Source organism: Saccostrea cucullata, unplaced genomic scaffold (assembly GCF_032062105.1).
Source record: "Saccostrea cucullata isolate Sc308-1 unplaced genomic scaffold, CSIRO_AGI_Scuc_v1 ctg6129, whole genome shotgun sequence".
Taxonomy (NCBI): Eukaryota; Metazoa; Mollusca; class Bivalvia; order Ostreida; family Ostreidae; genus Saccostrea; species Saccostrea cuccullata.
The window spans coordinates 966-69572 of NW_026935922.1; the positions used below are offsets into that span (position 1 = coordinate 966).

Genomic DNA, 68607 nt, shown 5'->3' on the forward strand with positions numbered 1-68607 from the left:
GCAACACGTCTTTTTTTTTTAATTCTGAACCTTTTTTTATTACGTATCAAAAAGATTCAAATTTCGTCTTACCATCCGCAATATTTCTTTGATGTAGAAACTTGAAAATAGTAGAGTAGAAAGTATGCATCGAATGTAAACTTCGAACAGAAATTAAGATCCATTTCATAACATTAACCATTTATAATGATTTTCTTTGTCTGCATATCAGCTCCTGAGCTGTCAAGAAGTCGTTGAATTGTTACCATGGTATCAGTTTTAGTTAGCTTTAATTTTGACACGGAAGAAATAAATCTTGTTCAGTTATAGATAAAGAGAACTAATAATTTCCTAATGGTATCATGGTATGCAAGATAAATGTTGGTTGAATTAGAAAAGTGTTTCCTAGAGGGCTATATTGTGTAATTTTTCAGATGTAAACACCACGCACAAGTCAAAGCTATCTGCACATTTATTATAGAAAGATCCACATTTCTTTTTATGAGGTTTATTTCATAATACATTACGTTTTATTTTTATGGATGAAAGAATTAAATGGAACTTCAATAGGGTTAGCAATCAAGTACAGAATTGCTAATCATTTCACCTCAAGACGTTTCTACCGATTAACCGGTTAAGCTGATCAAAATACACATTCACTTGCCATGTGAAATCTGACTTGTTAACTCTTATGCGTCTTTTTCTTCAGTGCACTGGCTAACATTTAACTTGAACAGATCGAGACCACTACCTTATATGGAAGACAATTTTCAACACGTGACGATGTCTTCGTTACACCTGTTCTCCAATCAAGTGAATGAGTCCCAAAGCATGTCAGTCTACTTTGTGTTTAGGATTCAATGACGACACGTGATTTTCGTCGGTTTACAGCACAATGTTTAACTCGTCCCCGGAAAAATTGTAGAGCTTCTTTATCACTTTATAAGACCGAAATTATTATTATTATTATTATTATTATTATATATATATATATATATATATATATATATATATATATATATATATATATATATATATATAAAGATTATATTCTAAAGACATTGTTCCATGCTCATATTTAATATTGGAGTTGTTTTAGATGATTAATAGTTGCTTCAAATACATGTACCGTAAAACACTGATACGTTTGCATGTACATAAAACACTTTCTGATAATATTGAGGGCGGGTTGAATAATAATTGCACACTTTTTCCTGCTGTCTAAAACCAAGGACCTATATACTACCTGCTAGAACGATGTACACATATATCACGTGAAAAAAACTCATGTTTTATCGACACGATACCACAGGTCTACGTCTCTTTGAACAATGGTTTAGGCCGATGTATTTTAAGCTGATATAAGGCTTCATAAAGCAAATTTTGTAAATGTGAGCATAAAAATTAAAGATTGTACATCATTTTAAATATTTCTTTTACAAATCTCAAAATTGAATTGAAAATAAGTTTCTTAGGGACAATTCAAGTTGCCCTTTATTTTCAACACAGCTGGGTACTTGTAGTAGCCCACAATGCATTGCGGCTCATTCAGCAGTAGGTAAAGTAAACAGATAACTAATTTGGATGCAAATTTATGCTGACGTCAGAAAATCTAGTGGTCTCGACCTGTTGAAGTGTGGAATCTCTTGGCATGGAGTTAGATAATGATATAACATTGTGTACACGAAAGTACATTTGGTTTTACGTTTTATGTATAAGTGTGTCATTGGCGTCTTTGTACCTATTATATTTATCTTTAAATTTTACGTTATGCTACTTAAATTGGCATGCATGTTTAGACGTGTGTAAATCTCAAAAGCTTTAAGACTGTATACTTTGTAAACCATGGTAACCTTTACTCAGAATGAGTTTTTGTTGTTAAATATTGACGTGTATTTTCTTAACAAAGGAAAACATAAGGAAGATTTGACGTAACAATGCTATTTTGAACTAAGGAAAACATGTCAAAGGCTTGACATAGTTATCCACATGCAAAGTCAAATTCTAGGGTTATTTTAGTTAATTAAGGGAAAAGACGTAGATTAATATTTGATAGTCAGATTTACCACGATGGGTTACATATTTGTTGCTTCTTTTTTCAAACTTTCAATGTTTTCTTTTTTAAAAATTAAATGCTTCTTTAATATGTTGTAGCACAGTTCTTCCAAAATTTCCCAATAACATCAGTTAAATTCGTTTGAGAAGAATTGATGAATACATGTAGGTGATAATAAATATTTACTGGTTCTCTAATGTGTCTCTGGTTATTATCTTTTAAAGTTAGGAACAAAATGATATATAACTAGTAGAGGAATTGTTCACTGAACAATTAAAGGCCTTTCCACGATATACGATAGTTTTAATCTTTCTTTTTAAATTTAGTAAAATGTCATTACTTTCAAATGATTTTGTTCGCTTGTTAGTTTTTTATGCCAGAAAAATGAAAATATTTGAGTGCAAAAAAGTAAAATAATTGAACATGCAGAGTAATATGAACATTTCAAATCTTAATGTGTCTATTTAAGATGAAATAAGACAGTGTTTGTCATCATAATTCTTCGAAACAAAAATATCGGATGGATAACCTCTAGAATTGATTTATGTGTAAGACGATTTTTACAGTGCAAAAAGGTCAAACTGAATGCTCTGTAGCGCAAAAAGAAGCGCATTAACCCCCATTTTTGTTATGATTTTTAATAAGGCTATTAGTATAAATTCAAGAAAATATACCTGATAAAAATTTTTCATTACTTTTGAAAGCAAAATCCGACCTCCTCTAAAATTTGAATTTTCAACACATTTTTCCCACAGTGCTATAGATTTATGACTAATAAAACGATATTCAAAATCGCTCAACCTATAGAAAAGCTAAACACCTCTTTTTAGTACGCTTGAATACTAAATGTAAGCCAATGCATCAAACAGACATTAAACATATTAAAACACATTTAAAAAAAACAAGACTAGTTTTATTAAATTACTAGTACGAAAGGCTAGCGAAAAATATATTTTTTTAACGATTGACCATATATCTCTACTTCACAAACACTAAGGAAATCAGTTTGCCCACCTTTTGATAAAATAGAAATGGTAACACCATTCCCCCTTTTTTTCCCTCTCACACAGAAACAGGATGCGGTCTCATTGTCGGCTGCCCGGGGTAGAAACCACACAAAACATTACGTCCATTGTCATTGACATCTACCCGTACATCATGTAGTCGTTCTCCTGCAAAAAAATATAATTTTGAGTAAACATAATCAGAATTATAGAACAGAAATCATAAAATTTTGCATTCTTTTAAAGAGCTTTTGGAAACAAATTTGAAAACTGTTCACTCGAAAAATTAAACTATAATTAAAAGATGAATCTTAAAAAAAAAGTTATAATTCATTTATTTCTTAAAATGAGTGCAATGGACATGAGCAACAAGGACATCTTCCGTGGTTAATTTTCTTTAAAATGGAAACCTACATCTCACTAAGACGTTATAATCATAAATATTTTAATTTGTACTTCAACATTAAAGTATTTCTTACCACAGCAGTCTTGTCGATTGTAAATCAAAACGCATTCCACGGTGCTTGTTTTCCTAGGACTGACTTTCAGCCATGGATTTGTCTGATTTTTGGTGCAAGATAAGTTAATCATAGTAGCATCACTTCGAAGTTTTAATCCAGACCACATTAACAGATAAACCCAAATGAGAGGATACTATTCCGAACTGATAATATTTTTAATCTTTGTTCTTTTTCTTCATATAATGCTTTGAATAAAAATTGCATTTTGTTAATGTATGAGCTAGTCAAACATTTACTACTTCTCTATTTTGTATAAAAACTATTATTTCAGATATTATATATAAAGTAGAACTTACAATTCTGTCAACTCATGTCATATCTTAGCAAAACATTAAGTTGCTATAGAACGTAAAAAATGGGTCAGAAAAATAACTAAAAAATTATAAATAATTTAGAGCAGGATCTTCATTGCATATTACCTAAAAATTATGTTGTCAACTGTTCAATACAAATACCAAACTTCAACTCGTTTGTATTTCAACTTTTCAACACATATCTGAATTTCAACTGTTCAATCAACATCCACATTATTCAACAACTAAGCAACCTTCATCAGCAAAACCCCAGGACTTGTAAATTCTTCGTGTTAAAATTAGTGATGGAACGATTGTCGCCGACAATCGATTGTCGGTCGTTAGAAGCTCTTCGATGCTACTAATCGATTATAAAATAAATGTCGCCGACATCGCTAACAAAAAATGAAATTGTCATACTTTAATTTTATTACCAAATCCAAGTGCAAAGAGCATAAAAGTAGTGATGAATGATGAAAACATGAAAGGATTCCGTGTCTTGTTGATACTTTTACCGCCATGATTAAATATGGGGTCAGACTAAAACCAGGAAACGGTGATATTGCAAGGTTTTACTATATACAAAGGAAAACATAATTAGTTTAGTCAATCTTTAAAAGTAATCATAATCAGAAATATAAGTCTTTATTCTGGATAACTACTTTTTTAAACTTGCAATTTTAACTAATTAAAACTGAATAAAAGAAATAGATCTATACATGTATTAAATGAAAGGTGGGACTAATATCAGTATTATGTATGTAAATGAATTCTTTGTAAAAGTCTGACAGAAATCTGAATTATTTTAAATTTTCTATATTAATTTCTTTATAGTTCAAAATTTCGATTATAATCGATTATTAATCGATTATGCCCAGCCGATTATTACCGATAATCGATTCTTATTTTTTTCCGATTCCCCATCACTAGTTAAAATTTCCACTATATCTAGAGGGATGGGTGTTAACAGAAGAAAGAAGCTTAGTCTGAGAACACGTTATATATGATGCTACTTTTCCCCGCCCACTAGAGACTCGATATACCTCTACTCTGCAGCTATGCAAGTTGTCGCCCTTCCCCCGTATAACAAATTACTACTGTCTTTCTTCAATAAACTCATCTATTTTTAGATTAATAGATGTTGTCAGTAATTTCTCCATGGTTCTCCTTTTCGGGAGTTTTTTCTATTTGTGTTAAATATAAATAGTAGCTTTGCATCTCTCTGTTTTTTACCATGTCTAGTAAACGGGGATGCTTATTATTTTTCAACAAATAAGAAAAAGAAAAAAAAATCTAATTTGATAGTTCTTATTTAAAAACCTTAATTTGTTGACTTTGTAGGTTCGTATCGTCTTCTTAGTCAATTGATTCTCGTACAACAAAAAATGAAAAATTTAAACGTCAAGGGATTTATACGCTTTTGACATAAGACATTGTGACGTAGGCATCCCAGGTTATACAATGTAGATTAATTTTTTATCCAATCAAATGACGAGTTACAACCGAAATTAAAATATTATTGTTTGACACGGAGTTGGGAACATTCCTGCTAGCAGACGAAACGTGCATTATGATTCCGCAAATTATGACCCATCAAATTTAACTTTAAAAGATATTGAAAAGGTACTAAAGGATGAACAGCGTGTATAATGTTAAGGCACTCTCAGGAATATTTTAAAGGATGTATTCGCTTTAACAAAAGAATTGACCTATAGGAGAGAACAATTTCCCGGTAAAAGTGACATTTAATAATCAATCTGTATTTGTTGTTTTCTACCGTATATATGTCTATTTCTTTAAATTTGTATTTTATACCTAAGATTTATTATTTACAACTTCACAATAAACCTCCAAAGTTGATCGAAACACCATTTTGTCCTCTAAAGCGTTGATTTTTGCATGAATTTTGGCCTTGAAGTCCATCAGGGCAGGCCTGCCCCTAAATAGAATTGTGCTATTTTGATAGGTTATGATATACGGAATAATTTAAGATAAGATTTTTTTAGGGGCACCCCTGCCCTGGGGTCGAAATTCCCAAAAAACCTACAAAAAATAAGGAAACCAGATTTTCATAATCTGCTTTAAATTTCTGCCATTCCTTCTTATAGTCAGACTAGCTCAAGTGATATAATCGCTGACTTTATATACCTAGGATACTCTCTTTTTAAAGTCGGGGTTTCGAATCCATCTGGTACAACACTTATAAAGTTTTAAATTTCGCCTTTTCAAAGACTATTCTAATTTTTTTTATAGACTTGTGTATTTTTCCTTCAATTTTCTATCCCTTATGCATGCCCACTCTTGATATAAGAAATACTAAAGAGATATCAAATCGTAATAATCCAATGTACAGTTGTCAGTCAGGTGGAACGAACCTCAGTATAGCACACTTTCTCCGAGGATAAGAATAACTCACTATGTGTTACTCAATACGGGTATTCTTGGCAGCATTGAGCTGCTATGAATTTCAATTGTATATATTCCTTAAAGAATTTAATCACATTGATTTTGGCTAAATATTTCAGTAAATGCACTCCCTTGGATTTCATTTAGGCCTTTATAATTTGCACATATGAATGAGAAGTTTTTATTATATCCACGGATAAATAGCCTAGAAATAAAGAATAGAATTTCAGAAACAGTAGACATTAACTTTATGTACAATGAGAAGTAAAGACAAATATCAATTATTACGTTTGGAGAAAACAAACTCAGAATTAAATCAATAAAAAGGGTTCCTTCTATCTCTACTCACTGAAATAAAGATTTAGGAAAAAGAAATTGTTATATGTATTCAGCCTAATGTCATTAATCAGAACGGAAATCAATAGCTTTTTGTAGAGAATAAAACCAAGCCCGGTCCTATAGGTCAGATCCCTATTTATAATGAAGTGATCCTTTATGCGATTCCGTGTATGCTCAACTTGTGTCTTTGTCTGTTTTCATACTTCTGGTAAAAAAGAAAATTGTTATGCATATATTTTACATGAAAAAAGAAAACCATTTTAATGTTTTGTTTTTTTGTTTGTTTATTTTTATTTCTTTTTTTCATAAAAATTTATGGATATTAAAGAAAGATAATGTAAAAATGAAATTTAATACTGCAATATTGTATAGCGATGTATTATCAAGTTCATTTTGGTTCTAGTATTATTTATGTTAAGGTTAAAAAAGATAAAGATATAACAGTTCAGTTTACGTGCAAGATATCCTGCAAAGATCATACAGGGTCAAACATAATTAAATTACACGTGAACATAAACACATGTCTACAAATTTGTCCTGCATGGGGGGGGGGGGGGGCAGGACTGAAATATGATATAATATTTGTACACCAGCGACGAATAATTGATTTTTGTTGCATGAATTTTTACTAAAAATGAGAATCTTAATTATATTCGTAACAAAAAATGTAACAAAAAAGTATATATAAGATATTCCAAAAAATCTTAAAATAAAAAAAAAATTGTGAAAAAATAAAACTGTGCTAAATTTTATTAACCATTTTAATCCAACATGTAAACATGTAAATTTATCCTGTACTTTATTATATGTAAGGTGTATATTACATGTAAGGTTCTACACGTATTGAACATTAAGCATTTTCTGTGAACTAGTAAAATCCACTGACGTATTAATTGATCATGTGCACAGAACTACCCGAAGTCAATTAATTATAAAAAGCTATCACATGGTAAAAACAAGTCATTCAAAATAAGTAGGTCATGTTTTCTTACAAGGTCATAATAAAGATCAAATCATTACAAAATTCTAATTTTTGACGAGGCAGTTAAAATTTCTGTAACATTAAATACATGTATCACTGAGTAGCCTGCCTCGACTTATAAATTGATCATACTACATATAAGAACAAGTTTTTGTGTAGCAAATAAGTTGGAAAACATAAGACCAGTAGGTGATAGAGGAGTATTACTACATGAAATATATGGTGAAAACTCAAGCTTAAAAGGCAATTAAACAAGTCAAATTTTGAAGCAGAGAAAACACGGAACATCAGCTGAGACTGGATCAAATACCATGAAGAAGTGATAATCCCATGCCGGCCGGTCACACCGTCGTGTTTGCTCCCGTCAAGATCGTGAAGTAACGGAAAATTAATGTAAATAATAATTAGTTAGTGGTCTAACAATAGGTATAAAAAATGTCAGTCAACATTTGACTTTTTGCAAGATTGTATTTGCTGACAAGGTCATTATAAATTACGAAAAAATGAATCAAACAGGACTGCTTATATTCTTGTTTTATCAAAGGGGGGCGATTGAGTAGGACGAATAATTATAGACATATAATATCAGCCCCCCTCTTTTCCCAGACATAACCTTATTTTAGAAAATGTAATGTTCATTGAAAGTACAGCCCCCACCCCCACTTATTGTTGAAGTATAGTCCACTAGGGGTAATGTAGTATAACTGAAAAAAATATATGACCAATCAAAGTCGGACCCCCCTCTCCGAAATAGGATTTTCGGGCTTGGACAAATTTTTTTGGCTTGTCAAGTTTTTTCGGGTAAATAATTTTTTTTTTCCTGGCTGACATCCTCTTTCAAATAAATGCTATGTCACGGAATTAGTTACTGTAATTTTTTCAACCATTCCAAGACCAGAATTCTGTTATAAAAATCTACCAGTCCCTCATCTAAATCAGTTGAATATGCCTTAATAAGCATGCATGGGCACATATTTGTGGCGCATATGGGTATCTTGAAAAAAGAAGGGGGACGGTATACAGTTGGTGACCAAAGGGGGAAAGCAAAAAAAACTCTCCGGCAGGCTTTATAGTTTAATAGAAAAAAAAATTCAATATAATTCAGCTAAACTTAATGTGAAAGTAATGCAATGTCCTACAATGTAAAACTAATACATTTATTAAATTTATATATATTTTGGTGACTAAATATGGTAGGGCGGGATTTCTGACCCCCCCCCCCTTCCCCAAGCCGCCAGTGCACGTGTGTTATTCGATCGATGTGTTTACACTTTAAAAAAAGAGAGTTAAAGACCGACTAAAAAAAAAACTTATGACAGTGTTCTGAGTAAGATCAGAAGTTTAAGATTTTTATTTAAAAAAAAAGCAATTCAAAAGAAAAAAAATGCTGCACGACTCATATTTGATTTATTTAATTATCAGATAAAAGTAAACGCCATTGAATTTCGACGCGTGACGTTAATTCACAGTCGCAGTGTTAAGGCTTTGCACATTTCAAGGTTGTAAATCATTTTTCGCTTAAAGTTTTTATATCATTTAATCGCTGAGAATTTATTTTATGACAGTTTTCTCTCCCGCCATTTTTAGTGCTTTCGGAATGCGGAAAATACGTTATGCTCATATAAAGGCCGAGGATACCCGTGTTCGCATAACGTAATAGTGAATCGACATAATGTAGAAGAGTGCGCACAGTATGATATGAGCTTTCCACATCTGATATGAGATGAATAGCCTAAGATACATGTATGCTGACAAGAGGCTTGGCATTTTTGACACACTGTAAAGACACAATGACATAATGTAATAACGATTTGTCAAAAAGTAAGGGCAAATTCACATCATGAAATTGATTCACGTCGTCATGTAGCATATTGAAAGCATAAAGTAGTAAAAGAATTGACCACATGTGACAATTTTTTCAGATCATGTAATAAATTCTGACATCGTATTATAGCGACTTCATATTGAGTTAAAAATAAATTCACATCATGTAATGAACTACTTAGACCAAATAGTAGAGAGTGCACATAATGTAATAATGAGTTGAAAATATATAAAAACATTTTTACACCACGTAAAATTGTTTTGACTTGATGTCATAAAGAGCTGATATAATGCAGTGGAAGATTGGCGCAATGTAATTAAAGTGCGAGTTAATGCCATAAAGACTAAACATAATGTAATTGAAAGTTGACATAACGCAATAGTTTTGTGTGTAATTGTCATAAAGATTTGACATAATGTAATGAAAGGTTGACACAATGCAATAGTAGTGTGGACTAATGTCATAAAGAGTTGACATAATATAATGGAAGGTTGACATAATGCAATAGCATTGTGGGTTAATGTCATAAAGAGTTGACATAATGTAATGGAAGGTTGACATAATGCAATAGCATTGTGGGTTAATGTCATAAAGAGTTGACATAATGTAATGGAAGGTTGACATAATGCAATAGCATTGTGGGTTAATGTCATAAAGAGTTGACATAATGTAATGAAAGGTTGACATAATGCAATAGCATTGTGCGTTAATGTCATAAAGAGTTGACATAATGTAATGTAAGGTTGACACAATGCAATAGTAGTGTGAGTAAATGTCATAAAGTGTTGACATAATGTAATGGAAGGTTGACGCAATGCAACTGTTGTATTCTGTTATAAGGCAGTGACGGCGTTCCATAACCATGGTTAGGAATAGTTAGCCAAAGCGATTCCATTTGCTACTTTAAAAGGTAAAATATTTCTGATGAGTATAATTTGGCATAAATTCTAGAAAGGAGTCAATCCATTTGAGACATGTTCAATTCTACAGACCAATGAAAGATTGTGTGATATTTAAGATAAAAATGTCATTGATTTATATTTATCAAATTTCATTTCTTGAGAATTTGACCTCAACATCATGATCATGGATACTTCTGAAAAATTAAAGAAGACAACACTTTAGTAGAATATACAGTTTAATAGTCCTATTTTACGTTATAGTGTATGTTACATAATATACATGTATCGACTTCCTATAAATCATTAGGAATTGGTCACTTCCTCCCAAATATAAAAATATCAGAGACTAAATTGACATATGATAACAGATAGATTAGTTAGTCGTTACATGTTGTATATTGTATTTATATCGCTGTCGATAATGATAACATTCGTAAATCGATAGAACACCAAACATGAATGATGGTATCAGATATGGATAAATATAAATAAGGTATCCTTTGTCTCACATCTGAGGTCCAAAACTGACATTATCCTACTTATAGGCGAGTCATTGAATATATGGTATTTTTTCTGGACGACGATTTAAAGATAGTTTTAAAAGATTACGCATTAAGTACAAGTCTACATGTCTTTTTATAGCTTTATTTTCATCCTCAGTATGCATTACTTATTTCTAATGATTTGGAAATAAACATCGACGTCACTTTTTAAAAATATTACTGTAAACGTACTATTTTCCACGGGGTCATAATTCCGCGGAATCTCGATTTCTGTTTAATTCGTGGGTAAAAAATTACGCAGATTTTCTAGATTGTCACTAAATGCCTTACATTTACAGTAAGTACGCTTGGAAAAATTTCCGCGGAAAAATTGTGACCGCCTACATAGCGTAAATTAATACCACGCGGAAAAAAAGTACTTCTACAGTATTTGAAACCCCCCTAAAACATCACAACATTGATTTAAAATCGTCAACCAATACTGACAAAAAGTTGTACCGACTTATAGGAGGGTCCATGGCAAATCCCTCTAAAATAACTGCAAAAATCACAACCGCATTATAAGCGGACCATCTTATTCTCAAGTATATACAGTAACTATGTAAACGTATGAAAAGTTTCAGATTTTGACACATATTCTTCTACATGCAGATCCGCTTATGAATGAGGTTAATTTTTCGTGCTAACGTCTCCTGTAACCTGGGTTTCTAAGGTCTCATCAGAAGGACCCGTGGCTTTCAGGATGTGTGCTTGCTAATTGTAAAGGGAACACTTCCTAGCTATGTATCTTTAATTCATTCATATAACGGAAAACGAGTATGAAAATGCGTTTTTTCATTCACCACCACCCCGAAGTAGTGTTATTTTCTCCAAGCTATAGTCTTATTTCTCAAAAAACGTCATCTCAAATTATCCCAGAGGTGGACAATAATACATGTATCAAAATGTGTATGCTTTGTTGTCGATAATCTATCGTAACCAATTTTCTTAACATTTTTTTAAATGTTCAACTGAGGAGAAGCAAATGCTTGAGATTACTTATAATTATTTACAGAGAAAAAACACAAACAATAATTAAAATTTGTTTTTTTTATGCATGATGATTGTACAAATGTCATATTGCTAGAAAGCATAATTGTCAATATCGGTTTATGACGAACACAACTGGTTTGTAGAAGAAAGACAAATAAAGATAACCCGAGAACTGAACAACTGCTATCACCCCAATGGTAATACTGCTGTAAAGTAGATATGTCCTACGCTTCCTCCTCTCTCGATGATCACATTCAGTTTTAGTTATATTTACTGCAAAAAGCAGAAAAAAATCTATTTACATATTAGATTGATTTTGACAAGAAAGCAAATAAATGTTTTTAATTATCAATATTTACATTATACTGAAAATTTAATCATTATCTTCTTTTATATACGATGCAAGTATAGCATATATAAAGATTCCAAAAGGGGATTCAAATTTTGAAAAAGATACAAATATTAAATATTCTGAGTTCCCTTTTCAGAAAATCTCTAAAATTTTAGCAAGGGATTTGCCTCAATTGTACTTACAGCCCTGTGTGAGAGAGAAACTGCAGAGTGTCTGCAGTTTATTCTTCGGGAAAATGTTTGCATTGTCAACTATAGATAGAATTAAAGCGATACGCGAGAAAGAAAATGTGTATGCGTGTAGCCTAAAATCAGAGGCCGGAACGGATATCATTAAGCTTTTTCTAAAGACTAAAACAAATATCGATTTATATAAAGGTCATATACTGTGGAATTATCATCGTTCGTTTGGGAACAATGTTCATGGATTCCGTGGGCCACCCTTACCAATCCTCACGAACGTTATTTCTTAAAACATTTTGATTCATTAAATCTATAGTTAGAACAAGAAACACACTAAATTACGTCCCCATGAATACGTACATGTCAAATTTGCTTTCCCTTGAACACTGACTCCACGAATTGAAATGATTCCACAGTATTGTTGGTTTTTTTTTTAAAAAAAGGCCTCACACTTTTTACCACTTTCGTCAAAGATATACTGTTATAAAGGCTTCAAGAGTAACTTTTATTAAGCATACTTTTATGAATATTTTAATAGATACCGTAACTGTAACAACCAGTGATGAAATTACAGTACTCTTCTTGACAGTCACATTCTTCTTGACAATTCACTCCGAAACTAGGATAACGACACTGAAGTTTACAGTCAGGTCCTGTGTAGCCATGAAGACAACCTAAAAAAAAATTCAGCAGTTACCAGTTAATCATTTTTTTAAATATAGTCTCATAAATGCAATGATGTGTTCAAACAAATTGAATAACGCGCGTTAGGGCTTTATGAAAATTATTTGCACACACCTTTGCAATTATGAGACTATATCTTTCAAAAAAAATTAATCATTGCTCATATTCACATTTTAAACTCATATTACCTTTTCCTGTAAATTTGCTTTTTATACAGGGAAATATGTTTTTTAACCTTTATTTTGGCGAACATTGGCCGTGGCATAATATTTTTGGGGATGCCAATTAAGTCATTAATCAGATTAGTGTGACGTCACAGTAAATTTTTCCCGGATAAATTAGGCCTCGCCTCCTTATTTCAGCCTTAACAATGCTGCATATATATTTTTGGGGTGAAACTTAATACAGTGTATCTTGTAACCGGTAAAGGAAAGTGGATAATTCTTTAAAAAAAAAATTCTCCTAAGAGCTAAAAAATGAAATTGACTTGGAAAATATTAGTAATGTATGAATAAAATACAAAATATGGAAAATTGGGTGAATACAAATTTCAAAATATGTTAGCTTTGTGCTTAAAGTGTGTAATACAAAATTTTGAAAAATATACTATCAACATATCATTATTATTCGAAATGCATTTAGTAGTAACCTAAAAGTTAAATCGTTTTGCATACTTTCATTTATGTTTCCCTCGCTCAGCAATCAAGGCTCTGTTAATTGTCATGTGTAAAGTGCTCACTTTTGCATCCTGATTCTCATAAGAGTATCGCTAACTTATGCTACACGCAAGGCTTTAGTTGGTCGATAGTGGCAGAGGCATTCCAATGTCTATTTAACCTATCGTCGAGTTAGTCTTCTAAATTGTCTATAAATTGGTGACAACTCTGCACTCTAGGGACAAAGTACTTGGTTAAACGTAAGAAAGTCGAGAGAAACCAGGAGTGCATTGGATTGGGTGTATTCAATATGAGAAATAAACCATATAGATATAAACATAGATCATGCGAGGTACGCTGGAAGAGCTTACAGTATAAATTATCTAACATTTTTTTCACAACCTTTCAGGTAAATGTTATAATAAGGAATATGTTTGTCGACCGTTGTAATAACAGATTGCAATAGTGGTAGAATAGTAATTACTCAGGCTGGCAAGATAAATAGTTACTTCTCCATGACAAGTTGTTTAGTAGGGACGTCTCCATCAAGGTTTTTCGGTAACCTTTATGTACCTCTGACAGACAACGGATGGTTGGTTGCCGAATAATGAAAACAATCGAAATAAACCCTTGACCTTACATTAAAATCCTATAGCCACATTAATTTGACCAGTTTAAGTTCCACAATGATTTTCAAATAAACTTTCGTTGATTGTAGATAGGAGAAAGGGATGTGTTAGATTGTTTGTCGTTTAACGTACCTTACACTTTTTTCTCGTATGTAGAATTCATCATTAGCCGGTGTATACCTGAAAATTTTGTCTTATACTCTGCACTCAGGACTATTAAGTAGTGAGGGACCTTCTTCTTCGCGACCACACATACTGCAACACGGGGCCTCAGTTTTTTGCGGTCAAATTCAAAGGATTAAAACCCCCAACATAATAATTTACTCCTCACTCTGCGACTCTAAAGCGTACGCCCTATAACCACTGCGATACACAGGCAACAATAAGGATATCTTACAAGTAACAATTGCTTTCCCAGGACATGCTATTTGGGATTTTTTAAAAATAATTTTTCCTTTTAATTGTGTTCCTCTTCACAGCAAATATTGTTTTCATATTGTTTGCAATGCATAATATTCTATTAGACAATATGTGAGTGTTTAATTAAAAAAACAGGTTTTTTAAAAAGCAAATATACATGTAATTAGAAAGCATCGAAAAAATTTTTACCATCTGTAAATGTTTTGCTTGGTAACAAATTGTGTTTCTTTGTTGTTTCAGGTGGCCAAAGTGTAGCAGATCCATCTTTAGAGAAAGATAAATAAGCACTGTGTGAATATTTAAACATTTTTTTTTAATTTTAAATATTGAGAAAACTGTTGTGAAAATGATCATATTGCTCTTATAATTCTACACTTTTGTCACATTTCTTCTTGAAAAAGAAAGGAAAACATCCAAATGATGCTATATATTAACCATTATTTTATAAATGAAATATTTTTAACCTTTACATCCCGTTATATGAATGCAATACTGCTGTTTACAATTACAAAATTTCTGACAATCTTTTCCGTAGCCCGGATATGGACACGGAATTTCACACTGAGAACCTGTATATCCATCCATACATTCACATTCTGAAAATTTCAAAATAGTAATTCATTACATTCGTGCTCGCCTCTTCAAATTATATGAGTATTTATGCCCTTCCATCTAAATACACATTTATACATGTATATCTTCAAAAGGCTCTAAGTATAAATTGTATATAATAGGAAACACGATAAACATATACATTACTAACCATTTGCAAATATAGCAAAGCTACCAAAAAAACTAAATCTGATCAATGGTTATTTGTTTTTATATAATACTTACATGTATAATACAAAGAAAAGAAAAAATTCTCCCATGCCTAAATTTACCTTCACATGTGTTGAATGTTTCATTCCACCTATTACAGGTTGTATAATTGCTGTTGGATAAAAACCGAAAAATCACATATCTACTTTTCAACACTCGGATGTTGCGTTTCCTCTTTGTAAATTTAAACAGAAAAATTGACAATTTTACATTCATTGATTGAAAATCTAGAACAATGTGTTAAAAAATTATAATTAAAAATGTTTTACCTCATACATTTTTTGGTTTCAGCCGTAAGAATTAGTCCTAGTGCAAAGGTTGATTTTAATAGAGTCAAGATTATTCTTTGCCTGATCATGGTTGATCTGTGGATTCTAGCTCTTTAAATCAAAAGCCAATCAATATAAGAGAAATATTGGTGATTGAAAAGTTCTCATCATGTTGAACAAAGAGCATTCTTTGTTTGATCACCGTTAACGTCTTTTCCTAGTAAAATATCTAACTTGAAAAGGATGTTTTGGTCCCTTTGTACTAAAGCTCATTGGCATATACATCAAAATATATTTCCTTTATTTATGTACATGTGTTGTGTTTTACTCAAATAAACAACATTTCCTTTCCGGGACACTTTACTTCATTGTAAATATTATTGAGTGTGTGAATTTTTTCACAAGCATTTTAATAAACGAATTCCTTTCCTATGTAAATTAAACTGACTGACACTGCAAAAGCTGTCGGAAGCAGTAAAGATTAAAATTGCAGAAACTATTCTCGAATGTCACAGGATCCCTGTTTTAAGCCTTGTTGTAGCAAAGCCTTTTGGTGCAAGTTTTTTTTTTATTCTATATGTTCTACTTGAAAAAAGAATTATATAAATAAATAAACCCCGCCATTTTCTAATTTTTTAAAGGATATAAGGACTATAGACTAGTTTACACATGCAAGTAATTTTCTCATAATTAAATTTACATGTATGCGAATATCTAGCATTAACTTAATTAATTTGAATTCGTGTAAAAACGAGGACGGAAATATCACCCCGAGTCTGAAAGAGGAAATTAAACAGACACTAGATACTGAACAATCTGGGGCTCGTTACATAAAGCTTGCTAAGTTTTTGACTTAAGTAGGGTCGTAAGTATGTTTTAGGTACGATCTTAGGACCTGTCTAAGTACTACTCAAGTATGTCTTAAACCGTAACATAAAGCAAACTAAGCTAGGTCTTAGCTAAGTCAAACTTATGTTAAAAATATTTCATATGAGTCAAATGGTTTTTGATTTTATATAATATATTACTAAAAGTGATTCAGTTAGGGTTTTAATTCATTACATATTGCATTCCTTACCTATTGGTTTAAGTTATGGATTAGATTTCGTATTAAAATTATAATTATGTTATAAATTAATCGGAATGTTTGAAACAAATACCGCACGGTCAGAAAGTGGCGATTTGTGGTTCATTGTAAATGTACAACAATTGTTTTATCACCTGAGATGTTTTTCCTTTTGTACATGTAACTCTTTTGTTTTGACAAATGTTCACTTACCCTGTTATTATCGCAGACAAGAAAAGACAATCGACCGTCTATCTACTCAAAATTGAAACTCTAAAGAGTTCAATACATGTTGAATCCCCGCTGTGTATCAGGCCATGCATGTCAGAAGCAAAAACTGAAGAAGTATTATGGATAATTGCAAAACAGACACTAAAAACTGATAACACTTATCAGCAATTCTCTCTCTCTCTCTCTCTCTCTCTCTCTCTCTCTCTCTCTCTCTCTCTCTCTCTCTCTCTCTCTCTCTCTCTATCTCTCTCGAACTGTAGTGAGGATCCGCACTTGTCGCGTTTTACAAATACTTTTTATAATATTATTGTTACTGTCATCATCCTCTTTCGTTTCTGTTTGTAACAAATCATTTCAACTCATTTTTTTTCAAAGTGAACATACAGATCTATGGTTTATTACTGCGTTTAATTTATTATAAAGTCCCACTAATTTGATTAAAATAAAATTTTGTATTTACAATGCTGTGTTGGGAGTATGTTTATGATCGAAAAAATAAAAAAATATAGAGATAATTATTTTCTTTAATGCATAATAAATGGAATATTTTAACATCGAAAGTCAACCTTAAAGAATTCTAAATATATGTACAAGAAAGTTAAGATATACTTAAGTCACCTCTACCTGCCGCCTAAGTTTTCTGTGATCGAGAGGTCTTAAGTTTTAGACTGTACTTAATAAGTCCTACTTAAGCATGGTCTTAGACTTAAGTAGCCTTTATGTTACGAGCCCCAGCTGGTCATTTTTTTTTTTACTTAAAGGACATTATATTTAAACAATAAAATGCTTTAAAAAGCAGCTGTTGCAGAAAAAATACATAACCCGCGTAAGCGGGTTGTGTAAATTTTTTCTGTAACAACAAACAAAAAAGATCATTCCAGTAACAACAAACAAAGAAAGACATTTTATTGTTTATATTTATATCTGTTTAAATTATCATTTTAAGTAGGATTAAAAATATTAATTATTGTGTTCCGAACGTCTTTGTACCTTTCATTGATGGAACGGCCACTGATCAAGAAATCTGTACAGGTGATATGCCTAATGTAGTTTATCTGAAGTGAAATGAACAAAATATTCCTGTGTCAGGTTTTTGAAAACCATTTAATTGTTGATATTATTCTAAAATCCGTTAAATGGAACTTGACATTCTTGACCGTGAGTTTGAATGTCGCTGAAAATGATTTAAGTCAATAAAAAAAAAATGGAAAAAGTGTCCTGTAACAATGTCCTTGAACTTGACATTTGACCTACTTTTTGAAAAAGTTAACAATGCCGATATAAGACGTTTTTATCACGTTTTAGAGGCAAGTCTGTGCTATTCAGAATGTAGGCTGTAATATTTTGAGAAATACCAGCATTATAGTTCATTTGACCCTTGATCTACTTTGCAAAATATACTAAAGAGGCTTAACTTTAATTTACGTCTTTTGAATAACAAGAGGCATTGATTTGATAATTAGCATTTGTACATATTTATAAGCTCTTGAAAATGTCTTTGACACTGTATGAAATACAGTAACCTCAAAAAATAAAATTTAAAAAGTACTATGAAAATACATTCGGATCGGTATTCCAAAATGACTGATTGCCCTAAAGACAAAACTTAATTTATTTTTCAAGAAGTATTGTTGAAATTACGTACAAATTAAATTAATTAATTAATAATTATTTATAAAAATATAAATTTCATTAGGCCATAATAAAAATATTCCTAGATTCTCATCCCCGCCCGCCCTGATTTCATATCCCCGCCTCGATTTTTTTTTATTTCTGTTTTTCTTCGTCTTAATTCTGATCGGGATCGGTATTCATCTACAATTTTACTTTCGTTCTAAATCCCGCGAAATTCGACATGATTTTGACAGCTGAAAAGATGGTAATTGCTGTAATACATGCGTATATATTTTAAACAAGGGTCATTGGTTGAAAAAGATTGGTGATGATGTGAAGTAAGAGATAATTGAACCTTTACTATGACTTTTATTCGGGTATTGTAGATAAAATTACCCCGATTGACCAGGTCAATGAAAAATCTACAAAATTGAAAAAATAAAAAATATAAAATAAAAGCAGCCGCCGCTTCGATTTTTAAAAAAAATCGGATGAGAATCTTGCAATTTATTTATAATGGCCTTAACATCTACTTTAATTTAGTTTTGAGGATTTGTTCTAGTATTTCTATCTTTTGTTTCGATTTTATCCCAGTGTTACTATCCTTGCGTGTGGATTTTTATTTTTGCATAAACTATATACTTGTAGCAGATAAAAACCTGACCATTCTCAGAGTTAGTACATCTTTAATGAAGCTATAAGCAGGCGACACATGCGTTCCTTGGCGCACTCTAGTTAATTAAAGAAAAGAATACTTTTCAATAAAATTTTAAGCGAAGCAGTTCCCTGTAGGTTTTTGGCATCAAAAGAACTTACTTCTCGGTTGACAACGACACGTACAATAGGACAAAATAGAAGAAATCATGTGACATCGCTCACCATATATCTGCAATCCTCGAGATTTCTAGATCCTCCTCGGAAAGTCTGACTTAATTTAATTGTAGACATAGGCTTTGAAATATCAAGCAAAATTTCTCGGTCTTGTCAAACGTAAAATTTATAAAAAAAAAAAAAAGAACCTTTTTTCTCCATGAAATGAGATATTAACAAAATTTAAAATTTACCAGCAATTAAAAGGAAAATAAAACTAAACACACTGGGTTGTTCACCTTTTAATAAGAAAATGAAATTAATAAAAAATGCATGTTTGTTTCCTATCAAAACAAACGAAACCTTGTTGTAACTGCAGTATATGTTCCTGTTTTGCACACATTTGATAATTGCCAGAAACAATACATTTATCTCCAGATTTTTACTACTATTTCTTACTGTGATATCCAAACGATTTTGTGATTTCTTAGCAGTCTCATGTTTAACTCACAAGGCGTCCCCTTATGAGTGAAAAATTCTCGAGAGGGACGTTAAACAATATAAAATCAATCAATAAATCAATTGAACTCACAACCATCTCCTTTTCTAAAGATATGAAAATTAATCCTTAGATTAAGAATCCCATTTGAGAATGGTGGGATTTTCAGTCCGACCAACTATCCATCATTCTCCCATTTGAGAAAAAAAAAATGTCAGATTGGATATTTTTCCCTTTGGACATTTTTCCCCCATGAATTTCATCAAATTGGATAAATCCTACGGATAATGACAATCAGACATTTTCTCCTATACGTCGTGAATCATGAATTATGTCCCATAAATTATGACAATGACAAATCACTCATCATCATCTATAGAGATATTTAATGTTTAACAATGTATTGGAGAAAAACGATTCATTGTCCATTTCCTGGGATTATTCTCATTTGAACAAATAATAAACAATAATAAGTGTTTTTTTTATAAAAAATTATAGTCTATATTCTATTTGGCATTTTACCAATTATTTATAGATACAACAAGGGAATACATATGTAAGTAAGAAAGAAAGATGGGGAAAAATGTTTTAATGAATAAATAATTGAAAATTAATGTTAAATAAATATAAAGAGTTTAAAACAAGAAAAGAACCAAATTGAATTGAAAAAAATGCTACTATCAAGTTGTGCCGAAACAAAATATGATATCTTGTATATTAAGGAAAATGCATTAACAAAAACAATTTTTGATAAGCAATTGCAACTAGTCCATTTAATTGCATTTGAAAGGTAAGGAAATCTAGTGATAGAGTCATAATCTCGATATCAAAAGCATAATGTATTACTTATGCTTCTTAATTTTAATTTCCAAATAAGATAATCTTTTTCCTCTTCTTCCAAACTGCCTATAACAATTTTGTAATTGTTAAACATGTACAAATTCCCCCAATGCACAGTCCTTTCATTCTTTACCTGAATTTCCAATTTATACGAATCGGTAACAAATTCGTCAAGATAAAATTGATAAGAAAATATGAAGCGGAAATTTTAATATCTTCAAAACCACAGTAATAAGAAAAATTGGGATATACTTCGTGTTTAACAAAATAGGTTCTGCTATATTTTAGAAAGTTGTCCTACGCTCAGATACCAATCATGTATTTTATATACCGGTAGCTTGTCATTTTAATATAGGAAAAAGAGCAAGTGATTTGTTTATCATATAAACATGAATACAATAAATCAGGCCCCGGAATCATGAAACAACTTAAGCTTAAGTAGAAATCTTTATGGTCAGCTGAAATGTTGTAAAATTCAAAATCAAAAATACTCATAAACGTTGCATCACTAATGTGCTGTGAATTGCCAATTTAGAGATGAAATTGCCAATACGTAATCTCTAAATTGACAATACGTAGTATCTCAAGTACCTTGCAGTTACCTAACTTGCTACCGCTCCTTTGCGGGGGGTTCAAGAAAGCTCAAAATTTTGCGAGATTACTGGGCACATGGCATTGTTTACAGTAGTGGCAATCGAATGATTTGAACAATTTTATGCCGAAAGTACAATGTATTGTCAAGAATTGAACTCCAAATAGTAGATTGTCAAATAAGGAAAATTTAGATTATTTTAATAGCTTGAAAATGTGACGATTTTCAATAAAAAAATTAATGAGATGAGCCTGCTCAGTTGAAATATCGTTAAAATGTAACATTTTAGGAGTAACTCCTCTCAAAAATTATTTAGGCTGGTTCAGTGATTGTTTAGCAAGGTATTCCACCAGGATTTTTTAATTATCTGTCCGTATAATTTCTACAATGATCGACCTTGCCTTGTATTCAATAAAACATTTGTCCCCATCCAACAGACGTTTCCTACCTCCATCGCGAAAGAGTTTTGCTTAGTTAAGTAATCGCGATATCAAGTTTTGATAAATATTTTTACTGTTGATTGATAATTTGACTTACGTCTAAGTTTGTGTCATACTCCCGGGGCCAGATACTCGCTCAAATTAACAAAATTCTTTTTTATATAATTGCCTTTAAAAAGCTTTACAGAAGAGATCCATCCATTTCATAACCTGCTTGTATTTGTTTCATTTTTTAAAACTTTTTCATCAATATATTATTGTTGAAAAAAAACCAAATATAATGTGTATATATATTTACATGTATCAACAAATTAGTATTTAACAGCTTCTTGATCCTTTAATATTTATAAAAAGGTATATAACCATCATCAAAACTGACATCGACATTAAAAATGCTATTCCAAAAATCAGTAAATTTCTTTTCTTTTGCATGATCCAATAATGAAAATAGGTGTTATTTTGGCACAAATGTTGAGTGTCTTCTAACACATCTAAAACGATATGAAAAACATATTTCCATTTCTAATTTTTCTCTGTGATAACTCTTTAAAAGTCAGCAAAGTTGATATCTTGATAATTCTACCGGAATGTGAATTAGGCAGGTCGAAAGGTCAGGAGCTAAGAAGGTCTAATATGCATAAAAATCTCGTGCGCATCTGTCTCTGTGTCTGACGCTAAGGAGGCCAAATACGCTTGTACATCTTGTGCAGCTGCCTTTTTGTTTGACGTCCGTGGGCGAGGACTATTGAAATTGGCATGGGAGTCCTCTGGTAATTTAAATCTATGTCTACATTTTTAAAGTCTAAATCTGCAATTTTATTCAATAAAATGGAAATATAAGGAATCACTGTCTAGTTAGTATTGTATGCCAGGAACATCAACAATAGTGGGAAACATGGGATAATTTATGCATTCGCCCGTTATGCATAAATTATCCCATGTTTCCCACTATCGTTGATGTCCTGGAATACTATACTAACTAGACAGTGATTCCTTAAATATCAAAACAGTTGCATCTTTTTTATTACTCTTATTGATATCTTATTGCCATATTAATGTGACATGTCTTATAGTTAATTTTTTTTTCAAATCAAAATACAAAAACTATTTATTTTACCCGATAAATGTCGTCAGAATAGAGTTTTCCCGCGTTTCGGAGAATAGCGGGAAAACGTTGTATGATAGCAACGTGTTTGAATAGCTATGCGTAGTATTACAAGGCGGGCCATAGGAAGGCCAGTATAAAGGGTCAGTGGCGTAAAGTTAAGGTCATTCTAAGCCAGTCTTTCTCAGTGCACGGAGCACTATTTTTCTCGGGCAGCATGGCGAACGACGAGCTACTACAACGAGTTTCGGAGATAATGGACTCCAAATTATCATCTTTCGAGCAGAAAATAACGAAACAGCAAAGACAACAGCATGAGCAACAGCTTTCTAAACTTCAAGCAGCAAACGACAAGGCTTTTGTCTTTAAACGAAAGGGAAACGAGGCTCAGTACAAATTTAACAACAGCATTAGAGACAAGCTGGTAGAGGCCAACACGGGTCTGAGCGAAGGGGAGCCAGAAGTAGCCTTTAATTGCATTTCCTCAGGTATAGAGCTTATTCATCAGCGACAAAAATTAATTAAACTAGGGCTAATTGTAACGGGGACCGTTACAGATGTTCCCCAAACGCTCCCCAACTCCCTTTTGGTGCCATATTCGCTGCAAGCGCTATTAAATAAGACACACTTTATGCAATAAATTTTAGCATTGCACGCGTGCTCATCTGAATGCATGTGCGTAATGACCATATCGTTTTGTCTACACTATTTATATATTTTAATATAATTAATATCAAATCAATTAATCCAGAAGTATTAAGAAATACACTCATTTAAGCGTATTTTTAATTTTATTCATTTCACGTGCACGCACATGCATGCACGTGCATGAGGACTATACATTCTTGTAGGAGTCTATTATGTCTGTCTAAGTTCTAAATCCCATCCTGTTTGGTTGAAAAACAAGGGAGTTATAGCCATTTACATTTTTAGCCAATAAGATTGCAGCGCACGTGCATGCGCATGTTTTCACGATAATTGTTATACATAATATTATAGTACATCCTAAAGTATATATATATATTAGATTTCATAGCATTTCGTCAAAAAACAGAAAAAATATTGAGATTTTTGTTTCAGCCAATCAGAACGAAGCGCACGTGCACGCACGTGCATGTATGTGCATGATGACCATACCTTCTTGTAGGAGTCCATTATATGTGTCTATGTTCTAAATCCCATCCTGTTTAGTTGAAAACCAAGGAAGTTATAGCCATTTAAAGTTTAAGCCAATCAGATTGCAGCGCACGTGCATGCGCGTGTTTTCAAGACAATTGTTATATATCACATTGTAGAACATCCTAAAGTATGCCTATATTTTAAATTTCATATCATTTCGTCAAAAAACAGAAAAGATATTGAGATTTTTGTTTCAGCCAATCAGAGCGAAGCTCACGTGCATGCGCGTGAGTTCGTGCTAATTTGACAGTGTCATATTATCTACACTATTAATATATCTTTATAGAATGAGTTTCAAATCATTTCATTAAAAAATGTAAAAGTTATAGCTATATTAAGTATATCGGTCATTTCACTCATATCACGCGCACGCACGTGCATGCGTATGCGCGCAAAATGACCTTCGTTCCGCACACCTACACTACACACCTATTAACCCTAAAAAGGTTTTAGCTTAGTTGGGTGAACAGTTTCAGAGAACACTCGCGGACAAAAAAGTACCGGAGAACAAAGAAGAAAAAAAAGAATAATAATAATAATAATAATAAGAAACCGAGTAAAAACAATATGTTCCCAAACTCCGTTTGGGGAACATAATTAGCAGACTCATCCAAGACGGGATGGCGCACCGTTCAAGAATACACGCAGCACGAATTAGCGTCTGACGAGGAGGATGAAAAACGAATTTTGAAGGCAGAAATAAGGGCCGAAAAGAAGTTAAAAGAGGAGCGGATCCAAAAGGCGAGAGCGGCCAGACGCATCAACCCATACCCGGAGAAGTCCAACAGCGCACAAAATCAGACCAAGTCATACGAGGGCAGCAAAAAGTCGGGGACATGCTTTAAATGCGGTTTCGCCGGTCATTGGGCAAAGGAATGCACCAGCAACAGCAAAGAGACAAGCTCTAAGTTAAGTAATTTAGATAGTATTGCTCAAAATATATGCAGTAATCAAGAAAGTGTATTATCTAAGATTAGTGTTTTAGATGGAAAAACGAATGTACGCCGTTTTGTGGCCACTGTAGATGAAAATGTCAGTCCAGTTGGACGTTTGAGAAGTCATTTGACAAAATGGGTAGAAATAAAGACCGATAAGTACATTTTAGATGTAATAGTAAACGGATACAAGATTCCATTTAAAACTATTCCAGAGAGTGTTTGTTTGGACAATAACAAATCTGCTAGGGATAATGTCAAAATTGTTTATTCCGAGATTCAAAAGCTCATTGACAAAGGTTGCGTAACACAGGTAAGGAATGTTCCTTTTGTTGTTAATCCTTTGACTCTTGCTTTCAACAAAGCAGGTAAACCTCGTTTAGTGTTAGACTGTAGGCATATCAATGCTTGTATTCACGATTTTTCGTTCAGAATGGAAGATGTTAAAGTTGCAAGAGAAATTTTTCAAAAAGGGGATTTTTTATTTAGCTTAGATTTAAAATCAGCGTATCATCACATTGAAATTTTTGAACAGCATACACAATATCTAGGTTTTCAATGGGAAATCAATGGTGCTATCAAATATTTTATTTTCAATGTATTACCATTTGGCATTTCTTCAGCAGCTCTTATTTTTACAAAACTTATGAGAAAAGTAGTTCAGTATTGGAGATCCCTGAGTTTTCAGGTTGTCATGTATTTGGACGATGGATTAGCTGGATGTAGTAATTTTGATGACGCATTTCTACTTAGCGATATTATCAAAAGAGACTTAACAGAGTTGGGATTTATTATTGCAGATTCAAAAAGTGTCTGGTACCCACAGCAAAATATAGTATGGTTACGTTTTAAATGGGATACGGTTAACGGTGTCTTAAAAGTAACCTCAGAGAGAATTAATAAGCTTCTCAAGTGTATCGAGGAAATTTTATTTAAGACTCAATCTGGGTACGTATGCTTTCTGGTGAAATCAATAGCTAGTATTGTGGGTCAGATCATATCTATGGAAGCCGCTATAGGACATGCGGTTCGTTTCAACACTAGATATTTATATCAAGACATATTGACAAGATACAGTTGGAATTCAAGTATTAAACTAAGTGATCAATCGTTAGGAGAAGTGACATTTTGGAGAGACAATGCAGTGTCAATTAATGGTAAGGAAATTAAGACTTGCAGTGAATCTTCAGATTTAAAGGTTTTTAGCGACGCTTCTGATTCAGGTTTTGGGGCTTATGTAGAAAATTCAGAGATTACAGAGGTACTAGGTCTCTGGACAGGAGAGGAATCCTTGAAAAGTTCTACGTGGAGAGAACTAGAAGCAATTAACAGGTGTTTGAATACTATAGGAGAAAGTATTCAGGGCAAAAACGTAGCATGGTATACTGACAGCAAAAGTGCTTGTAGAATTTTGGAAGTCGGTAGTAGAAAGTCTCATTTGCATGATATTGCTGTTAAAATAAATGAAAAAATTCTGAATTCACAAATAGTGTTTGATATAAATTGGGTGCCAAGAGGCAATAACATTCAAGCAGACTTGCTTAGTAGATGTTTTGATAGTGATGACTGGGGAATAAAAAATAGTGTTTTTCAAACTATTGACAGTTGTTGGGGCATACACTCATGCGATAGGTTTGCAACAGACTATAATACTAAATGCATTAAATTTAATTCAAGGTGGTGGTGCCCAGATACCAGTGGGATAGACGCTTTTAAGCATTTCTGGGGTAATGACAATAATTGGTTGGTTCCGCCTCCTAGGTTGGTTTGTAAGACAATAAACAAACTTAAACAAGACAAAGGAAAGGGTACTCTTATCATTCCTCAATGGAAATCTTCCCCATTTTGGCCTTTATTACGCAAAGGGGATGATTGGGATTATTTTATTAAGGGAGTGAAGAAGGTCAATTCTTTGATAACTGAAAGAGGTAGAGGGGCAAATGGTATATTTGGAGGTCACAAAGTATTTGACATGGTTGCATTACGAATCGAATTTTAGATACATGTTAATAATATACAATTTGTCATTTATTTATTTTTCAGAGCTAAATGTTCAAAAGAGTGTGCAGGACAGTTTGATTTCATCAGGTGTGGACCTTTCATCTCCAGATAATGCAGTGTTAGCAACAAAAATGTGTGAATATATCATGAAATCTAGAAGTGTGAACACCAGCAAGAAATATATTTCATCATTCAGCAGATGGTCAAAATTCATCGCAAACAAAGGAAAATCAGCTATACCGGCCAATCCATTTCACATTTCCCTGTATCTCACTCACTTACTGCACATCGGTTGTTCTTTCCACGTCATTTCCAGTGCTGTATATGCTATTAAGTGGGCCCATTCTATTTTAGGCCATAAGGATCCAACAGAACACTCCTTCATTAAAAATTTATTAGAGGCTTCCAAGCGTAATAACAAACCTAAAGTTATAAAAAAGGAAATCGTCACAGCCAGTGATTTAATTTTATTGTGTGATATTTATGTCGACAGCACAAATTTGTTAGAAGTGCGTGATCTGTGTATGATTCTTCTTTCTTTTGCTGGATTTTTACGTTTCGAGGAGCTTAGTTCTCTCCGTTGTTTAGATTTAACTTTCATGGACAGATATGTGAAAATTTCCATCAACAAAAGCAAAACCGATCAATATAGACAAGGAAACGAAATTTTAATATCTGCTGGTGTTACCTCGGCTTGTCCAGTTAAAATGTTAAATCGTTATATATCTTTAGGAAGTATAGACATTTCTTCTGGTCACTTTTTGTTCAAGTCCGTGTTTAAATGTAAAGACGGTTTAAAGTTAATATACAAAGACAAAAAACTTAGTTATACCAGGGCCAGGGAGTGCATTTTGTCAAAACTTAAATCCGTTATGGGAAACATCAATATTGGTCTTCATTCTCTGCGTTCAGGAGGTGCGACGGCTGCAGCAAATTCCAAAGTAAACGAGCGATGTTGGAAGAAACATGGTAGATGGGCATCAGATTCGTCCAAAGATGGATACGTGAAAGACAGCCTAGAAAGTAGACTTTCTGTTTCGAAAAATTTAGGATTATGACTTGAAATTTTTTCTTTGGTAAATGAAATATGCTTGTAAAAAAAAAAAAAAAGTTTTATATCATATATTTCATAATAACTTGCATTTTTGTTGAGTTTTTTCATAGCGTTTACAACTTTTGCTTACTTTTGAACATTTTATTCTAAGCTTGTCTGGCTCACACCTATGTTGTGTTGCGTTAATATATAGAAGGGGGGTGGATAGTATTCTTAAAGTGTATATTATACTAGAGTTTTCCCGCGTTTCGGAGAATAGCGGGAAAACGTTGTATGATAGCAACGTGTTTGAATAGCTATGCGTAGTAATACAAGGCGGGCCATAGGAAGGCCAGTATAAAGGGTCAGTGGCGTAAAGTTAAGGTCATTCTAAGCCAGTCTTTCTCAGTGCACGGAGCACTATTTTTTTTTTCTTATTTTGTTTTGACAAGATTGTTTAAATTCAAATATATATTTGTATTTTTCTTTTCGTTTTTTATATGAATAAGTCCGATATTCACCCCTAGACATTACTTAACACTTGCGTTCGGACACAGGTTTCCATAGTTTTTTCATATATTTTATCTATGGTTTTTCCTGGGCGGTTTTTAATGTCGATTATGGGGATATTTTGCATAATTGTTTATGTCATGGTTTATTTAAATAACAAGGATTTGTCAATCTGTCTTGCTACATAAGAATGTTAATAAAATTATTAAAAGCCGGCTGCCTGCAAAGCTTGTCTGGCTCACACCTATGTTGTGTTGCGTTAATATATAGAAGGGGGGTGGATAGTATTCTTAAAGTGTATATTATACTACGTGTATACTGTCATATGGTGACTGCCGTTTAACCCAAAATTAAGTCTTCTCGAATAAGTTTTTTAAATTATAAAAATCTGCCCACACCGAAGATGTGATTTCATTGCACAATCTTTCAACAGTCAATATAATTCAATTTTATGTTAATTGCTAAGAGCTAAGAGATCCAAACGTCTGCAAAAAAAATGTCTACATGTATACTTCCTGCAGTTAAAGATAAATGTATTTCTAGCTAGGGCTGCTTATAGTTAGATAGTATTACGTATACCTGAAGAAGATAACAGCACTGTCAGTGTTGATTTCTCTGTTGGTGATGGTGATGGTTGTTCAATTGTTGGTGATCCAGCTGTGTCAAAGATTATGAGGAATAAAATTTCTTTGTACAGTTTTTAAAGAGTCCTATTCATTTTTGCTTAACCTTAAAACACCCCCCTCACCCTCCAGCCGCCTTGATTGATTTTACCTTCACATCCAGTGGTGAAATTACAAAATTTCTGTTCACAATTACATGATTCCTGACATGAATATCCATACGATGGATAGCGGCAAGGGATGTTACAGTATAGTCCAACAAATCCATTGTCACATCCTAGAATTATGTATAAATGAAGCCATGTTAAAAGAGAAAAGTAATCATTTTTATCTATGTTTTCCCCGGATTTTTTAACGCTTGAGCATTAGCATCACTGAAGCGACACCATTTGTCCAAATAAGCATATAGAGTATTAAAATCGGTGTCGTATTTTATTACCATCAGTTTATTTGTATTTTTTTTATTTTGCCTCAGAAAAAAATAAAATGTATATACCTTAATTCACAACGTTTATATTGACAGTAGTAATAAACGTTTTTTTCTTCCTATTTCTTAAAAAAAAAATATGGAAAACGAACACACTAAAGTACAATTTCGTCCGTGTCAAAATGTCAGGTGATACTTATCTTGGACATATCCGCATATATATATATATATATATATATATATATATATATATATATATATATATATATATATATATATATATATATATATATATAACATGTGTGCATGTGTTTAACTGGTTTCGAGTAGTACATGTATACCTGTAGTAGATGATACTATTGTTACCGCTGTCTTTTTAGTTGGTGATGGAGATGGAAATTCAACAGTCGGAGATCCAACTGCATGAAATAAAAGGAAATCTGATGTAACTGTACCAGAAAAACTAATGCATTTAAGGTAAAAAAATCGGTTATTTGTGAATATGTTTTGAATATATAGCTCTCTACTGAATTTCATGACAACTACATGTTACCTTCACATCCAGATGAGAAATTGCAAAATCTTATTTCGCAATTACATGTTTTCTGACAAGCGTATCCATAGGAAGGATAGCGACATGGAATGTCACAGTAGAGACCTGTAAATCCGCTGTCACAATCTGAGTATACGTTGTTGTAATTTATGAAAAAAAGAAGATGCAAGCATTTTATTTTAATAACTATATTTCCGGACAGGATAATCATTAAAAAAAATAGATATGTGTACAATTAAACATACCCTCGAGTAACATTTTACAACCATGTTTAAAGTTGCAATCATTTTTAGAACAGTTACAACTATGTTGACAAGATTCTCCAAATCGTGGAAAGGGACATGCAGACGAACAATTTTCTCCATAATATCCGATATCACAGGCTACAATTACAGATAAACCAATTTCCCCAAATTCATTAAGAATGTTGATTAAAAGTCATGTTATTGTACATGTACCGAAAGTAAGAAAGATGTAAATGTTTTGGTTTAAAAAGTAAATTAACATTTATTGCTGTAAAAAATATCAAAAATACATACGAGATACTTGAGATATCATTAAATGACTATAGCCTCTTTATTTGTGTTATATAAAATTTTCATTAATTTTTGACTTGTTTTATATAGAAAAAAAAAAAAAAAACATTTAAATCCGAACACTTTATATCCGAGTTTATGTAATGTTAACCTTGGTCCGTGCGAATCTGCAATCTTTAAGGACCCCGACTTTTTACAAAAAAATATTACGTTCCATCGATAAAAATCAAATCATTCCGACCTGTTTTTTTTTTATAAGAAATATTTTGATATACAACAGATTCATAAATACAATTTATTTTCACAAAAACGCCATCGTCCATGAACTTATTGGACAACCCTCGTATATTACAATTATTAACCAAATCAGCAAAACAACAACCAATAGCTGATAAATTAGAATATAGAATACATACCTATGCATCGTTTAAGCTCCTTATTCCACATATAACCCGCACAACAGCCACTGAAAAAAAAACATATGTAATATTTTTTCTGCATTTACCTTCGATACCCTACACCATTTCTATGTTTTTAAAATTCTTAATTCAAACGAAACAATATTTCCTGTGCAATCCTCTGTAAATGTCATCTCATTCCCTAAATATAACAGGGATATATGAAAAACTATTTTTTTTCAAATTTATTTTACAATACTCGTATAGGGGAAACAATCTGAAGACGTCTTTTTCCAAAAAGGCAAATCTGATGTAATATGAAACGCATGAATTCTTGTCAATGTCATTAGTTTATTTCGTTGATAGAAAAATAAGGACATATTGATTTTTTGATGATATTTATTAATGAATTCAGATAACCTACATTATTGAAATAACATCATATTCAATCATAGATTGGGTTTTATTATTTTATTTATAAAAATTGTATATCATCAATTAATTTCAACATTCTTTGTAGATTGATTACTGTGTGTTTCGTTCTTGTGCGTATATCGTTATTACATTATTTCATCAGTTCATTTTAGGCTTTTTTTCAAACAATATTATCAAAGACTTTCCCTTTGGTTTTGACGAAGTTTTTTATTGCTATTTAAGAATAACTTTTATTTTTTGGAATACTTATGAAAACATGCAACAGATAGATCGTTTTAATTCAAAAACATAAGATTAATACTCACTTTCCACAGAGTTGTGTCCTTGTGTACCTTAACAAGAATGTCATTATAAAAAGGGTGCAGGTCCTACTCCATGTAACATATGCAGTTAACTTTTTTGTATAATTCATTATAAGTTTTCTAAAGTAATAAGACCGTTATGATTACAATACTTTGTTAATATATTGTACTGTGATTTCTGATGCACGCCATGCACTAATGATGCACTAGTCATCAAGGAAGATGTATTCGAGTTGGATAACTCGAAAATATAAAATCAAAATTTATTTTTCAAGTGCCAACGCATGTTTGCAATACAGATCAATATGTTATACTACAAATTGCGCTTACAAAGCACTTGCATGTAAGTGTATATTTCTATACATTTTACATGTAGTTACATGTAACATATGTTGACATTCTCCTAAAACATGTTGATTTGAACTCGCATTTTAAATGAAACTCAAAAAAGCCCTATCTTTTCCCATGATCTGAATATTTTAGAGTCTACACTACCCAAAGATGTTTCCACGGGAGTTTAACCTTTTCTGGTCCAGTGGTTCTTGAGAAGATATTTACTTTGTATTCCCTAATGTTGTTCTTGAAAAGAACATTCTTTAAAGTTTGTTTCATATATGTTTCAATGTAAATTTTATATTCCCTATTGTGACCCCTCCCTATACAGGAGGGTCATTTTTTGAAAAAAAAAATAGAATCTACACTGCTCAAAGACTCTTCCACAAAATTTCCTTTTTCCTGGCCCAGAGGTTTTAGAAAAGAAGATGTTTTAAAAGATCCCACGCTATTTTTGTCTTTTCATGATCATTTCCCTTTGCAATGGTACTTGGTCCTTTATTTTTACAATTTGAAATCCCCTTTTGCACAAGATACTTCGTGTTTCCTTTGGTTACAATTGGCCCCGTAGCTCTTTAGAAGAAAAGTTAACAATGTGAAAAGATAACAGATTTACGGACAGATGACGGGTAATAAGGCTCAGTTGAGCTTTCAGCTCAAAGAAACTTAAAGGGAAAGCTGTTTCTATTGTATATTCTACAACATTTTATGACTGTCCCTATTTAAATTGAAGTGACTCATCATAAAAGCTTTGACTAATGTTCAAACTAAAACAGGAAATATAAAATTTATTGTTTCCAAAGGTCAATATCCTCTCTTTGAGAGGTCCTTGACTGGTAAGAAATGGCGTCTCGTACAAGTGAAAAGGAATGTAAAACAACAATCAGGCATGGGATTTATAAATTAAATTTTAATGAAATTTCAGTATCACAAAAAATTAAAAATAGTATAATGTTGTTCTGTTATTAAAAATGTTTAAAATATCTTTTTTCGTGATATCCTACATACATAAACATGTGTATCTTTATTGAAAGTTAGTTCGGATGTCGTAATACATCTACATGTACTAACAGAGCACATGCATATCTTATTGAAATGCATTTTTTTCTTCATGAAATATACATATATACCATATTTTTAGAGAAATCACTCATGTTCTACATGTTAATTATTCTTTTCTTTTGTGATAGGCTTTAATAAATATAACAATCATTATAGTGGTAAATCTTCTGAACAGTGGGAGGCAAATCGGAACGTGCAAGTGAGAACGGGATTCTATTGTCTTCATGCGTCATGATTGTACAGCTTCATGCTCTAGTTCCCAAAATCCTTTGTAAATTTGGCAATTGCATCATGGTACTTATCATCAGTAGATGGTTTTGTTGTTGATAAACTTTTAAGGAAGTCATCCTTTAAAAAATCCAAAACTTTTGATACAATTGTTTGAAAATCATAGCCGGACATGTTTCAAAGAACTTATTTTGATAGAAATACCGAAACAATATTAATTTTGTTTATCAAAAATACGACAGTACTTTAAAAAATCTCACCATTTTAAGCTTTGGTAAAAAGATCTGGTCTTCCTTTAATTCTGACCACGTCATGGCTACAGCTCCTGGAGTTTCTGGAGAACAAGGTGTCCATTTCTCACCCGCTGTCTGCTGGTTATCTGAAGTTGTTTCTTGAACCTTTAATAATAAATATAGTCCCTATTATTTGATCGTTAAGATAGAAGAAACAAGATTTCATAACCATTGTCATTTCCAATTCTAACATCAAAACTCATTTCCATTTTTAGGAAGTCATCAAAATTTGACGCTTTTTTTTAAGTCTTACTTTTACATAATGTGTTGCTCTTTGAATCAATCGCACCGGCTGCAATAAAGCATCTCGAACAAGTACAACAATATCAGCACCAGTGAATCTATAAATAGTTGCTTTATTTTACTAATATGTTTATGAGATTAGTCACCATTATTTGGAATGTAAAAATGAAAATGTGATGATATAGTATACATGCACATGCCTGAAGAAGTTCAGTAAGAAAGCTTAAGTTTGGACACAGATGTGAAGTTGCTGCACACATATCTTAGCACGGAAAGCGTCCCAAAATTCGTACTTTCAATTATATAATTTCCATAAAATAAGTTTGTTGTAAATTTATGTTCAAGTCCCTTTAAAGAAAATGAGCTTTCCTAATATGCAATGGTGACCAGATCAGAGTGAGAAAGAGAGAGAGAGAGAGAGATGTCCAAGTCATAACATTGCATAGCTCCGTTGTATAAGTGCATGTATTTTTTTTAATCTTACCCATGTGTCCGTTTCACAATTTCCTGGAATTCTTTATCAGATAGATCAATGTCGACACCCTTTAACTGATATTTAAATATATCAAATCTTTCCATATCATCTGGTAATGGAATTTCAATTCTGATAGGAAAACTGTAAAGAACATATTGGAATTAGTTTGATCATAGATTTTACCCTAAACGCAAAACTGTTGATATGGATATATTGTGGCACGAAAGTTCTCTCTATCTCTCTCTCATATTCTATCATACATTTCATGAATAAGTACCAATTTAATACAGCGGAATTTAATTTCCAGGGTTTATTTGTCATTCCGACTACTAATATGTCTTCTGTGCTATTGTTAGGTGACCCTTGAAGCTGAAGTAGAAATTCGGATGCAATCCTTTTTCCTTGGTCTGTTTCTGTAACACTTAGTACCTCAACATCATCCAAGAAAATTATTACTGGCCTTTTAAGCCTTGCTTGAGATAAAAGGTTTCGCACATCTCTGAAAATAAAATGAACATTTTATTAATATCAATTATCTAGACTAAGAGTGCCATTCAAAAAGTTTTCATACTAAAAAAAATAATTTGATCTTGAAGACCAGCAAGCTTGAATTCAAAATATCCCCTTTTTTGTTTGTATATCCTATTATTATTTTCAATAATGATAATTAAAATTATTTTCTTATTTCAACACTCAATCTGGGACACAATCAATCAGAATTGTTAATTTACAGAGGACTTATTACCCATCGTTTTTTAGTTCGTAGAAAGAGAGACTGAAACAGGTCACGTGTTTCAGTTCCGTTGCTATAGCGTAAGTCAGGAGAGTCTTCCCAGTTCCGGGTTCCTGGAACATTATGAAGTGATAAGCATAAATGGCTAAAGCATGAATTCAGAGATATCACTTGTTAAAAAAAGATTTAAACTTAAAACAGCAGAGTTTAATATTTTTATCTGTAGTTACCCTTTAAATTACTTACCCCGTACAAGATAACATGACCTACATTTTCAGCAGCCTCTGTAATTAGAAAAAAAGTTGAAATAACCAGAAGTCTCTGTCGAGACTGAATTAAGCTCTACTGGTTTGTACTTACCGGTATAGCAAAGGAAGAGAAAAGTTCTTAAGAAGTTGGGAATTGAAACTTTACCACAGCAATAAAAGTAATAATGATCCTTGATTAAGTCTCTTTATGTTCTTAGTATAGTCTACTTGCATGCCACATTATATTATAATCAGACTTAAACTGCCGGAGGAGTAGCATTTTGAGATTTTTTAACAGAAATTTCTATTTTTAGTTACCATGGCAACACCGTTCATCGAAATCAAAAACCAATATACAGAATTACGTATCTTAGTGTAGTCTACTTGTGTGCCAAGTTATATTGAAATCAGACCAAAACTGTAGGAAGAGTAGCATTTTGAAAGAATTTCATAGAAATTTCTATTTTTAGTAACGGCAACACCGTTCATCGAAATCAAAAGCCGATACACAGAATTATGTATCCTAGTGTAGTCTACTTATGTGCCAAGTTATATCGAAATCAGACCAAAACTGTAGGAGAAGTAGCATTTTGAAAGAATTTCACGGAAATTTCTATTTTTAGTAACAACGGCAACACCGTTAATCAAAATCTAAAAACGATACACAGAACTATGTATCTTAGTGTAGTCTACTTGTGTGCCAGGTTATATTGAAATCAGATAAAAACTGTAGGAGGAGTAGCATTTTGAAAGATTGTTTACAGACAGACAGACAGACAGACAGACAGACGGACGGACAGACAGACGGACGGACGACGGACGCATTACTATCGCATAAGCTCTTCTGGTCTCTGACCAGTAGAGCTAAATATCAAATAAATTACTAAAAAGAAAAAAATTGCTGCAATAGTAATATATACTTCTTGTTTAATTCTGTTTTTAAAATCACTTAACTTTAATCTCTGAGGATTTAAAAGGCAAAATGACCGATTTCTTCATTCTTTCCTTGATATTGATTGGAATAAATACATTTTCAATTGAAACGTCTGGTTTCCTCGACATAGTATACAAATCTTCAAAAAATATAATAAAAGAGCATGTATATTGAGAGAAAAAAGAAAATATTCAAATAAATATTTACTAAATAACATACATGTACATACAATCAACGCAGAGACCGGAGAGAGAGAGAGAGAGAGCATATTTTATGTAAACACGGCCAATCTAATTTTCTCAACAGAAATAAAAATACTTGCCATCATCCATTTCTAACGAATGTTCTTTTACCTAAGAGTCATCGTGAGAACTGAAAAGGCCAGGTCCGAAAATATGTACAACGAGTTGACCTAAAATAACAAGATGTTTACAAACTATAAATAGCTGTGAGGCGTAAACATTCAATCATGTTCATGACAGAATCAATGGGAGTAAACGTCTAGAAGCAACAAACGTATTTTTAAAACTATATTTAATAGAATTTTTAATGTTAATAATTGTATACCTTGTATTAGCGTACATAAGTCACGATGATTATAAAGATCAGTAATAAAACGGATGTCTTGGCTACACGAGTGATATATATTTAGGCCTAAGCTCTTCTGCAAGAAACATTCAAATGATTGTAGTCAAGGTTTCTTTGGATAATAGATAATACTCCTAATAAACAAGTATAATTAAAATAAGTTAACAGAGCACCTTACTCACCTTTCTTTATGTTTGTATTTCCTATTTCATGTTGTTTACAAATTCATCAATCTTAAACGGTATCTCATCGATTCGTCACCTGCATATTCGTAGCACCATTTTTTGACATGTAACATCGTTCACATGTATCTATGTTGCTGTAGTTCTACAGTACCTTTCCTGGATGATTGAATATTTTGAAGTGCACTCAGCTCTTAACTAATTCGTTACCAGACTTGCCTCTGCACTTTTAAAATACTTATTTTTCATGAGCGAGAATTTTACAGAATCTCCAAGAATCTCCTAGTCATAATACTCCAATTTACTAGTTTATATTCTTAAACCCCTGTTACACCGGGGCTGCGTCCTCACGGCGACTGCACGGCGTCCTCAAAAAATGCAAAACGCCGATGTGATCGCAGTAGAGTCTCCTGAACGCCGTAGGGTAGCTTAGGGTCTCATAGAATGCCAGGGGACGGCGATCACTTTGAGCATGCACAAAGTACGCGCCGGTCTGATAAGAACGCAGCAGAAACGTAGTATGATCGCCGAAGCAGCGCGTTGAGATCTCCAACAACGTAGTGGGAGCTCCGTACGAACGCCGTGAAGACGCTCATGATCGCGGCACGAACGCAGTGATAGTAGACTGCGCTTCCACGGAGACATCGCGGATATGTCGCGGAGTCCTAGGCGATGTCACCGCGTTTCTATCGCGTTTTTACGTTGCTTCTGATAAATGAGATTTATCGTTTTATGATTTTTTCGACTGCGATTACACAGCGACTGCACGGAGTTGTCAGCCAGCTCACAAAACAAGAGCAATAGGATCATATTTGATCAGCGATAATCTCAGAGAAAATTACTTGTTCTGTCGTTTTACTTAAATTTTGTAGAAAACTTTTCAGTGTGTTTATTATTTTTTTTTTACATTCATAATAAAATCAAAGAAAATCTAACAACACATCTGAACCTATAAAATTGAAAAAAGGAGTTTAATCATAAAACTATCAAATATAAATAATTTAGTACTAAATTATTTAGATAGAGCATTTTAATTATCTAGAATATTTTTAGAATTTCTAGGCATGATTAGAAGTTTTTCATCATAGACTTTTCATCGTGTAACTTGAATTTTTAAACAAAAATGTTTTACTTTCCTTCTGAATATATTTTAATGAGTATAGAACGCATTGTGAACGTATTGTGAACGCAACAGGCGCAGTGAGAACGCCGTGAACACGAGGTGAAAACTCCCAACGCGCCGTGAAAACTCCGCGGAAGCGCAGTCAATCGCCGAGAAATCTCCGTGGGAACGCAGTATAACGCCGTGAGATCGCCGTAGAATCGCATCCGTCGCCGTGACATCTTCATATTGTGAAAATTTTACAGAAATTCGTGCAATTTTCCTGCGATTCCACGGCGATTTTAAAAATCTAACAACGCCGTAATGACTCCGTGTGAACGCAGCTTGGTGTGACAGGGCCTTTAAAGAGGCAGGGGAGTGGCAGCCATTTTTAGACTATTTCAATCTCCTCTAAAAGGAGAGCTCTATATAAAAATATACAAAAATGATCAAAATTTTAAACTAAAATATATGAATTTTTCTTTGCCAAATGATAATTGACAGCTAAAGATACCGTATCTAAAAAAATAAGTTAAATCTGGTGGTTAATTTGGGATTAATTTGTTGAACCACCAGCCTCCTTAAGATATACATGTACATGTAGTAGTCATTTTAGAATATATCGTTAAGAAGCAATGTATCATGGTCCAAATTACTTCGAAAAAAAATCGTTCGGATATATGAATTTGCATGAATTATTAAATTAAATTGTAACTCCATGCTATGTACACATACTAATATAAGGCTACAGTTATACATGTAATGATATTGATCATTCATTTTGTAATGTAAAAATATGATACTCGTTTTTTACAGAAACCAGTAAAGAAGAATTTTACATGATGTCAAAATCGGTATAACATTAATTCAATTTAAAAATATTAAGATAGTTTGACTGATATCAGATATTTTCATTTCCAATGTCTTTGTCTTAACAAATCGTTAATGCACTGTAGTTTATATTATATAATGATTTTTGTTGATTATTCGATTGATTACACGTTAGATATGATTCGGCTTAAATTCTGAAGTGTTAAGATGCACAGGTACACATTTTAACTGTATTCGGTCACAAGAGTAAAATTCACATTCAACTACATATATGATATTTCTGTTTATTCAATTCCTTTAATTTTTCCTGACCCGCTGTAATTTTTAAAACACAGTTTCATGGAATATGGTGTCATTTTTCGCGGTCTTTTAACTTTGGCAGTTTTACTCATGCATCCAGAGTGGCCGATTCACTCTCTTTAATGCTAGTAAATAAGGCCTGGGATTAAATTTTAAAATACTCTTTGTGAAAGGACATTGTTTTTCCCGCACTTCAAATACTCTTTTTCACACGATATTTAAACATAATTAACTTTTATTCAAAAATAGATTACATTTTTTTTATAGAATAAATAATTCATAGTTTGATATTTTTGATTATCAAAATTTGTCAACAATGTTTATGCAATTACTAAAATTGTTTGAAAATTTTAATTAAAAACGTTTTGGTATGATGTAAATGCTATAGTAATATAAGTGTACACAGTATCTTCCCGGGCTGTATCCAAACTAAACTCTGCTACATTCAACGTTTCTGCTTGTGCAACTGAAGGTGAAAATTCTTCTTAGGATGTTAGAGGAGTAGATGATTCTAAGACGTATTTGTGGTATTTATAGCTATTAAAAATATAAGATAAAAAAAATTTAATTTTGATCTTATGAAAATTTAAGTAGTAGTAGCAAAACAAAGACATATTACATCTTTACTACTTATATGTTACATGTATTAATAGATAAAAAAATCAAGTTCAGAAATACGCTTTTTAACTACTTTACATTAATTAAATATATACTGTAAAATCAAATATTTTCGTGTGGTCAAATTTTCGTGGTTTGAGGAAAAAATGCTGGTTTGTGGGGATTTGATTTCGTGGCTGAAGAACTTTTTAGTAGTTGTGCATATGAAAATTTACATTTCGTGGTGGACATAAATTCGTGGGTCTCTTCATACCACGAAAACAACGAAAATTCACAGTATACACATTAAAGTACCACTTTCGAGATTTACGGAAAAAAGTCTGTGCTTATATTTCCCTTTACTATTTCCTTCATTTAAAATAAAAAATTCCAGCGTGAAAGGGAAACATATTTAACAATTTATGCTAGGCAATTCAATTTAATTGTATAAGGATATTTTTTTTAACTTTTGATTTTACCTATACATCCTTAAGAGGGACTGTAATGTTCTTAGATACAATTACATTGTTGTCGGCATCCCTTTCCATAGTAAAGATACAGACAAATCTTCTCACAAACAATATTCACCAAATGTTCCAGATTCACATCCATATGTAAGCATATAATTTTCACTAATAAATTATTTTATACCCTTTCAATTAAAAATAATCAAGTTATAAAATCATCTCACGAAAGGACTTACGACTTATGTACTGGCACATCGCACGAAATGTTGGTAATGGACAAGCAGACCTGCAATCTCCACCAAAATAAGCCTTCATACAAGCTGTAAACCGATACAAAGACATGATGAAGTTATTATCTAACATTAAATCATTACAGTTTTGAAGATGAAGCTTTTGAATAATGATACAAACGTATGCCTTGTTCCACATAAACTCCACTTCAACACGTTGCTCCATCTTTCCTGATGATTAAAATATTCACACTAGTTGCACAAAGAGATGTCTTGTTTTTAGTTCACCTGAGCCGAAGGCTCAAGTGAGCTTTTCTGATCATAATTTGTCCGTCGTCCGTCCGTCTGTAAACTTTTCACATTTTTTACTTCTTCTCAAGTTAAAATAAAGGGACAATACCCCTTACAAGGGGTTATAATCAAGAAAAGACAAAAATAGGGTTGGGTCATTGATAAATTTTCTTCTCAAGAACCACTGGGCAGGAAAGCTGAAACTTATATGAAAGCACCCTTGGGTAGTGTAGATTTTAAATTGTTAAAATCATGACACCCGGAGGTAGAACGGGGCCAAAATAAGGAATCCAAGTTTTACATACAAATTTATCTGAAAAATCTTCTTCTCAAGAGCCGCTGGGCCAGGAAAGCTGAATCTTATGTGGAGACATCCTTGGGTAGTGTAAAAATGTACGTAGAATCTAAATTGTTAAAATCATGACCCTGGGGATAGGGCGGGCCACAATAGTGAATGAAAGTTTTACATAGTTGACGACAGGAAATCCATTCTATTACAATAACATTTTTACTACATTTCCTTGTCTGATTTAGCACTTCCAGAATAAATTAAATCTCGCCATTAATATCCCCCACTTTCAGCGGGGGACAATACATTCATGTGTATGTGAACTACTATTTGCCTTTAACTAATTTTAGCGCCTCGCTTATTGTATGTACAATGTAGATCATATTGAAACACTTACCAAACTTAATTTCCAAGCGTAGGGAAGCAAAGCAAAGTTCATAATGTCACGTACAGACTAATTAACACTTATAGAAAAAGCAATATAAAGAATTACGTACTGTAGTCAATATTGGTTAGAAATGTAAATCCTATTTTTGCTATGATTTGTCCTTTTGGCATTTATACATTGAGATAAATTTTAGACATGTCTAGACTATTGATCAATACAATATTAGGATACATGCTGAAATTGTGTAAATTCATTTAATTTAATTGCAAATTGATTGTTTTGCAAAGAAATATCAATGCTCTTTGAAGATAGTGAAACTATTTCGACAATGCCAGTTTTATAATTCTGTTTAGCTAATGATCACGCAAATATGTAAAGAAAACCATATTTAATTATTCAAAAGTTTTAATTTGTTACAGTGAACACTTTAAAATAAAAAAATGTGTTATAATGCATGTATGAATATTTAATTTGACTGCACTCAGAGAAAACAAAAATATGCCCTCGAGGGCCAAGTAGTCGTACTCTTTTAAGAGAATATTACTGCTAAGTACAATTTAAAGGAAAACTATGGTTATTTGATCTAATATTTTAGCTAACCGTGTAAATGTCTAATTTTCTTATTATGTAAATATTTCTAAGCGCTCCATTAACTTATTTATTGAGGCGCAAAGCATATGAGGTTTTACAACGGCCATATTTGTTTAGGTCAAGTAGTTGGTTACATCCTACTTATTATTTTTAGAATCGGTAAGAGAAGAAAGTAGTGCAGAAAAAATGACAAGTTTCTTAGTTTGCAGACTTGCATAAAAGATTGTGAAGATGTACTAGACTAAGCACAATTGTTGATAAGGAGTATCTCTCGGATCAAAAAAGCTTGGCAAATGTAATTAATAGGAAAAAAAAAGATCAGCCGAATTATTTTGTGTATTGTAACCCAGTTAAATGTCTGAAGTTTCCCGACATACACTTTCATTTTTAGAGGTTCCCACAGACAGAAACAATTTGCCGGAAAACGAATTTGACATGCCACATCGAGATTTTAACTAAGGAAAGACAACTTGATGTGCTTTGATTTCAGGGGTCACTTACGAAATTAGGGACATCGCCATGAGTAGAAACGTTTACATTGTCGCCTATGGGAAAACAAGAACACGGTACCCTTTCAATACACATTAAGCCCTGTGTTTTTCAAAAATGAAAGTGATATAAGAAATTAAAATTCATCCCTTCTGAATCATACGGATTCCATGCAGTAAGAATACATAAATTGTTTTTCTCATATGACCTCCTAAATGCTAGTTGAGACGTCATTAACTTGTGCATTTCCCTCATTCTCTTAAAAAGTTGCAGAAGACACCAATTTTCAGTGAAAATTCTTTTCAGAAAGCATACTTTGCCACTATCAAAAAGATTTTGAGATGTGTGATATTTCAAAGCAATTTACATAATATATAAAAAAATTAGAGCGGGCGACGGTGGCAGACACTATTTTCCAAAGGAAAATAAGCACAGAAATGAGTCATTTTAAGGGTATTCTGCATTAATTGTAGAAATGTACCAATAAGTGACGTCATGTTTCCAGAAGGGTCATCCTTTATGTCATATTCTTTAATGATTTATCATATTTATCTATTCACTTATTGTAAAAGCCAATTTCATAACTTTTTATAAACATGAAATCTTTTGGGCTCAGTAAAGCCCAAACCGTACCTTCTTCTTTGTGGACTGTACCCAGTTGTGCGCGCGAATAGAGCAGCAAATATATGGGGTAAAGAAAAATGAAAACAAAATAAAAACTCATTTTAGGTGACTTATTCTTCCACAATTAAATAATTTTTTGAATTTTTTTTCTTTAATAAACTTTCGAATTAAGTTGATTAAGTAAATTTCACGATTTTTATTCTAAAGTTAGTCTTTCATTACTTTCTCTGTACATGTATTATATTCCTAAGTAATAATTACGTATTTCAGTATAAGGACCAATCAATTATAAATGCTTTAAAAGGAATTGTTCAATCTTGTCACTTGTGTTTTTGGTGCCAGACGATCTTATCTACGTTATTGTCCTTTCCGATAAATGAAAAAAAAAACAATTTTACATATTTTGCAGATTTTTCTTTATATAAGCAAACAAGATATATTCATTTGCATTTTACAGAATTTATTATTTCACGTAATGTTTATGCAAATCTCAATCTTTACAAATGCAGCACCAATTAACAATTCATTCTCTTAATTATAATTGGAAAAACCGACCGATAACGATCATTTATGTTGTTAGTGAGGAGCGTGACGTAAAATTAAAATTTATTATTTTGAGTGCGTTTGAAAAGGTTTTTATCTTTGCAATTCAATAACGAATGTTGGGTTTTTAAAATAGTTGTAAATATATTATATGCTGTATGCACAGACACTTGTTTCAGTAAGAAAGTTCTAACCCATAGTATAATAATGACACCTAGAATAACATTCATATGCATTTACATTTTCAGAGGAACAACACTGACAAACTGTTTATACCCATGTCTCCTGCGATAATTGATCTTTATATCTATATATATTAATGAAAATGTTTATATAACAATCCAATAAAGTACTACAGAAAACTGTCGTTGATTCATCTACATAATGTAATATGTTTTTTAATAAACCTGATTATACATGTATGTAATTCAATATTCGTGTTTGCATGTAGAACATATACTTATAATTACTATATAGTCTTTTAAAAGTTCCTAGTATATGATATATTTAAACGCAAACAGTTTATATCACCGTTTATTCACCGGGTTCGAGCCCGTATTCTCTTGAGGGTTAATGCGCATGCAGAGGCATTATGACATCAAAAATAATACCTCAAACAATGTTGTGAACAATGCAACAACCAGCTGTGTATTTCAATAAGTATCAATAGCCTTGCCTTAGTAAAGAATGGTTTTTTCTGGTTGTATATTATATTGATTTTATGTCAATCTCTAAGTTGGGGGATTTCAACCCTCAATTTTAAAATTGTTTTGAATATTATTTCCGTACTTCCCAATCAGACACAACACGAATATCTATAATATATCTTAACACCTACAGAAATTGCTAAGAAAGATCCAATCAATTCATAATTACAAAGCAATCACGAAGACACTAATTGTATTAGGTGGGAGGATTGTAATCACGTCGATCAAACTGACAGAGGTATAACCATAAGCTGAGTGAGGTGCAAAAGGACAAGGATGTTATAAACTTATTTCTGAATTCTCCTTTTCTCCCAACAATGGATGTATATTTCGTTCTAATGACTTTGGCTATTATTTTTGTACTTTTGCCGAAACTATTAGCATCTTCAAAATCCATAACACAGTCCTTTTTAGATTATTCCAAACCTGACAACAGACCTGATGACAGTTCTTTGATTGGAATGTTCTCTGCAAATTCACAGTTAGTTTGTGCCAGTGGATGCATTGATCAATGCACCTGTTTCGGCTACAATCACGGATTAAAGAAATGCCGCATTCATGAAAGATGTCCCCTCAATATCATGAGAACGCCAGAGAGTGGTTGGAAGTATCTCGTAAAAGAAGGTAGTTTACTTCATAAAATGAGATTTCTAATATTTTTTAAAGAAATTATGTGTCGGAGTATATCCCATTTTGTTACATCTTCTTCAGCGTTTGACTGTAAGGAACTATTTGATAGTGGTATTAGGGGGTCTGGGGTCTATACAATCCAGCCGTTGCCTAATCAACTCATTGATGTTGTTTGTGATATGGAAACAAGCGGCGGAGGTTGGACGGTAAATATTCTCATTTATTCCTTTGATTATTTCATTCTTTGTTCCTTTTCCTTTGACATTCATATGTCTTTTGATTTGCTTTATTTTTTTCAATACTACAAACATACACTAGCTGTAAAATGAAAATAAATGGGCATAATTCATTGAAAAATTGTTACCTCAAAAGTTTTATTTGTAAATATTATCGAATTCTCGCTTGTTTGTTGGAATAATTTTCAGTATAATGTAAATGTTGACATGTGTGTGTAATGCATACCAGATATTCTATGATATCGAATTTAAAAAAAAAATTTCTCCGAAAACAATCCACTTTTGATAGCTAATCATTTACTGACATTCCGACTTAATCAATTACTTGTAACACAGATAAGAAAATCACATAAGCTGATTTTTACAATTTTGCTTTTTCACATCAAATTCAGATAGTTTGGTACATTTTTTCTAAAGTTTACATGTATATAATACTTTAAGCAACACACTAAAATGTTCTGTAATTTGTTTCCATCCCTAAACCTTTACTGAGTGTGATTTGTCCACATTTGTTATTTCATTGAAGTATTATTAATATTTCAAAGTTTATTTTATTTTCCAAGTCTTAGGGGGAAAAATCGAAGAATTATCGACTTTTCTAAACCTGGAACATAAAATGAAGAAATAAAAAATGTTTATATCACATGTCTTTAAGCTCAGACTTCTTCTGATCAATAATATTTATTATCTTCAAAGTAGAAATGCATTTTGAACAGAATTCTAGTGGTACATAGAGCATTAAAATTATTTTAAAAAATTATGTATTGATAATACAGAAATGTTGTTAACAAAAGGAATACCATGTAAGTAGAATTGTTAGCGAGGATTTAATTTCGGCATTATTAGCAAGGGTTCCGGGAACGCTAAATTGAATATCGCTAAAAATTAGTTGTGTTTTATTTGTAATATCTTATCAAGTGAACATTTTAAATTCGCTAAAATTAGTCTCTCAGAAAACGGTAATTAGTATGGTCATTGCCTCTTCTTTAAATCAATATCAAATTTAATATTGGTATCCGGTTTACTTTTCATATGATTTCAAATTAAATGTCATGAAAATACCGTATTTTCTACATAATTCTGCTAAAGCCGTAAAGTACGGGAAAAAGAAAGTTTAAATTGATTATGACGTCATAATGGATCTAGTACCAAAAGTTAGTCTAAAGTTATTTACTAGATCTTGACCTTAAGAGGTGAACACTGTAAAGAGATAGAGTATCTTTCAGGTGGTAATAATTCTTTAATATTTGTCTACTTAAACTAGAATAAAAACGGAACAAAATATTGAAAAGTATCTTCGTCCTTATTTCTATTTTTCTAGACACTTATGAATCGGGAGGATGGCTCCATAAGTTTTGCAAAAAACTGGATAGAGTATAAAATTGGCTTTGGGAATATAACCTCCGAATACTGGATTGGTAAGAAAATATCCTTTTAAGGTTCATAAACCAGCTCATATAAAATGTTATTTAATAGAATCTATTGTTATAGAATCTATTGTATATTTCCTTTTAAAATGGTATTTCCGATGTTTTGATATATGCATTTCCAGTGATTTCTTTTAGGAAATGAGATCATCCATCACCTAACAAGAAAGAGAAACTCCTTGCTGTATATTTCTGCAACACATATCCTTGGTTTAAAATATTTTGAAAAATATGACGTATTTTCAATTTCTGACGAAAAGCGTGGTTATGCTCTAGATATTGGAGGCGCCTCTGGTTCTCTTGGTAAAGTATCAGTTAAGTTCCTAAAAAAGATATGCCTTTATTTGTTGTCAAATTGTTTGTATATTAATGATTTTACATTAAGAAGAGGTATATATTTTAATCCCTAATTATATTCACATTTTCATTTCCACCCCTTTTTCTGATTGAAAATCCATATTCTTTTGTTTCAGCATTTCATGTTTTTAATCTTTTATTGTAATTTTTTAACTCAACTAAATCAACTTTAAATCTTTATTTTGAATTTCAAGTACGACGACTTTTTTCTTATATTAAAAAATACAAACCTTCATTTTGAGCATTTTAATAGGATGATAATTGATCTATGTTTAAGGTGACGCAATGACATTTTTTATGCCTGGCTTGAATCTGAATGGAATGAAGTTTTCAACCAAGGACAAGGATCAGGACAAATCATTTCTATCCTGTTCTGAAGACACGGGAGGAGGAGGGGGGTGGTGGTACAATGCATGCCATATAGCCCTCCTAACGGGTCCCTACGGAAGTGTCACCTGGGTGAATCCTTGGAAACCACTATTCCTCAGTGGAATTGATGTTCATTCTGTTCGAATGATGGTTAAAAGAGCACCATAGAAATAAATGTGTTTCCGTTTTTACTACGTATGCCGATAATTTAGCAAGAAAGAAATGAACAAGATCCTACGTGTACGACAAAAAGGCGTGAATGCATTGTGCAAACCATATTAATACTATTTTCATTGATTTTATATTACTTTGTATCTTTGCTTTGGTTTTCTTTCCCTATATTTGTTAAATTGAAATGGAATATATATTTCTCACAAGGACTGGAAGAAAAGCAGAAGTTTTTTTCCACTTCAAAATGTTGTATTAAAATAAATGTATGACCTTCAATGCATCCTTTGTATACTATTATTATTGTTTTATTTGTTTGTTAAATGTCCCTTCGAGTATTGTTTTCTAAAATTGAGACGCCGATAGTTGTCGGGAGGTGTCTGCTAATTTAGACCTTTACTTGAAACTAAGGATCTTTTTATAGCGGTAAGGGATCTCCGTGCCATTATCTATTGAGACGACTGATTTCGGTTTACGGGTCTCATCCGAAACTTTTCACGTAAATACAAACTTTCTGCTCAGCAATCCTAGAACAAACGCTCTAACCACTGTATCAAGCGGGCCAACATCTTTTTTGTCTATTATTTGCTATTGGAAAGAAAATATTTTCTATTAGACATCAACGACTATTTATTTTAGATCTTTTAGGCAAGATTACGAGAGTGAATACCTGTCGTCCGATCATCTGTTTGTCTTTCCGTTTGCTATTGAGCTTTCAAAATGGAATTCCTCTCACAGACGGGTCTGATCTGGTGCATAAGTGGACTCTAATATACTTGTACATGTTCTATTTTTTCAACTTCTCCAAGAGTTTGGCGTTTTTTTCCAGTTCAATCATCAATAAACTACAGTCTTTGGAAACATCAAGGTACATGTAGCTGTGCATTTTGCAAGGAGAAGCAGTCTTTGCATGGTTATATACAAGGAATTATCAAAAAGTTCGTGGCGCAATAGAATTTAAACCACTTTAGGTATATCAATGAATTTTGAGATATTTAGTTAGCATCATCTTTTCTGTCTAAAGAAAAACACCACAAACCATGAATTTTATCTTAATAAATTAATAGTGCTTTTGTAAGCAATGGTTTGTCTAGGCGGTGCAACCTCGAAAATGACGTTTTTTTTCGCCCTCAGTATTACTGAAAAAAACTCTTTTGTTATGAACATTTGGCATCAATTAAAAATCCTATTAATTCAGGTTTGTGATGAGACGGTATTAGTTCGTATAATATAGTTCGTAATGTTTACATCAATCGGTAAGTTCTATAAAAGTTTATCGTACATTTTATATGGAGTGTCCAAACAATTGAGGACTTGAAAATGACGTCAAAAGGGGGAAGTGGTTTTTTTTCCCAACATTCTATAAAGTTTTGCGCATGAAAAAAAAAACTGTTATACACCTAGGAAATGTTTAAACTGTCTACAGAGAAATAAAATGCATCCAGAGGACTTGTTTTGTAATGCCAAAATAGATTCTGAGAGAAAAGAAATGAACAGTTAATTTCAATTTGTACTCAAGGTGTAAAAAGTCAATCACGTCAAGAAATGACGTTGATTATTTGTGGTAGATATTGAACTCAAAAAGCAAATTATGCTGGCACAATTAAGCAAGAATTTCTCCAAATGTATATGCAATGTTATATGCATTGAAAGCAGCCTTTCATGACTTGTAAAGGCATAAAAACAAGAAAGGTTTAAGTCCTCCAGGAAACTTCATCAAGATAAGTGAATGAGGTAAAAGAATCAGATTTGAAAAATGTGAAGTTTTGGGACTTCATAAAATTAAACGACCACAGTGCCGGTTGATCATATAAAGTCGTTTTTATTTGTTCATAATTTTGTCAATAATGAACGTATCAAGCTAAAAATTTCAACATTTCTTTATTTTTTGTTGTTTTATGTTCCTTATAAAAGTACGATACTCCGTAGTATCAATTTTATCACCTCAGTCTACGAAGTTTTGATAACCCCTCGTACATATACGAACACAACAGAAACAATTATATACTGATAAATAATATAATCTATAAAAAACATCATCCATTAAAAAACAATAACCAAATGATACACTGATGATCTGTAGAATCTATTAAGTTATTCTAGTGTAAATATTTAAATATTTTCCACAACATTGATTTTAATATGACTGTTTTTCCTGATCAATTTAAAAGCTTTAAAACATGTCTAATTTTAATCCTAATTTTTTAATTGAAATCATAACAGGAAGTTTATTCAAGTAAACAAAACATTCAATATTCTAAATATTTAGATTTTGAGTTTCAAATATTTCCTTGTCGGTAACAATGAATTAAGAGTACTTGAAAACCGCTGCTAATGGGTTTTTGAATATTTTTTTTCTAAAATAGGCTTTCTTATTTTAAATGCAACAAAATCAAGGACAGACTAACGTGTTTATTTTATAAAAAAGTTATATAGAAGGGTCAGGATTTAATGACATAGTGTTTTAGAAATATAAGTATCAGATTGAAGCATATTTTGACGATTTATAATCGAAGCATAGTGGAATTTTTTTATTCAACATCTGCCTAAATTCCAAATATGTTCGAATACTCATTATACTTTCTTTTATTGTCCCTAACCCATTATAGTGTGTGACGTCATTATCGGCTTTGTGAGATTGGAAACATTTTTGACAGATGTAGTCTCTCTGTTCACAAAGCATGAAATAATTTGGATAGTTTGTAGCTTTTAATCCTCATGTGTAATAACAATTTAGATAATGTTGATGAGATTTTGTGATTTTTTAGCTGTAACTTCGATTGAAACTAAACACAGGTACTCTGAATAAGATAATGCATATGTACATTACCAAGAAGAGGGCTGTTATGACCAAAAGTCCGACTATATTAAAAATTAAAGTTCGTGACGAACCTTCTATCTTCAGCGGTCCAGTTTTCTTCAAATAAAAATCATTGGTTCCTTGCGAAATGTCTCTGAGACCAATATTTTTCTCTACTATTGGAAATATTACTTTGTCTATAATATTAACAATTTGTTGTTTGATTTTTATGATCATTATTATTTGTGAGCGATATATTTATCCATTTAATTTATTGTTCGGTTTTTTATATTGAAAACGATATTGTATTATGAAAATGATTTAGAAATTGCTTCAAGACCAAACTCTGATACAATCGACGCTTCTGCTCGTGCAGTTTGAGCTAAAAATACTTCTGAGGATGTTAGAAGAGAAGAGGGTGATACTGGGGAATATCGTGTGGAATTTTCAGCTTTTAAAGAATAGAAGAAAATTAATTTTGACTTGATGAAAATGTAAGTACAAGTAGCGAAACGAAAACATACTTTACCTAAGTAAAAATTATTCCTCAAAATTAAAAGACAAATTCATGCCTAAAGGAAAGATGATACAAACAATTTTTTTTCTTTAAAAAAATATTTAATTTCATGTCATAAGATTAGAAAAGTGGATGATTCTTAAAATTTTTTCTCCAAAAAAACTGGAATTTGAAATAGACTTGGAAAATATTAGTAATATTTCAATAAAAAAACAAATATAGACATATCACATTCAGTAAAGGTTAACAGGTGAAAACAAAATTCAGAATATGTAACCTTGGTGCTAAAAGTGTAATATAAACTTAAGAAAAATATACCAAGCCATGTGAATTTTGTGAGGAAACACAAAATGACAAAAAATAGCAATATCACATAGGCTGATTTTTACCATTTAGCTTTTCCTAATAAAATTGACCATGAAAAACATATATAAGTTACCTCTTTCAAGCTTAAGTTTGGCTAAAAAAAAAAATACTTTTATTTCCTTACTCTTTCACATATATTTAAAATTGAATAATTGAGCATGAAAGGGAAACAAATATTGATGCGTAGGCGATTCAACATTCTTTCAGTTTTTTTCTTTTAGTTTAACCTATACATCCTTTAGAGGGGTCACAGTGTTCTTTGGTACAGTTTTAATGTAACTGGCATCCGTCACCATAGCTAGGGTATCGACAGGTATTCTCACAATTATAACCCAACTTCCCAGATTCACAACCATCTATTTACATATATTTGTCATTTTTTAATTATTTTTTTCAGATTTTTTAAAATTTAAATTATTAAATGGCAATCACGCTATTGAAATCGTATTCTAAGTACATAGATAAATACCAATAAAGTCGTAGACATGATAACATTTTTCAAACGGACAATTACACACTGACCGGCACCTGTCACCGAATGTCGGTGGAGGACAGGCGAATCTGCAACCTTGACCCTCGAACAAGCTGTCATTGAAAACAAAGTCATGGAATAAGCTAATTACCCAGAATCCGACAGTTTATTCATGAGATTGGAATATTGAACTATTATAAAGATTGAAACGTAAGCATTCATTCAATGCTTTGTCCCAATCATATCCAGTGCAACATGTTATCCCATCTAACCTGATAAGCAGATAATTCATATGTAGTGGCAGAAATATGTCATGTTTTATCATAATTAGGTTGGTTGTTATTACGATTTTATTTAAGGAAATATTAAATTGATTGAAAAATATCTTCTTTAAATAAATTTACTTATTAACAAAAAAAAAAAAGTCTTGCACTCAATCATTTTTTAAAAACAGTCAAACAAAATGTTTTCCAACGCGTTATCATTATCATTCATCCAATATATGAAATTATTTATACAATGTGTAGAAATTCATATTCCTTCTTACCCTCCGCATTTTTTGAAAGTTTTGTACGGCGACTTTTTTTCTAAGAAAAACAAGTACAAACCTTTATTTTTGAGTGTTTTAATATACTTGTATTTAATTTATGATAATTCATATATGTTTAAGGTGACGCAATGACACCCATTTTACCTGGCTTGAATCTGAATGAAATGAAGTTTTCAACCAAGGACAAGGATCAGGACAAATCATTGCTATCCTGTGTTAAAGACACGGGAGGAGATGGAGGGTGGTGGTACAACGCACGTCATATAGCCCTCCTCACTGGTCCCTACGGAAGTTTAAACTGGACGTTTCCTTGGAAATCGCTATTTCTCAGTGCAATTGTTGTTAGTTCTGTTCGAATGATGGTTAAAAGAGCACCATTATAGATTTATTTTCTTTTTATATGCGTGTTGATGATTCGACAAGAAAACAATAAACAGGATCCTAGGTGTACGACAAAAAGGTCTTAGTGTTTTGTACAAACCAAACATATAACAGCGGTTTTGTTTTTCATTGATTTTGTCTTACTTTGTGTCTTTGCTTTTGATTTTTTTTACCCTATTTATGTTAAACTGAGAATGAATTTATTTTTCTGAGAAGGACTGTAATGTATTCAGAAGTTTTTTTTATCACTTTAAAATATTAAATGTATTAACTATAATGTATCCTTTGTTTATTATAATTATTACTATTTTGTATTTTGTTTTGGTTATATATCACTTGTAGAATTAATGTTAGCTAATATGGAAACGCGAACAGATGGCGGTCGGTGTCTGCAAATTTAGACCTGAAATCAGCACTAAGAATCTCTAAGAATTAAGAGATTCTCTCAGTGCCATTATCTACTGTAAAAGTGGTTATTTACACTGGTTGTTAAGTACGCGATTGTGACCAGCAAACATTACGCAGGGTTGTAATATACGCGGTCGCACTAGTTACCGAAAGAAATTTACGCGGCCTCGTTACTAACATCGAGTTTTTTCCCCATTGAAAATGATAATAAAAAAATTAAAATAATTGCAACCAAACTAAACATATTAATAAGATTTTATAATGTTAAGTAAATATAACGTCGATGTGCACAGTCAAACATGTGAACAAGTTTTTTCCCCATTGAAAATGATAATAAAAAAATTAAAATAATTGCAACCAAACTAAACATATTAATAAGATTTTATAACGTTAAGTAAATATAACGTCGATGTGCACAGTCAAATGCGGTGAAGTGTGAACAACTGGTGTCCGTTTTATTGTAATTATTTACGGAAGCTCAAACTTCAAAGGGGGATCTACTTACCTGTATCTGCGTGTCGAGTGTTGACAATTAGGTACGTTTGTAGTGACTGTCAGTTTATGTAACATTTTGAACTAATCATTTGAAATTCAGAGAGACAAACACGAATATACAAAAGAAATGAAAATGAGTATCAATGTTTTGAAGCTTTTAATTGCGTGACGCTGCTTTGAAATATTTTAAATGAAGATGCATTTTTCATCGCACAATTAAAAAACTGAAAAGTTAGTTTTCTTCTCTGTTTGTGATATATTTATCTACTCACGTGTGTTCAATACCACAATTAATGCACGACTGGTTCAATCGGTCTAACAGTATAAATAATAATCTAGATTTATTCTGGAAGTTTGAAATTTTGTGACCGTACGCGCGGGGGTCTTTTACGCGGTTCTTGGCTTACCGCGTAAGTAGTGTAAATTTCCCCCACGCGTAAATAACCACTTTTACAGTACTGAGACGCCTGACCTCGGATTACAGTTTTCAACTGAAACTCGTCAAATAAACACTAACTTCTTACTCCGAGATCCATAAACCAACGGTCTCACCACTGCAGAAAGCGGGCCAACATCCATTCTATAATCATTTGCATTTAGACAGAAGACTTCTATCAGAAGACTTGAATCTAAGAAATAAGGAGACGTCAAAAATATTCATTTTAGATCTATAAGACAAGATACCGAAAGTATATGCCTGTCGTGCGATCATCTGTTTGTCTTTTCGTCTTTTATTGAGCTTTCAAAATAAAATCCCTTTCACAGATGAGTCTGATCTTGTACACGCGTAGATGCTTTAAGATATATTGTTTTCTACATCACTGTTTGATTTCAATAAACGGTTTACTTTGCCTCTAAACTACAACCTATTGAGAAAAAAATATTTCTATTCTTTTTGACTTTCTAAGGAGCTAGTGAATCTTATTTTTTTCCTTATTAAAAAAACCTAATTATTAAAACCTTTAAGTTCAATCATCAAGTAGTGTTTTCCAAAATCGTAGACGTGCTGGATATTTAGGAATGTTTTTAAGGTTTGTGTGAGGTAGCTAGCGCTTCATGAAAAATATGCCTACTTGCAAGTCTGTGTGATTCACATACCAATAATTGTGGTTAGAGCGTCTGCTTTAGAGTCGTGAAGTAAGGAGTCAATCCTTACGTCGCGGGTTCGAATCCCACTGTGGGACGTGGAGACCGGTCCTTCGGATGAGACCGTATAAACCGGGGCCCTGTGTCGCAGTAGGTGCTGGCATCAAAGGCCCTGAGTGCCGAGCATAGGAAAAAATTTGTAGCCCTCCACCGGCAAGTGGTGGCGTCTCGATATGAGTGAAAAATTCTCGAGAGGGACGTTAAACAACATACAATCAATCAATCAATCACACCAATAATTCACACTAAACTTAAAAACATTCCCTAGATTTACATTTTACATGTTTGGAAGCAACTTTAACTCAATATTTGAATTTCTTGCTGCGCTATATTGCATTTTTACTAACGTCGCTGCAATTTCATTGTGACATCACTTTAACGTACGTTTTTCCGTGTATATTTCTATTTCCTGAGAATACACGAAAATGGTATTCAATTCAATTTCACAGTTAGCTTAGTAGAAAAACACAGCAAATGTAAATATTGCGATAAATATTTATGCAGTGTGGCATTAAAATAAATAAAAATGTTTTTTTCTTGACTATCGCTGTACTTGCTGTCTAATAAATTTTAGCACACATTGTTTTGTTTGTCAATTTTCATATGGTCATTGTGTTTTTGGTATCTTATACAGCCATACGACTAGTGCGTCTCCTTGCAGATCGACTGCTCAGCTATCTTGATGTTTCCAAAGACTGTAGTTCCTTGTAGTTGTTCATCACAAAATTTTGAGCTTGTGTAGAAAAATAGCAGTAGCACTTCTTCTTTGGCATCAATTTGTGTTCCAGATTCTTAAAAATGAAGTTCCTTATAGAGACTATTTCTTTTAAAAGTCACCTAGCAATCAATCAGAGCAATGTCACATGCTTAATTCTTATGCAATGTATTGGGTCTCTTGTTATGAATAACAGGCTCAAGAAGTAAACTCTATGTATCCTGAGCTTGATTAAAGGATCCTAGTCCCCAGACATATGTTTTCACAAGTACGAGGGTTGTTCGAAAAGTTCGTAAACGATGTCAATCTTCGTTATATTACTCACTAGAAGATTAAAATGAGAACAATATGACATGTAAAAATATTTGTTTTGTTGATGTGTGAAGTTTCCTTCCATTTGATTTAACAGAAATCAATTTATTTCATTTTAAAATCAATATGTTTCGTACCTGCAAAGCACACTAAACGGAAATGTAACGTCAAAACATAGCGTCAAGAATTTAAAAATAAAAATACTATCCCTATACATTTCACACTGTAAAATCCAATACCCACGCATTCAACCCTTTTTCTAATTCTTTTGTTGTATAATTTCCTTTATCAAGGTCTAAATTTCTTTTATTACTTACTTGTAACTCTGCTTTCACAGGATACGCAACTCTGAAGCGCCTATGTCTTTTTTGACGTTCTAACTTTTAAAAGTTTTTGTTTAGATTTTTACAGTTAAACCGTAGCTTCACAGATTGTCCTCACCCGATACAGAGTCTCTGTCACTCAAATACTGCCTGTACTATTTGAATACACATGCATATCTCGCTTGACATATTTTTGTGATTCCTCGAAACTTTTTAGAGTTTATTCGGGTGTTTTCCTGAGTAAAACACAAAATTGCATCGCTATCTGCTGCTCAGTGACGTTCTGAAACGTCATCGTTTTTGTCGTTTTCAATAAGGACTACCTATCCTCTCAAGTTGATTTCTTTTCATCAAAGCAAAATATAAAGTCATAATTTGGTATATGAATCGATGTAACAATTCTTAATTTGAATATTTAGGTTGTTTTTCGTTTTTGCTCCATTTTACATAGAATATGACTGCTGACATTATGTAGTGTATTGTCTGTAACTTACTAAATTTTGACCTGCTCTGCGATCCAATTTTTGCATTTTTAAAATCTGAATAAGTTTTGAATAAATCTTAATATTTTGGAAAAATTTAATGCAAAAAATTTGTATTTATTGTAAAAATATTTCTACCAAATTTGGATAACATATGACGTCAAATAAAAAAGACATGCCAGCTACAGTTGTCCACGAACTTTTCAAACAACCCTCGTACTTAATGATGAAAGTGATGCAAACTTAAAATTATTCTTAGGAATGGGTATTTGAAAAAGAGCTTGCATGTAAGTCTTAACTATCTTATGTTCTTGTCCAAACCTTTCCTGTAGAGGTTCAATTGCTTTCTTTTAATTTGCATGTGTAAGTTCATATCTTCGTAAATACGAAAGAAAGAAAAACAATGTCTGATTCTTACATTGTGAGCGGCATGAAATAAAACAGAATTTAAAAGAACAATGATTGAAAATACGAACATGAAACCTGCTTACTGATAATATTAAAAGCTTATTAAATGTAAGATACAACAATTAAAATGACAGATTCCATGAGACCATAGGCCTTCCTTAAGGACAACGAATCAGCGCAGAGGAATAAAAAATTGCAAACAAAAATTTTTGAAATTCGTTTAACTGAAACCTTTTAAATCTAGGTTATAAAACTTCTTACAATGTATCACATTAAAGGTAGTATTTATTCATTTTTTGAATCAGACCTGTGTACAGAAAATACAACTATATAGGCCATGCAATAAAAACTAAATTTGGGTTCATGTAAAGTATTCGAGGAATTTTAGTAGTCTTAGCTACGCATACCATTGAAGTTTTTAGTAATATATACCACTTCTGTTGTTAAAACATCTGATTTCTTGTATACCTTTGAGATTTTTCTAATCGTTGCACAATATTTTACAGGATTCTCTCAAGACACAGCAAAATACATGTACTGCTTAATGTTCAGAAGAACTATGATCAAATGTTAAAAAATGAATTAGTTTTTAACTATATTCTCATCAAAAACAACATATGCATGAAATATACATTATTCACTAACTTACACAAATTTATCTAAAAATGATGTAGAAATTAAAACATTGATATTAGAATGCATGTAAAAGCGTGTAAAATTAAATCGTAACTATTATCTGAATATTGCAATTGTGCTGGATTTGCTGTTAAAAAGGGCTGTAAAAAGGGCGTGAATTGTTGTACACTGTGTGTAAAAACTTACTAAATTACTGACCTTATTTTACCAAAAGGTGGAGTATTATTTAACATTGTAAATGTAATTTGATTGATAAGTGTAAAAGTGAAAAATAAATACCATATGCGATACAATGAATTATAAAATCTACTTTTTTATGAAAATATTTCAAAATTTCAAAACATTCATTTCATTTTTCTGATCAAATATTGAATAGCTTTAAGAAATTTCTAATTTTCATCCTGATATCTTACTTGAAACCGTAACAGGACGTTTGTTAAAGTGAACAAAACATTCAATATTTGAAATATTTTATAATGTGACTTCCAAATAAATTTTCCTCCTCGGTTACAATAAATTGAGAGGACTTGAATGTCGCGGTTTTGTTTCTTTTTATAGGTTCTTATATATTTTTTTTCTAAGAGAGACTTTGTGAGTTTTTTCTTGCAATAAAATCAGGTAAAGAAATAAATGTTTATTTCATAGAAAAAATTATACAGAAGAGACAGGGCTTAATGACATATTATCCTTTTTTTTAAATTAACTACATCAGGTTATATCAATTTTTACGATTAAGAATTGGAGCCAAGTGGAAAATTTAACCAGATTCTGCCTGAAGAGTGATATGAATTCAAAATTATATATGTTCAGCTACTTACTTTACTTCACTTTCTTTTTACTGTATTTCTCCTAACCATTACAGTGTAATACACTGTGACGTCATTATCGGGCATTTTAGACATCAGTTTTTGTGAGATTGGAAACATATTTAACAGATTCGTTCTTTCTGTACGTACACAAAGCATGAAATATTTTGGATTGTTTGCAGGTTTTAATCATCATTTGTAATTACAATTTAGATAATGTTGATGTGACAAACTCAGGTTTTCTTATATTTTTAGATGTAAGTACGATTAGAACTCCGCAAAGGTACTCTGAATAAGATAATGCATATGTACATTATCAAGAATAGGGCTGCTATAACTAAAAGTCCGACTATAGTAAACATTAAAGTGCGTGACGAATTTTCTATCTTCAGCGGTCCAGTTTTCTTCAAACAAAAATCACCCGCTCCATGTAAAATATCTATAAGAGCAACTTCAAAGAATTTTTTTCTCTACTATTGAAAATATATAATATTTCGTCGACAGTATTTACAATTTGTTGTTTAATTTTTGTGATTATGATCATTTGTGAACAATATATTTATGCATTTACTTAAATGTTTGGATTTATTTTATTAAAAGCGATATAATAACATGTAAATGCTTTATAGAAACACACCTTCCTGGGTTGTCTCCAGACTAGGCTCTGTTACAGTCGAAGTTTCTGAATGTGTAATTCTAGATGAAAATACTTCTGAGGATGTCAGCAGAGTAGAAGTTGATTCTAAGGTGTATGGTGTGGTATGTTTAGCTATTAAAAATATCAAGAAAAATTAATATCGATCTTATAAAAATGTAAGTATGGTGTATAAGTAGCAACAAAGACATACATCGTCTATATTACAAAGTATAAATCTTCCCTAAAAATTCAAGCAGGTAATGTACATGTATGCTTCATAACCTTGGAACATTTATTAAAAATATATGTGCGTTTCGACTTTCATCATGTTCTAAAAAATATGTGCTTTTATTTCCTTGTAGGATTTCCTTGTATTGTAATCGAATAACCTGTATAAAAGAGAAACGAATATCAACAATTTATGCGCAGACAACACAACATTGTTCAATCTTTAAATTTTATCAATGCATCCTTTTGTTGGATTACAATGATCTTTGGTACAGTTCCATTATAACTGACATCCGTATCCATAGCTAAGGTACCGACAACTTATTGGAAAGGTACTTACCGTTGCAACCGTAAACATGGTGGCATTTTTCAACAGAACAATCACACATGGACTCGCAGTTGACACCGAATGTTGGTGGAGGGCAAGAGAATTTGCAATCGTGACCAAAATAACCTTTCGCACAAGCTGTAAAGGGATTCGAAGACATGGAATAAGCTAATGAATCTGTATTTGACAGTTTATTAATGGATATATTGAATTATTGTAAAGATACAGACGTATGCATTCATTTACTGCTTTGTTCCACACATATCCACTGCAACATGTTTTCCCACCTATCCTGGTAAGCAAAATATTCACATGTACATGTATTAGCCCAGAAATGTCGTGTTTTACGACATATTGTTTATAATTAAGAATTTATTTCCTAAAAAGATAAATAAAAACAAAAGCAACAAACTAACTTTCAATCATTGACATTCAACAATGACTTAATTTCCCCCAATTCTTTTACAGTTTCTATTGTTTTATATGATATATAATTGTTGCAATATATACAGATTTGAATTCCTCCTTACCCTCCGCATATCTGTGATGTAGAAACTAGAAAATAGTGCAATAAAAAGTATCCAATATACATCAACCTGGTACATAGAGTAAGATCCATTTTAGACATTTTACAATATTATAGCATTTCCTTGTTTGATTTATGATTTCCAAACGATCTAAAAATTGTTTATGTTTGTAATTACATGTTTCCGTGACAATCAAATATTCAATCTCTATAAACAAATTTTTAATGATGATATATCAATGTTTGCAACTAAAATGAAACAACGTTTTTTTTTAATTCTTTAAATAATGATATTTGTGATTTGAAGACAATCAGTTTCTCTATTGGTCATCATATTTTGTTTATTTTTGAATTCTGAAGAGTCTTTGATCAATTTTTCTGTACTTTTCTCTTCAGAATGAATAAAAATTAAACCTTAAATGATAAAAAATGAATACCGGTATATCAAATTATTGATAAACAAGTTTACGAGACAAGAGAAATAATAGCGTTTTCGTTTAAAGTCATCATTTCGAAAGTTATACGGTCGATACATTGACCTCGTCAGCAGATATAATTTATCATTGAATCAAATGCTGACTGACGTTTTTCATACTGATTGCTATTCCAATATTTATACAGTGAGCTGATGACGGATTTCTCCGTTATTTTCCCTATCATGACAAGGAGCCGACGGCGGGTGTGACCGGTTGGCAGGGGATGCTCACTCCTCCATGGCATCTAATCCAGCCTCTGATATTTTGGAGGTCCATGATTGCTCTGACCCTATTGTGTATTGTTTTATTGACTTTGATATTGAATATTGCTCGTTATCTCAGTATATTTCATGAATTAGTTGTCACGTTACAGAAATAGAGGAAATAGAACCGGTTAAAAGATACCTATGACTGTTTTGTATGTATCTAGGTTTGTTCTCAGTTAACTGCATCTTTTGCTTTAGTTTCATTCCAATTGGCATTAAACAATGTCCTCGCTTATTGGACAACCTTTTTAAAGTTAAATCATATGAATCAGAGAAACAGGAAAAATTTACACACGTTGTCATAGATAAATTTTTCACTATTTTTTTCCAGAGGAAACTTTATGCCTTTAGTGCCTGAACTGTATACTATTATTTTGCATGTCTTATGACAAAAGCAATACCAAATGAGAAGACTAATAAACTAGGTCGGGAATTTTATGTCTTAGAACACGTTAAGATAAAAAAAATTATTCAACCCTCAACTTTCCTGCAGTGTGCTTTAATTTTTATTATAGATGGGATCTTAATATAAATAAAACATAAAAGCTAAATTATTTTTCAACAAGAGAAATATAAAGAAGTATTTAATTAAATTTATTTATTTAACGTTATCCGTACAAGTACAATTACATGTGTATAAATTCAGTCTTCTAATTTTTTCTAAAAATTTTTTGACAATTAAAAGTTTACGTATAATTCCAAAAAAAAAGTTGATTTTGTTAACAAAAATATTTGTTGACAATTTTTCTTGGCGTAGAATTGTATCGTTTAGTATCTTCTGGTATTTCAAGTTTTGTAGCGTTGCTGGTAAACCACCAGAGACCAGTCGACAGCATTTCCAGATACTTCGGCGTTTGGTCATAAACAAATACAAGTTTTGTCTATTGAAATTAACCATGAAGCTGTTTCGAATTATTGTGATCGGTTTTGTGAATTGCGTACTATTTTCTTAGCCCTGTTTAATAGGGCTATCTTTAAACATAATTTCTACTACAGCCGATAAAAAATGAAAAAAAAGTATAGATAACCTAAGTGAAGATGGTATGAAATACAAAAAAAAAAAAAAAAAAAAAAAAAAAAAAAAAAAATCGATCGAAAAATTGACTAAGTAAATCATGGGTAATATTTTTTATTTATTTGCAATTTTAATTAAATCATTTTTAAAAGGACTACACTTTTAACTCATCTTTATAGTTAGTTTAATTCATAAAGTTTTATAATTTATCTTAAACCCGTCTCATCCAAGTCAACATAATCTTTTGCATGGTTTTTAATTGCAATTTTTAATGGCAACATAACCTGGTCATACTATGTATTTAACAACAAATCCTTGTCAATATTATTTTCATTATTTTTTAAACCCGTCTCATCCAAGTCAACATAATCTTTTGCATGGTTTTTTAATTGCAATTTTTAATGGCAACATAACCTGGTCATACTATGTATTTAACAACAAATCCTTGTGAAGATTTTTTTCATTATTTTTAAATTAGTATCTGAAAAGGGGGCCTGACAATATGGGTGTCCATGACATTTCATGCTCCTTTGAGACGTAATGAGAAATCAGTTTATGAATATATATACTCATAGAAAAATATTTATTTTAGCTTTTTAAATGAGAGAAAAAGTAAAAAGAATTATCAAAGACATGCATTCATGAAGCTAACTTTATGATTCAATGTCGACAATTCCTGTAGAAGGAAATATTGTTTTCAGCTTACTACACATTGTATATTCAGTTACATAATTCATACATGTCAGTACAATGGATAGTTATGCAAGAATTCTTTATGTTGCTTTTAACGTAGGGCAGATACGTTCTACGTAGCATTTTAACATGATTTTAAAATTAAAAAGCAACGCCCAATAAGAAGAAGAAAATAATAAAAGGGATAAAAAAATCTTAAAAAGAAAGTTAATGTGTCAGCCTTTAAAAATAACTTTAGATATTACTAAAACTCTGTGCAGAAGCTCTGAATAGGATAATGCATATATAAATAATAAGAAATAAGCCTGCAACAATCAAAAGCCCTACGATGCTGAAAATCAAGGATGATGACGTGTTTTCTATCTTCACTTGATTCTTTTTCTTTATGCAATTCTTACCGTTGTTTGTTCCTTGTGAGGCATCTGTAAGTGCATAGTACGCATTATATTCTCTTAAAATCATTTTGGGAACTATTGTTTTGTTGATAATGTTTTAAAATCATTGAGTATTCATTGTACATATGCATGTACATAGATTACTCAAATAACATATGTTTTGATAATATTCTTAAGAGCATTTATTCAAATATTTAATGGAAAATACAATCATAGCCAGCTAAAGAAATTACCGTCATAGCTTGTCGTTACACCAGATTCTGTAGGAAAACTTTCAAGTAATTGTGAGGTTTCAGTTGGAATTGAGGAACTTGAATATCCTTCAGAGGAGGTATGGTGAGTAGAATTCAATTCTAAATTAAATGCAGAGCAATTGATACTATTTCACTACGTAAAGATAAACATTGATTTAATTTTAGCGTAGTATTGATATCATTACAAAGGCATGTTTTATATAAATTATGAAAATTGAAACAAGACGTCTGTCAGCCCATGCTCTCTGATAGTAACAAACCCGCTCTGATGTAAATATACAATATCATATTAAATATTAAAAACAAGTTCAACTAGATGCTGTCATGAGACAGTAATTGCCTCTAAATACACACTCCTACATATTGGGCGGCTTTCCAAGGAAAAAGTCAAAATAATTCTATAATTTACACAGAACATGTATTCGTAAGATTGAGTATAAAATTCTCAGACCCTGTGACCCTGTGACCTATGACTCAGAACCTCTTATGTGTATTTTACATGCTTAATTCATTACCAGTTTGAATTTAATTAATAATGTAAATTAGATTTTGATAAATGTTTTGCTCATAATAGGACCTTTTTGAATTTACTAATCCCCCCACCCTAGACACTACAAACACACAGCATATACTTTTTTTGGAATAGGCTAGATGGAAAAGTTTTGCTAAAAAATCGTTTGTTATGAATTAATTTAAAATTTGTTCTTGTACAATACATGTTAACATGTAAACACCTTTTGGAAAATTTCTACATCACATCACGTTGCGTCACCCATATTATCATATTTTAGATTAAACACCATTCGGCACACCTCGGCCGATTCCCACTTCATCTGATAAGGTGACGGAATCAACGAAAGTTTGCCGAATGGGACAGCAACAGCACATGCTGTGCAGTCTGGTGTGCATTGGATTAATTCATTTTGTGTTATAATTGGATTATATTTCATGAATTTGACATGACCCATGACAGTCAGTAAGTAAAAGTTTAAGTATAGTGGGGGTAAAATAAACCAAAATGATTAGGTTAAAGTTCAAAAAAGGGTCAAAGATCATCGCATGCCACACTAGACGAATTTAATATTGTGAAGTTATCTACCGTTGTCGATGTGACATTCAGTTACTGCCGATACTGGCAGATCCAGAATTTTTTTTCGGGAGTGGGGAGGGGGGTTCACATCTCAGTCAAAACAATCCAGCCCAGAATTTTCTGACAAGCAGGAAAAAAAAATGAAAACAAATAAACAAAATAAAAACAATGATAGTGGGGTCAATATTTTCTAAGTTAGGGGGAGGATGTCCAAAGTCATTTTTTATTTGCTTCAGTATATATATAGTCTTGTTTAAATAACAGAGCCTATTCCAGGGGTGGGGGGGATCCAATCTCCCTAACCACTCCTTGTCCCTGAAATAACAATCTATTTTGAGATTTCAATTAAATAGTAGATTTTTTCCCACTTGATTAATTATACATATTTTGTTTCTTGTGTTTATATTATGTCTGTCTATTTGTCTGCAGAAACTTTAACCTTGCCCTTAAGTTTTAAGTGGGATGGGCTATACACATGGCTTCCACATTTCATAGGTTTATTTCTTGTGACAAAACCTTTTATTTGGGTACCATTAATTTTGCCCTTTTGATCGCTTGACCTAGGATTTTTACAAGAAAAATACTAAACTTTAAACTTGGCCTAAATTTTGATCAGTTGGTGCTAGGGCTTTCATGCTTAACATGTGTATTCATTGTGAACTGTCAATAAGTATAAATATGTTTGACCTTGACCCTAGAGTTTGAACCACTTTAAAAAAAAAACCTTAAACCTTGGCAATTAACTTTTGAACAGGAAGTACTAGGGATTACTTATTTCACATGTGTATTCCTTGTGACAAGACTTTCTTCTGATACCAACAATTTGAACCATTTGACCTTGACCTTTGAGTTTGACATATATTTGAGAACCTTCCAACTTCGCCATAGGCTTCCAAACAGGGGCATCAATGTTTCACAAACACATCTTGTCATCATTATTATTTGGTGGTGTCTCCACATGAGGGAAAAATTCCCGAGAGAGATGTATTCACAACAAACAAACAAATTACTATTATAAAGAAATTATAAAACATGAATATGTTGGTCATGCATATCTCTGCAAGAAAAAAAAACAGCTTTTCAAACATTGTAACCATATTGTAACCCTTTCAAAATACTCATTTAAGATTTTCTGGTTTCCTTATCATATAACGTCTGTTGTGACGTGTCGTCAATCTGTTTGTCTGAAAACGTTTTACATTTTTAACTTCTCTGGAACCATTGGGCCAATTTTACCCAATTCATATAGAAATATGTACATTTGTATAGGAGACTGTCCATTTGTCTCAATAAATTTAACCTTGGTCATCACGGTCATATCTACTGAATGAGAAGAGACAAGGCATTCATATTAAACTTATGTACTAGTATTTACCTGGGAGAATGGCATGGGGTTTTTTTTACATGTGACCTAGAAGTTTGACCTACCAGCAAAAAAATTAAATTGTTATAAATTCATCATTTTGAAAGAGAAAAGTTAGGGCATTCATATTATAATGCATGTATATTATTACCTGTGACTTTTAACTCTGTGACCATAACCTTGAAGCCTAACCTTCTTTTTCAAAAATGTTGTATTTGCTTATAACTTTTGATTGAGAAGAGATGACTCTCATATTTGACATGTACATTAATTACTCATAAGAATTCAAGATGATTCCCAGCATGGGAGGCTTTTTTACCCCTTGACGTTGATGTTTTACCAAATTTTCAAATTATTTAACTCTCCTAAAAAATGATTAGGCTTCTGAGTAATATTAAAGAGGACTTCAGGAAATTCAGGGCTTTTTGCATAAAAAAATGAAATTTTTTCAGCCCCATTTCACACCCCGCGGCAAAATCAAAATTCCAAAAACTTACTGCACATTTACATATCACCACCAACCATCTCCCAAAAGAAGATTAGGTTACTGTGTAAAATGTCGGAGGAGTTCAGGGAAGACGGGCCTTTTTGCATAAAAAACGTCATTTTTCGACCCCCATTTGACCCCCCGGGGAAAAATCAAAATTCCGAAGAACTTACTGCATGTCTACATGACACCACCAACCAACTCCCAAAATGTGATTAGGCTACTGTGTTAAATGTAGGAGGAGTTCAAGGAAGACAGGGCTTTTTGCAAAAAAACGTCATTTTTCAAACCCCATTTGACCCCCCGGAGTAAAGTCAAAATTCCGAAACCTTACTGCACATCTACATGACACCACCAACCATCTCCCAAAAGACGATTAGACTACTGTGTAAAATGTTGGAGGAGTTCAGGGAAGACGGGGCTTTTTGCATAAAAAACGTAATTTTTTAACCCCCGTTGGACCCCCTGGGGCAAAATCAAAATTCCAAAACCTTACTGCACATCTACATGGCACCACCAACCCTCTCCCAAAAGATGAATAGGCTACTGTGTAAAATGTAGGAGGAGTTCAAGGAAGACGGGGCTTTTTGCATATAAAACGTCATTTTTTGACCCATTTTGACCCCCTGGGGCAAAATCAAAATTCCAAAACCTTACTGCACATCTACATTACACTAACAACCATCTCCCAAAAGATGATTAGACTACTATGTATAATGTAGGAGGAGTCCAGGGAAGAAAAGTTTGACGGACGGACAGACGGACGGACATGAGTAACAACAATATACCCGAACTTTCTTTAGAAAGTGCGGGTATAATAACTGGCAAATGCATGTATAAGATTCATACAAAAAATAAATCCTACCATAAGACATGCCTCAGCGAAGAATTTGTTAAAATTTTAAGCATCTGATATGAGTAGTTGCTGAGAATGATGCGACTAAAAATTACTGTTTAGAACAGACAGACAGACACACAAGAGTAAAAAAGTATACCACCTCTCCTTCAGAGTGAGCGTATAATAACAAGAGGGAAACGTGATTTTAATATCCAATAAAACCTTAAAAACCTACCACATCTCTCTCTAGTCTGAACCCAAGTTCCGGTTGCTTACATATAGTTGCACATGTACTAAGTACATTTACTCATGTAGAGGAATGACTTTCTCTTAAACAAATCTGAGGCAACTGAGCAATATAATAACTTTAAGAAATCAATAAATGTAAATTTGAAAAATCAATAGTTACTTTCACATCCTTTTGATGGATTACAGTGCTTCTCATCACAAAAACAGTAAAGTTGACATTCTTTTCCATAGTTAGGGTACCGGCAATGAAACTGGCAATAATCACCAAACGTTCCTACTTCACACTCAGCTATAAACAGAAGTATCTTTATTGCCACTGTTTCGGTGCTACATGCATGGCAATATTGTAGAAGCCGTGTAACAAAGTGTACCTGATGATTTTTTGCAGCCATAAACATGGTGGCAACTGTCATCAGCGCAATGACACGTCTCCTGGTATCTCATGCCGAATGATGGAGGCGGGCATTTAGACATACAGTTTTGGCCATAAAAACCACTCCGGCAAGCTTCAAAGGAGTAAGAACATTTTAAGCTTACTGTAAAAGGAGTATTAACTCTATGAAATTTAATGCTTTTTGTTGATAAGTAAAATTTCGTTGTTTCGGTTTACATAAGAAAGCAAACAAGTTCATCTCTTTGTTCTACATATTGGGACCTAATGTAGGATGATTCGTTGTACTTTCTGAAACAAGGTTTCAGATAATAGCGTTTTTGTACAATAAATATATTTAAAACTAAATGCATTGTGTTACTACCACATCATACAGTGAACAAATACTTACAAAACATAAATTAATCATCTTGTTATTTTATATCTTCCTTGAATAAAATTATATTGCACACTGTATGGAAAGTTTTCATTAACGGTACACTCATATGCGGGTTTTATTTAGCAATTAGGATAAGTCTCAATTTCTTAATTACCCCCACCATAAGTTTTGTGTTGAAATCATAAAATATGAAAAAAGTAAGGGATGACATTTTTGTATGGAACGGAATGAAACT

The 68607-nt window shown here is 32.1% G+C and overlaps 4 protein-coding genes across 7 annotated transcripts; 1 reads left to right on the forward strand and 3 right to left on the reverse strand.

The window, feature by feature from the left end:
- Positions 1-11934: 11934 nt before the first annotated feature.
- LOC134244232 (multiple epidermal growth factor-like domains protein 10) lies at positions 11935-32188 on the reverse strand. Its single transcript, XM_062726491.1, has 15 exons — positions 31989-32188; positions 31267-31316; positions 30560-30697; positions 30315-30440; positions 30103-30180; positions 29486-29611; positions 29291-29368; positions 22272-22439; positions 16626-16632; positions 15857-15967; positions 15650-15699; positions 15230-15361; positions 14955-15029; positions 12919-13050; positions 11935-12115 (listed from the first exon to the last, which is right to left on the reverse strand). The coding sequence occupies exons 1-15, from the start codon at positions 32093-32095 to the stop codon at positions 11949-11951; spliced, it is 1545 nt and encodes a 514-aa protein (XP_062582475.1). The 5' UTR covers positions 32096-32188; the 3' UTR covers positions 11935-11948.
- A 1024-nt stretch (positions 32189-33212) lies between these two features.
- On the reverse strand, positions 33213-37407 carry LOC134244235 (vacuolar protein sorting-associated protein 4B-like). Of its 3 annotated transcripts, none has more exons than XM_062726496.1 (10): positions 37305-37407; positions 36857-36946; positions 36554-36673; positions 35599-35636; positions 35365-35465; positions 34897-35118; positions 34629-34760; positions 34155-34242; positions 33869-34006; positions 33213-33728 (listed from the first exon to the last, which is right to left on the reverse strand). In XM_062726496.1, exons 2-10 carry the CDS (start codon positions 36864-36866, stop codon positions 33633-33635), a joined length of 945 nt encoding a protein of 314 aa, XP_062582480.1. In that variant the 5' UTR covers positions 36867-36946; positions 37305-37407; the 3' UTR covers positions 33213-33632. The 3 variants fall into 3 exon arrangements, with proteins under 3 accessions (XP_062582480.1, XP_062582481.1, XP_062582482.1); XM_062726497.1 differs by having other exon boundaries at positions 37301-37316; XM_062726498.1 differs by lacking the exon at positions 37305-37407 and adding an exon at positions 37102-37158.
- A 3262-nt stretch (positions 37408-40669) lies between these two features.
- Positions 40670-47995, forward strand: LOC134244234 (fibrinogen-like protein A). Of its 2 annotated transcripts, XM_062726495.1 has the most exons (6): positions 40670-40748; positions 45168-45377; positions 45465-45589; positions 46941-47037; positions 47185-47349; positions 47681-47995. In XM_062726495.1, the coding sequence occupies exons 2-6, from the start codon at positions 45215-45217 to the stop codon at positions 47938-47940; spliced, it is 810 nt and encodes a 269-aa protein (XP_062582479.1). In that variant the 5' UTR covers positions 40670-40748; positions 45168-45214; the 3' UTR covers positions 47941-47995. The 2 variants fall into 2 exon arrangements, with proteins under 2 accessions (XP_062582479.1, XP_062582477.1); XM_062726493.1 differs by lacking the exon at positions 40670-40748 and having other exon boundaries at positions 44839-45377.
- Positions 47996-55717: 7722 nt separating this feature from the next.
- Positions 55718-60593, reverse strand: LOC134244233 (uncharacterized). The gene is made up of 5 exons (XM_062726492.1): positions 60481-60593; positions 60181-60242; positions 59963-60088; positions 59395-59526; positions 55718-55866 (listed from the first exon to the last, which is right to left on the reverse strand). Exons 1-5 carry the CDS (start codon positions 60576-60578, stop codon positions 55718-55720), a joined length of 567 nt encoding a protein of 188 aa, XP_062582476.1. The 5' UTR covers positions 60579-60593.
- Positions 60594-68607: the final 8014 nt, after the last annotated feature.

Excerpts from the sequence above, each read along its gene's own strand:
- LOC134244232 (XM_062726491.1), bottom strand. The coding sequence starts at position 32,095 with ATGAATTATACAAAAAAGTTAACTGCATATGTTACATGGAGTAGGACC. Across the intron at positions 30,181-30,314 it reads TTTCTCATCTGGATGTGAAG|TTGGATCTCCGACTGTTGAA; the intron begins GTAACATGTAGT and ends TATTTCATGCAG. Across the intron at positions 12,116-12,918 it reads CACTGGTTGTTACAGTTACG|TAAATATAACTAAAACTGAA; the intron begins GTATCTATTAAA and ends TGCTTTTTGCAG.
- LOC134244235 (XM_062726496.1), bottom strand. Across the intron at positions 34,243-34,628 it reads ATTGTGAAACGGACACATGG|ATTCACTGGTGCTGATATTG; the intron begins GTAAGATTAAAA and ends AACTATTTATAG. Across the intron at positions 33,729-33,868 it reads TTTTACCAAAGCTTAAAATG|GATGACTTCCTTAAAAGTTT; the intron begins GTGAGATTTTTT and ends GATTTTTTAAAG.
- LOC134244234 (XM_062726493.1), top strand. The coding sequence starts at position 45,071 with ATGGATGTATATTTCGTTCTAATGACTTTGGCTATTATTTTTGTACTT. Across the intron at positions 45,590-46,940 it reads CAAGCGGCGGAGGTTGGACG|ACACTTATGAATCGGGAGGA; the intron begins GTAAATATTCTC and ends CTATTTTTCTAG. Across the intron at positions 47,350-47,680 it reads AGGCGCCTCTGGTTCTCTTG|GTGACGCAATGACATTTTTT; the intron begins GTAAAGTATCAG and ends TCTATGTTTAAG.
- LOC134244233 (XM_062726492.1), bottom strand. The coding sequence starts at position 60,578 with ATGTCTAAAATGGATCTTACTCTATGTACCAGGTTGATGTATATTGGA. Across the intron at positions 60,243-60,480 it reads ACATCACAGATATGCGGAGG|GATAGGTGGGAAAACATGTT; the intron begins GTAAGGAGGAAT and ends TTTGCTTACCAG. Across the intron at positions 60,089-60,180 it reads AGCAGTAAATGAATGCATAC|CTTGTGCGAAAGGTTATTTT; the intron begins GTCTGTATCTTT and ends ATCCCTTTACAG.